The sequence below is a fragment of the Trichosurus vulpecula genome, chromosome 9, assembly GCF_011100635.1.
Source record: "Trichosurus vulpecula isolate mTriVul1 chromosome 9, mTriVul1.pri, whole genome shotgun sequence".
In the NCBI taxonomy this organism is placed as follows: Eukaryota; Metazoa; Chordata; class Mammalia; order Diprotodontia; family Phalangeridae; genus Trichosurus; species Trichosurus vulpecula.
The window spans coordinates 45,065,977-45,138,065 of NC_050581.1; the positions used below are offsets into that span (position 1 = coordinate 45,065,977).

General features: G+C 39.6%; 1 protein-coding gene across 2 annotated transcripts; it reads left to right on the forward strand.

Moving 5' to 3' along the window:
- Window positions 1–4,377: 4,377 nt before the first annotated feature.
- On the forward strand, window positions 4,378–48,234 carry LOC118831889 (protein shisa-9-like). 2 transcript variants are annotated; one of them, XR_005009159.1, is made up of 2 exons: window positions 4,378–4,527; window positions 12,760–12,795. XR_005009159.1 is itself a non-coding variant. In XM_036739359.1 (2 exons), exons 1-2 carry the CDS (start codon window positions 4,422–4,424, stop codon window positions 48,137–48,139), a joined length of 489 nt encoding a protein of 162 aa, XP_036595254.1. In that variant the 5' UTR covers window positions 4,378–4,421; the 3' UTR covers window positions 48,140–48,234. The 2 variants fall into 2 exon arrangements, 1 of the variants encoding a protein (XP_036595254.1); XM_036739359.1 differs by lacking the exon at window positions 12,760–12,795 and adding an exon at window positions 47,757–48,234.
- The last annotated feature ends 23,855 nt before the right edge of the window (window positions 48,235–72,089 follow it).

Sequence of the window (72,089 nt, forward strand, 5' to 3'; positions counted from 1 at the left end):
CTGAACAAGTTCTTGTTCAGTTGTTTTCAGCAATGTCTGACTCTCTGTGACCCCATTTGCACTTTTCTTGGCAAAGACACTGGAGTGGCTTGTCATTTCCTTCTCCAGCTCATTGTACAGATGAGGAAACTGAGGCAAACAGGGTTAAATGACTTGCCCAGAGTTGCACAGCTAGTAACTATCTGAAACCGGATTTGAACTCAGGAAGATGAATCTCTTGGACTTCAGGCCTGGCACTCTATCCATCGTACCACCTAGCTGCTCTGCCTTAACTAGGCAGGAAGTCTTTTTCTGATTGAATTAAACAATTAGAATAGAATATTGATAGGACCTGTACACCTCCTTGAATCAATCAGATCCATTATGTGTGAGACTGGGTAATGCTCTAAGCCAGTGTAATCAAACACAAATAGAAATAGATCCCTCAGGTTGCTTATTGATTTGGAAGCCCTCAAAGTAACATTATCTGGTTGTACTGCTTTTAAATTTTTTTATTTTCTTAAATATTTCCTGATTACATTTTAATTTGATTCAGGCCAGCACTTCAGGGTATTGTGGGGCACAGACAGTGGTGTTTTACCCTTCTCTCCTAAGGAATTTGTATAAAAGGAAGAAGCTATTTCAGGGAGAGCTTCTAAATGTCTGGATTCAAGAGATTGGAACAAACTGGCATGTCCAGCATTCCTTTCAGGAACAAAGCTTGCACTGAGTTCTGACAGGGAAAGGAGAAATTGAGGATTCATTGGCTTTATTGGCATTTCAGAGCAGAAACCCAAGACTGAGAGAAGCCTCAAGACCTCAGCACTTTCCTCAGCTTCCCCTCCCAATACCTGTCTTTCCATAGACACTGTAATGTAATTTTCCATATCCTTGCAAAAACATTTCCAGAAAACTTAATTTTTGTTTTATCCATAAACAGACCAAAAATTAACTAGGAATAAGTTAGAAATGTAAAGTTAGGCAAAGAATGTAACCTCTGCCTAATGATAGAAATTTTCCTAAATGGGGGCTTGAAGCAATTGTGAATGAAGTCAGAACTTTTTTCATTTAAAATAAATTCCCAAAAAAACAAAGAGGAAAGAATCAGGTAGTTCTTAGTGGCCATTATTTTGCTCCAGTCTTTAAGGAGCTCATTATTATAACAGGATGTTACATATGAAATGATGGGGGGGAAAAGCAGAAAAAAATAACACGATGGGGTTTGGAATAGGTGATCTCAGAAGTTTTTGCCATCTCTAAATCCATGCTCTTAATTTGAATGGAGGAAAGGGAAGTCTTTATTATTAGGAAAGTGAAAATTAGTTTTGTTTGGAAGCTTTCTATCATTTTTAGATTCAGGACCAATTGGTAGAGAATTTTCTCACTTTGATATGTCTGGTCTCTAATTATTAGTTTGGGTTCCGGAGACTCAATAAAACAGGAAGTTACCCCAGCTCTACCAGGGTAGTTTTTCCTTGTTACTGCCATTGCAGATGTGAAGAGGATGGGCTTTTTTTGGTTCAAGGCAAAGGTGGAATTAAGCTGTCTAGCACCAGGGCAAATTCAGTTGGGGAGAGAGGGTGTTCGAAGGTATGATTCCTCTTCTGTGCGGTCTACCGAGAGAGATCATGGGATGTGAAGATTTGGAAGGGCTTGGAGGCCAGAGTATTTGAAGGCAGGAGGGGTTATAAGGTAAAGACTGTGAATCAGGTATTGAACTTCTTGTTTGGGTGTTGGGGGAGGCAGAGTGATTCAGAGGTCCACAGATGACAGTAGCGTTGAAGTTGGTGGGGTCAAGAAGACCGAGGTTCAAAAAATTGCTTCAATTTCTTTCTATGTGGCATTGGGTAAGTCAATCATGTTATTGTACCCTCAATTTTCTTTATGTATAAAATCTAGATAATAATGCCCACAGTCGCTACTTTATAGATAACACATATAAAGTGCTTTGGAAGCTATAATGAGTTATATAGGATCATAGATTAGGAGCTAGAAGGACTTTCAGAGGCCATCGTAGCCCAGCTCCATTTTACAGATGAGAAAACCGAGGCCTAGGGAATTCAAGTGACTTGGCTAAGGTAACACAGGTAATAAGTGTTACAGGTGTGATACGAACCTGTGTCCTCTGTCTTGGGAGCAAATTCTGTTTCCACTATGTCAAATACTTTAAACTTATTCTAGTGCATTAGGACAAAATGCAAAAAAAAAAAAAAAGCCTCACTCACCCATTAGAATGTAAGGTCTTTGGAGGCAAGGACTATATTTTTTGTTTTGGACTTTGTATCCCCAACATCTAACGAGGTACCTGGCTTGTGGTAGGAATTTAATAAAGGACTGAAAATAAAAAGAAAATTAAGATTATGCCACAAACTCGTATCTTACGAGCAGCTGCATCTTTGGCCCTGAAACCTGTTGTGGTGTGGGAGGAATAAAGTAATGCAGGGCCTTTGACCTTTTTGTAAATACATCTGTCTTCAGAGTGAGAAGGAGGGAGGAGGCAGATTCACCCTCATTACTGCTCATCACCCGGTGGTAATTAGATGGTGACCCACTGCAAAAGTGAAAGCCATCAGGTCACCCCGGGCTCCTTCGGCTTGCTGATGGGGACGACAAGTTCAGTGCCAGCTACTTCCTGTTTACGCTGCTGGCATTCACTGAACATTCACCTTTCCTCTGAGGCTATCTCCACATGATTCCCCCATACATGCTAGGTTTAATCCCGCTTCTATGCCTGAGTTCATATGTGCCCCTGGCCTGAAAATACTTCACTTCTCCAGACCCTGCCCATCCTTCAAAGACCAGCAAATAATAGTGATGTTAATAATTCATAATAATTCATAATAACTAACATTTTATAGCACTTTAAGGTTTGCACAGTGCTTCAATATATCGTCTCATCTGATCCTCACAGCAGCTCCGTAAGGTAGAAGTATCATTATTAAACCAATTTCACAGATGAGGAAATTGTATCTGGGTTAAGTGATTTGCCAGGGTCACACAGCTAGTATGTGTCTGAGGCAGGATTTGAAACTAGGTCTTCCTGATTCTGAGTCCATTGGTCTATCCATTATGCCAGTTAATTGCCTCGCACATGCCAGTTTAAGTCTAAGCCATTATCCCCCTCCTTCCCCCCCAACCACTTAGGGATAGGATTTAAAATTCAGGACTTTCTGACTTCAAATCCAGTACTTAACCCACTATGTCATGCTACCCCCAAACAAAGGAAAGATAAAAAATAAGGAATAAATATACATCTATCCCTTTTTCTGCCATTTCTCTCCCCCACATAAAACCCTTTCAACACTCACTGGCCATCTTGTCTGAACTTCTACAGACCTTCAAGTCAGACACACACACAATTTATTATATAATTCTATATTATGTATTGTTTGAGAGGTGGTATAACATAGAAGAAAGAGATCTGGCCTCAAAGCCAGAATGACCCAGGTTCAAATCCTGCCTTTGATATATTAACTGTATAACCCTGGCCAAGTCCCTTAGCCTCTCCATGTTCTAGGCAGTTCTCTATGACTATAAGTTATAGAGAAAGTGCTAACTTGCATTGGTAGGGAGAATTTCCTTAATTGTGATTTCCCTTTACCGGTAAAATCACTGCCTCAGTTCTTATTCCCATGCATTTCTAAGTGTTTCATGTGCATTAATCTTGACTCCCCAGTGACAATCTAAGTTCATAAAAGGCAGAGACCATATTCCACTTCTCTAATTCCTCATATTACTAGCACATTGTAGATATAGCTGCACATAATAAGTATTTGATGAATATTTGAGGAATTGGATGCTTTTTTTGAGTAAAAACAACTCTTGCTGTTGGGTCCTCATCTTGGCACTCAAAGTCCTTCAAAACTTGGCCTCTTCCTAGCTTTCCAGTTTTCTCATGCTTTGTCCCCTCCATGCCATCTATCATTTAGCCACACTGATCTTGCCGTTACTCATCTTCCAATCTCTACATTGGCTGTCATGCCTAGAATATACTCCCCCATGACCTCTGACTCTTACGTTTCCTAGCTCCTTTTTAAGACTTGGCCCAAATCCCAATTTATATAGTAGGTATGTCCCAATCCTACCCACTGCCAGCCCCTTCTTGCTAAGATTAACTTCCATTTTTACTGTGTACATATCGTTTATATGCCTAGTTATTTGCATATTCTTCCCCCAAGAGAATGTGAGCTCTCTGAAGGCAGGGACTATGTTTTCTTTTTCTTTTTATCCCCACCGCTTAGGTCGGTGCCTGTCACATGGTAACTGCTTAAGAAATGCTTGCTGACTGACTGAATAGGTGTTCTGATTGGACAAGGAGAAAGAATTTGGCTTGGTGTAGGAATCTGTCAGTCCTGTCTTTGACCGTCTTTCTCTCTTTATTGTTTGTTACAGATGCCACTCAACTGAACAATGCAGTGCCAACCTCCCCTCTCCTCCCACAGATGTCTCACCCCCATTCCTATCCCAGCTTGGGGCAGATCTCCAATCCATATGAACAGCAGCCTCCTGGCAAGGAACTGAACAAGTATGCCTCCCTAAAAGCTGTGGGTAAGCCCTGAAAATGCCATGCTTGTTTTCTCTTTTGAATGAATGTGTTGCATGCACTGGTTCATATTCTAAATAAAAAGACAGACTTTCCAGGTGCTTTGAAAAAATCCTTTTCAAGCATTTGATAACTTTCTTTTCCATAGCATTGACTGAAACAAATGAGGAGAACCCAACCCCAGTTAAGTCGATGAAGAGATTCACTTTTTTTCATTATAGGCATGCCCAGAATAATGCCGCCCAGATGCACACCATTTTTTCAATAATGCTATTAAGGCATTAAAACCACCCCACTTTAATGATCTGGATCCAGTACTGGGTACAGTACCTGAAACAGAGTAAATGCTTACTAATTGCTTATCAAATTGAGTTGAATCGACCTATTTGCTCAGGCTGTTATGGTAAGGGGATGTTAACATCATTAGTTTTCCTGGCTTAAAGGCTCCCATTCCCTGCCTGACAGTTTCTATATCTTGATGCTTATTTCTCATCATCTTCCTTTTGTAGTTTAGTGCTCCCTGCCATTAGGCTTCAGCTTCCCCTTATGTTTATGGACTAACTGCCCCCGTAATGTTGTTTCACCCAACACCACATTTTCATGAAATCAAGTAATGTTAGGTAAGGCATGCCTCTATGTACTTCCATCTTTGTAGTTCTAGTCTCTTCTCTAGGTCCCTCTCTAGGTACTCCTAGACACTAGGCAGTAGTTCTGAAATTTTTTTTCAATACTAGTATGTTTTGGCTAAGCAAGCAAATGACTCAATCAACCAAAGAAATCTGGTAATTACATACTATTAAAAAAACATTAAATTTCAAAAGCGTCCCAGAATTGTCACATATCTATCCCAATTTTCTATGCCTATAATCCTGGATATTAAGAACTAAGGTGCAGGGCAGCTAGATGGTACAGTGAGTAGAGCACTGGCCCTGGAGTCAGGAGGACCTGAGTTCAAAACTGGATTCAGACACTTGACACATGTACTAGCTGTGTGACCCTGGGCAAGTCACTTAACCCCAATTGCCCTGCCTTCCTCCTCAAAAAAAAAGAACTGGGGTACAGAATGATGACAACATGGCTCTGTGTGATCATCCATGATCAGATTCAAGCCACATTCTCTTCTAAGCCTATCTGCCATTCTCTATTTTTATTTAATAAGGCAATAAAAGTAAACGCAGGCATTAAAAAAAAATTTCCAATAACATTTGAAACAGAAATTTTGTTTCCCAAGCCATTTCTTTTAATCAAAACGTTGTACTGAGACATAACTCATCATCTGCTGTGTTTTAAGGTTTACTAAACAATTAAAAATCACCAGGGAGCTACAGTATAAATTGCTCCCGCACCCAGAGGAAGAAGTACTTTAGGCTCAGCAAACCAAACTCTAGCCATTAGAAAAGCATCCATTCCTTACCTGTTTGACCCTGTTTTTTACAAATGGAAATTTATCCCTATTATAGAAACCTAGAATCTCAACATTACAAGAGGCCTCAGAGTTCATGAACGCTGCAATTTACCTTCTGTTGGCAACACATTACTCATTCTCCTAAGCTGAGTGAAAAGATTCCTTGGGTGTCTAGAGTTTCATGATGATATGCAATTTTAATGATTTGAGAAAAGGATGGAAAAACTGATAAGAGGAGAAGATAGAATTCTGTATCATCAACAAAGGGCAGCAATACATTTCTCTCCCTAAACTTTATATAAGTTGCTATCCAAATAATTTTTCTATGGCTGGCAGGTTTTAGTATTTTTATGTACCTCCACATTCTAATGTTTTAGGTCTTTCAAAGAACATGTTATTACTTCTAACCACAGGAGCAGCACAATTCACAAGACATTTTATTTTCTTCTTCATGCTTGCTTTAAGGGTCACCAATCAGGCTCTGAAGGGTCATTCATTGAACATGCCTGGCTTAGTTGAAAAGATCCCTGAAAACACCTCTTTGATCTTGAGGAATCCCACTCAGCTAGACACAGCAGAGAATTATGCTATTTGTTTCTCTTATAAGAAAAGGAAATTATTTTGAAGTCTTGATCATTTTCCCCTCTAGTTTCTGCTTCACTCCCTTGCAGTTTATCTTGAATGATAAATTTAGTCAGTTCCTTAGGGAAAGATCTTAAGAGTTTGAATATAAGATACTTTTCTACATCTTAATGAGTTTTTTTTCCTACCCAGTTGCCTTCATCCCATAGCTTCCTATGCTAACAATAGTAATTCTGGACATGGCCCATGACCAAGTGCAAAGGGAGAGGCAGTAAGAATTGCAACCAGTTATGCTTAACAATCAGCTCTCATAGGTTCTCATCACTCTTGTCCCATCACTTTAATTTTCTCACTGTGATGGGTGACAAGCATCAGCCCCACTACCTGAAGCAGGCATGTGGTAATTAGTGTGTTCCTTATCTGTAGTGCCTAGACACCAACCAGAGGTATCCAAGCGTAGCTGAATCTCTGAGATTTTGTCAGTTTGATTACCGACTGTTCCCAATAGCTCCTTCCCATTGCCTGCTAGAGGCTAGGGTATAAAACAGAGCTGGAAATGTAGAAGATAGTTTTGATTCCCCACCCCCCCAAAGAAAGGCAGTAAATAGTAGCAGTGTAACTGGTCAACCTTTGGCCAATTGAGAAAGGAACACGATAGTTGTTGAGAGATTCTAATGCACATAGGCTTTAGTTTAAATAGATCCCCTTTATAAAAGTCTGGATTTATAAAATCTGACAGTTTAATTAACTTAGAATGTAGAGAATCATTCTCACAATGACTTTATAAAAGGATTCACTGTAGGATCCCTCTAAATCAAGAGTTATTAACATTGTTAACACTCACGGACATTTTTAGCAATCTGATAAATCCTTAGAGATACCTTCTCAAAATAATACACACACACACACACAAACACATGATCAGCATTGCCCAACTGGAACTGGCCATTTGGGTCCCTGGGGGAGGGCAGCCACTACTACTCACAGATTATTGTTCATCCTTCTTGCAAGTCAAGACGTCACCCTCCTGATGTCTTTGGTCCTCTTGAGAACAAAGGACAAGCAACAGCAACAACAATGTATATGTGTACATATATATCTATCTCTTTATATATATACACATATATTATCAATAAAATAATAACTAATATTTATGTAGCTCTATAAAGTTTGCAAAGTGATTTATATATGTTGATTCATTGGATCTTCACAAAAATTCTGTGAGATAGGTGCTATCATTATGCCCATTTTACAGATGAAGGAATTAAGGCTTAGAGAGTTAAGTGACTTACCCAGGGTTACACAGCTAGTAAGTGTCCAAGGCAGGACTTGAATTTAAATCTTTCTGAATCCTAAGTCCAACACTCTATCCATAGCAAAGAAATGCTATATTTCAATTATAGGTTAGTGGAAATAAAGATATATTTCCCCCCTCCAAGTTTGTGGACCCTCAAAATCTGGGGTCTGTGCACCCCAGGTTAGAAACTTCTGATTTTAATAATAAAGAACACAGGGTTGTTCTAGGGCATTTAAAAGGTAGCAGTTAAACATATTTATATTTTTCTGGAAACACCTCTCTTATGTTAAAACAAGGCATTTATTAGTCAAGATGAAGACTTCAGTTAAAGAACCAAAGGTCATTGGTGGGAACCTTGGTCCTAAGCAGACTTAGTTATTAAAGTATTTGCCCCTTCACTTCTGAGAAGATACTCCTTCTCTGGATGTCAGTGTCTGAGCTCGGGCAGCACTCAACCTCTGGGGCATCCATTTCCTCGTCTGTAAAATGAGAGGGTCAAACTAACGAGAGAGAGTGGCATAATGGATAGAGAGCTGGCCTGGAAACCAGGAAGACTTGACCCTCCTCTGACATACGCTGGCCATGTAACCTTGGGAAGGTCATTTAAATTCTCTGTACTCTAGAGCAGGGCTTCTTAAACTTTATCCACTTGTGACCCCTTTTCATGTTTCCACAACATTCGTTGGCATTTCGTGGCCTGAGGGCACACAGTGCAAAGTGCGCATGCTTTGTGTTCAGAGCCAAGGCTGCTGTGAAGTTGCATGATCCAACACTGACCAGTGCTGCCAGAAACACCTCAGATTCATTATGTGTTTGATTTTGAATTAATTTTTGGTTGTTGCATGTTCAGAAACCTTGTACTATTGCCAAATTTTTCTGATCCCCATGGGGTCATGACCCACATTTTAAGAAGCTCTGCTCTATAGCAATGAAATTACAGTTCCTATCCCTAGACTGCTGCTGTTCTTTGTGATCTCATTTGGGGTTTTCTTGGCAAAGTTACTGGAGTGGCTTGCCATTTCCTTCTCTAGCTCATTTTTTATAGATGAGGAAACTGAGGCAAACAGGGGTAAATGACTTGCTCGGGGTTTCAAAGTTAAGTGTCTGAGTCCCGATTTGAACTCTCCGGAAGAACTAGCTACTAGGCTAGATGTACTAAATCTAAGGTCCTATGATTTTTCGAGATTTCGTTCGGTTCTAAATTTATGGTCCTATGAATCTTCTTTCTTTCTTGGACTTCATCAGTCTCCTCCTCTCCACTGATACAGCTGATCCTTTTCTCCAATTAGTCTCCCTGCTTCCCCACCCTGATGACAGGACACTGATTAGATCAATAGCGGTGATTCCTGCCTTATGCATACATGTTCTTTTGCTCCTGATGACATCATTCCTCACCTCTGAGTCACTAGAGGAGTTGAGATTACTCAGAGTTTGTTCCCTCTGATGCCCTGTGATCTCTATCCCAACTGGAGATCATCCCAAGTTGAAAAAAAAAGTCTGTCACAATGTAAAACATACAGCCTCAGCCCACATTCACTTTCCATGCATGAGTAGCTATGTTAACGGTGTTTTATTTTTTTGTTTGAGGCTGTGTCTTAGTCTCCTGAGCCATATTCACCTGCCTAGAGTGAGCAACAATTTAGGTAGAACCAGTGGCAAAGTATGATGGCTTCAATGATGTTACTCGTTGGATACTGGGCAAATCACTAACTTCACCAGGTCTCAGTTTCCTCCTCTGTAAAATGTGGGCGGGGGGAGGTTTGGAGCTAACTGATCTTTGAGATCCCTTCCAGATCCAGATCTATGAACCTATGATTATTTAACCCACACTGCCTCCAAATTCATATGATAATGACCATCTTATAGTGGAGTTCTGCAGTACTGACTAGGAAAATTAAAACATTTTATTTATATTGTCTCCACTTTTTTCCCTCCTGTAATCTTTTCTTGCTGCAGTCAGAGTTCCTGTCCACAGCAGAGCATCTATCAGTGGAGCCCTTTGCAGTCTGATATGAACAAATCCCTGAAAGTATCTGTTTTCCTATGAGAAAAGCACCCCTTGAGGATCACATGCATGCTAAATCGATCACCTTTTCTTTTCCTTTTCTGCTGTCCACTGATTTCAGAAGTGTCTAAAACATTTTATCTTTCCCTATTCACGTTTTCTGATTCTCTTGAGGTCTCAATATCATGACATTGAGTCCTTCCCAAAAGTTTATTAGCTGAGCACCAAAGCATACTAGGCAGTTGTTTTCTTTTGTTTTTGGTAAGTCTGCCCAAATCTTCCCAGTTTACCAGATTTGCTTTTCTCTTGGCTTAAATAGCCATATTCTTTCCTAAGCCTGTCTGCCACTGATAGCTGTCATAGAGGCCAGAGGCAGTGAGTGTTCTAGCCAGAATACTGGCCCCCAGCTCAGAAGTGAGTACTCAGATGAGACACATAGGAACTGTCTCAAAACTAGGAAGGGAAAATGCTTGCAAGGCAATATTCACCATGTAAGTAACCAAACCCTGAGCTCGACCTGATGCTTCCCCTCCCCACCCCCACTCCCAACCCACGATGTAAAAGATCCTGGTCTAACAACTTCATCTCTATTAGTTTAAGTCATAAATGGATAATGAGCCCATTCTTACTTTCTAACTAATGGCTTTTAGTAGGAGGCACATTACCCCCCAAAATATTTTCTTGGGAGGTCTGTAATGTCTACATAATTTTTAAAAAATGTTCCTATAGATTCTTTATTTAAAAAATCCTCTCTCCCTCCCCCCTGCCGCAGAAAACAAAATGAAACATGTATGCAGAGTCAAAGAAAATAAATCACCACATTGGTCATGTCCAAAAATGTGTCTCATTTTGCATGTTTAGTTCCCTTCCCCTCTATGTCAGGAAGCATATAGCCTTCTTCATCCTTGGTCCTTGACCTTGACTAAGGTGATGGAAAGTCCCTTATAAGTACCCTTCACTAGTTGTATTTTACTCTGCACTAATAAAGTGTTAGGAAGTCAGCACTCCACACATAATTGCATCCCCCTGAAACCTCTGCAGTGCTGTTCATTTTAAGCCATAGATAAAGTAGCAGAGAGCTCGTTTCACTGGGTGTACTCTGCAAGAGTATGTTCTGTTGTTTTCAGGAGCCCACTGAATGACAATCAAGGTTGTTACTTCCATAAGTTGTCACTATACACCAGATTAAAAAACCAGCCTTGCCCCAGGATGAGTGCCACAGCGGTTGGCCCTCAGACAGCAGACTGATTTGCTGCTCCTCATCCCCCGGACCTTGGCTTGGTTAATCATTTCTTTTAGCCTGGCCCCTGATGGCTCTTAGGATATCAAATCCAGGCAGTTTCATGAGTTCGTCTGAGGATCTGGGCTTCTCTTTAAAATCTTTTCCCTTCCAGATTTCTAGATCTTCCTGGGCCACTGAGGAAGCTTTGGCAAGCTTTTTTATGTCATGCTACATCCAGAGGCACAGGGGGCCTTGGCCACTGCCAGATTGCTCTTTGTGGGACAGGGTTTGCCTAATCCAATTCAACAAGCATTTAATAAGGGCTAAACAACATGTATAGAGATAAGAACATACAGATACAGCATACATATAACGGGATTTCGGGGGGGCACTAGCAAAATGGTTTCTCTGGGGGTGTCAAAAGCAGTGATTCTTAGGGAAAGGTTCAGGGCAGCTTTCCTTCAGAATGCCAACAGATATACGCTGGGGAGTCTAGAGGGTCACCTGCATTAGGGGATGGTAAATGGTGAGGGTCAGGAAGTGGTTACCTGTAGACAGGCTACCTGATAGCTTACAATCATGGGAACTTTACCTAACCTTTTTGGGGGGAGGGTAACTAGACCCTGGGAAACTGAGGCCCCATGTATCACACCTGATTTCCTTTAATTATTAAGGCCTTAGCAACAAGAGGCAAAACCTCAAATGATTTTCAGTAGAAGAATGACCCTAAGGACTTAGGGAGAAGAACAAAGTAGGGCAGTATTTGCCTTTGACACTCTCCCACCTCTTTTTTCTACCCTTCTCCCCTTTTCTCATCCCTTCTCCTTATGCTATCTAGAGACCCTTCATTTGGGTCTGCAGAAGAGCTAAGAAATTTTTCATACTCCAAAAATTATACGTCTTGCCTTCCACAATTAAAATTACCATTCCTTCATTGTCAATCTGAAATACGTGTTGTCTGATGATCTAATTTAAATTCTCTATACGATGTGAATGACTGATACCTCCCAGGAACAATTACACTTTAAAAGAGGAACTTGTAATGAATTTATAATAGGAAGGAGATGTGGGGGAGAAATTGGGATCCACCTTCTTCATGCCTATTATACATTATTTCCTCTCCCTCCCCTCCTTGAATGAATAACATGGCTCAGCAACTTGCTATCTCACTTGTGAAAAGTTGCCAACTTTATTCTTTAGTCATCAATATCAGCAAAGAAAATTGATCAATGCCTAGGTTTCATATTTTACAATATGAAAACTATGATTCAGTATGTTACCCTTTTTCTTTTGCTGTTGGAAAACTTTGAAATCAATGAAGTTCTGTGGTCTGCAAAGTCATGTGCCCCAAAGCATCTATTTCTTCCACTCCATTTAGATGATTTCTTCTGTTTTACCCTTAAATGTTTTATCTTGCACTGGTATAAATCAGCCATCTGCCCAATTCTTTTGAGAAGTAAATAGCATGCAGATCCTAATCTATGCAGATCCATGTTATCAAACATTCACATGTGTGGATTACTGGTTTGGATCTAAATTCACAGACCCAATCTTGACCTCCAGGAGTTTACAGTTTAACCCTGGGGTGCTCAGCTAAGGTGTCCTGCAGGTTTATGTCATCCCACAGGATTTGGGGTGGCACTTGGATTTGAGGACCTGGTGAGCACTGGGTGGAAGGGGGAAATACAATTGACAGTTGAGCATCTTTCGATTATTATTTTTTTAGGAAGTTGTGATGGTGACTGGGCAACACTTAAGTCACCCAAAGGTACTGTATGGCTTTTCTTGATCCTTTGTTTGGATGTCTTGGAAAAATTTTTTTGAAAAGTACAGAAAAGTTCTAGTGTTTGTGCCTGTCCAACTGCACGCATGTATACAGTACAGTAACACGTGTGAGTATGTCCAAGTTCACGTGTGTACATGTGGAACTGTACATCTGTGTATGTACCTACCAGCTGGCAAATGTGATCTGTCCAGCCTCACTGAGGCATCAGTGATGGGCTGTAATCCCTGATGATTCCTCTGCCCATGGACACTTCCCAAGGCTCATATTTAAGGAGAGCACATGTAGACAACAGAAAGGAAAACAGGTAAGAAGTCCAAAAAAAATTCTTTTTCTGACATATCTACACAAACAAAACAAAGACCGATTAGGAAAGGGGATGAAATATCCCCCTACAGGATATATAGGGCTCATTCATGTTCTAGGTAATCTTTTTTTCTTGGAAAGACCTAACCTCTGGAAATATCAATGATGGCACGGTATGTGAAGGTGTATGCTGTATAATACTGTTTTATTCTGGGATCTGCCATCCTCAGCCTCCGGAAACAAGTTACTAGTGACTTGCCACACTTCCTGTTGAGGTGTTCTAAACCTTAAAAAAATAACTTGTGGGTTACTGCCAAGACTGAATGGCTTTAGAAGACTAAGGATGGAAAAATTTACCGTGCATTACTAGCATACCATAGGAATCTTCATAAAGAGAGGTGACAACAGAAGATGATTTTTCCTCCAACTTTCCTCAGGTTGGGGAAGGCTGATGCGCAGTTGGGTAATTGGTGATCAGTGTTATGAAGTCTTGATAAAGGTTTCTGAGAGTCTCCTATTGAACCTGGGTTCCAGGAGTGATCGTTCCTAAATCCACAGGAGAGATGAGACTGGAGTAGAACCTAAGTAAAAGTATAACCAACTAGAAAGTATTCTCTTCCTAAGAAAGTGGTTGCTCCCTGATTATACACTCCTTGAAGTCAGGGGTTGTCTATCACCTCTTTCTGTATCCCTAGTGCTTAGCACAATGCCTGGAGCATAGTAGGCACTTAAAAATGTTTATTGAATTGAAGATAGTGTTGCATGGTGGTTAGAGTTCTGGACTTGGAGTCAAGAAGACTTGAGTTCAAATCCTGTCTCAGACAATTGTGTGACCTTGGAGTCATTTAACTCCCTTGACCCTCCGTGTTTTCATCTATAAAATGGAAATAATACAAGCATCTACCTCACAGGAGTGTCGTGAAGATAAAATGAAAGGATATTTGCAAAGCACCTTGCCACTTTAAAGCTCTGTATAAATGTGAACTATCATCATTATTGTTTTGAGGAAAGCCACATTTTTTTGGTCTTGAGTTAGATAAAAGCTGTCCACATGTCAAAGTACATTTTTAGAAATAAAAACAATTTGGAACATGACAGACCTACTAATTTGAGGCTCATTTTTTTTCTTGTGGAAAACAATGCCATTATAATAGTTATGACAGTATTTTGATGCAGTCAGTTATCTCCTTTTGTTATAGCCTGCTGTTCTCTAGAAGAGTTTAGGAAGCCCTTGAAGATAGAGTGGGAATGTTGGTGTGGAAGACAAAATATAGCAGAGCAAAAAGGGTAGTGGATTTGGAGACAGAAGACCAGGGTACGAGTCATACTTACTGCCTGTGTGATTTCGGTGAAGTCGTATTCCCACTCTGGGCCTCATTTTTCTCATTTGTAAAATGAAGAGATGGTGTGATGGGGCTGACAAAGAGAGGGCTTAGAGTCAGGATTACTCAGATTTGAATCCTACCTCAGACCCTTAGTGCCTCTGGACCTTAGCCAATTAACTTTTCACATCTGCCTCAGACACCTATTAGCTGTGCAACCCTGGGCAAGACATGTAATCTTGGTTGTCTCAGCTCCCTCATCTACTGAACTTACTTACCAAAGTTGTTGTGAGGATCAAATTAGATAGTACTTGCAAAGCACAATGCCTGGCACACGGTAAGTGCTATATAAGTGGTTGTTATAATGATAATGATGATAGTGATCATAATTACTACTACGACTATTACTCCAAACAACTCTTTAAGCCTATAAATTGCAAAGCCATTGCTCATCTGTAGAGGAAGTTATCACATTGGGAGTTCCTTATACTGATGAAACTATCGTTCAGTTATTTCAGTTGTGTCCTATTCTTTGGGACCCAGAATTTTCTTGACAGAGATACTAGAGCGATTTGCCGTTTCCTTCTCCAGCTTATTTTACAGATGAGGAAACCAAGGCAAATAGGATTGTTTGACTGGTTCAGGGTCACACAACTAATGAATGTCTGAGGCCATATTTGACTTTAGATCAGTGCCCTCTCCACTGAGCCATCTAGCTGTGCAATGAAATTATAGGTCTAGGGTCTAGGCTAAAAAACAAAAATGAATGGGTTGAACTAGATTAGTGGTGTCAAATTCAAATAGAAACATGGTTCGTTAAACTGTACATGAGGATCTTTATGGGGTGCATATTGCCTTAGAAAACTACACATGTTTAAATATTTCTTTTTTATTACTACATCGGTATGTTAAAATCAGGATCTTAATATGGTTTAGACCATACTCAGGAGTGTTGTTGGCTACATATGGCCCCTTGGGCTAAACGTTTAACCCCTCTGGCCTAGATGACCTTTAATTTCCCTTCTTGCCCCAAACCCTATGATCCTTTCCCTTTCAACCAAACCTGAGAAAATTTTACTGTTTGCCTTCTTGGCTCAACCACTGTCTTCCTTAAAAAAAGTATTTATTTTTAATACATGAAATAAAACAATTATTTTGATAACATAGTAGAATAAAAAAGATGATTGTACACAAAACTGCAAATATATTATGCACGTTACTATTTCTTTTAAATGTACACTAAAGTTATCATGTAATTTTCTTTTTATTTCCTTTTTTCTTCTCTCCTCCATCCACCCTAGAGGTGGCTACTATTAGACACGATTATGAATGTATGTATGTATATATATATATATATATATACACATATATATATATGTTCTTTTTATTTATCTGTTCTTTCTCAGGATGTAGGTAGCGACTTCCTTCATAGATCCTTTGTAGTTAATCTGGGTATTTATAGTAATCAAAATGATTTAGTTGCTCAAAGTTATTCTTAAAACAATATTGCTGTTACTGTTTATAACATTGTTTTGGTTCTGCTAATTTCATTCTTCATTATTCATGCAAATCTATGTTTTTCTAAAAATCAACTGGGGCTTTGCCTCAGGTGCTGATATGGGTAGGGACATGTCCCCTTGTACAGTAGCTTAGCTGTCTATGACCTTCCTAGGTAGTTTGACTTCTATCCCATCCCAGATTCTTATGAAAGTGGTAGTCTTCCTCTGGCCTGAAATTTTACCAGTATAGACTGCCTCCAATGTTCCATCTGACCTGGAGACTTTTATCAGGTAAGATACTTGGAATAGTGCAAGTTGAGCATGACATTATCTGCGATCTCCTACCATTATAAACAGCTTTATGCCTCCCATAGTTTGTGTGATTCTCTATTCTCCTTTTCTCTGGTAACTATAGAAACCCTTCCTTAGTATTTCTTCCATCTCCTGGTGCTTAATGAAACCTACAATTCTCCTAAAGACCACACATCTCTTGGCACTTGATGAAAGGCTGGCTGCACCTTCTTTCACACACAGGACCCAGAGGAAGGGTTGGCACACATCTTGCTCTCTCTTCTGTCACTTTTGGGCCCTCCTTTTACCACTTTCATTCAGCATCACCTCTCCTCCTTTAAAGTTCTCACCATCCTGTTCCAATGTTTGTTAGTTATTCAGATTATTTCCCCCCCTCCACCATAAGCTTGGTACTTGGCTTACAGTCTTCTGTAAGGTCCTTCTTTAACACCCCAGCTCCTTGCTACATTCGGAGTTTCTTAGCCTCTCCACCTCCCATTACCCCTCTCTCTTCAGTCTACTTCCATTATGCAAAAGACCTTTGATATGTTAGACCTTTAATCAACTGAATTTGCCCCAGGTTTAGAATTCCTAATTACATACATGCTGAGCATAACACACTTGAGTATTAACATTCCTTGAGAATCTACATGAAAAGGCTCAGATCCCTAAACCGCTTCATAGGATCAGGCATCATAGATTTAGAACTGCAATAGACCCCAGAATCCTTTGAGTACAATGCCCTCATTTTATGGGATACCAGGGAAACTGAGGCACAGAGTAGTTAAGTGACTTACCTAGGCTCATATAATTAGTAAGCGTCTGAGGCCAGATTTGGACTTAGCTCTTCCATGTCCTATTCACCGCACTAGTTTTTTTTTTTTTCAGATTAGGCAGAAATGGGAAAGGAGGGAGGAATTGGGGCTGAGATTGAGGATTTAAAAATCAGGGGTTAAAGGTAGCAGGGGGAACCGTACATATAGGGTCTAGGATCCATTGTTGCTTCTTCATCTGCCTATGGTCCTTCCCCCTGACTGAGGACAGAAGTGACTGGAGAACAGGTAACTAGAAGTATATGATTTCTGAGACTATGAACTCAAATGTTATCTTAAATCAGACAAAAATCACTCAAGTTTAATTGTGGTTGTCTAAGCAAGATGAATAAACTGGATGTTTATTTGACTTTATTGACTTTTTCCACCTTTACCTCTTTTTTTTGATATAACAGAGATGGAACTTGAGGAGGATATTTGACTGTAACGATCCTGAGAGAGGAGGCAGCTTTTATTCAGACAGGCAGGCAGTAACAAGCAGTCATTAAGCTCTTACTTTGTGCCAGGTGACAATTAACTCTTTTGTCTCAAGTAGTTTTTCATTTATGATTTCTTGAAATATAGCTCTGGAAAACCAGGCTTTGTTAAAGTCCATTGTGATTTAAAGGGAGTTGCTTGACTATACCTTTAAACCCAAATCACTCTGGTTTTCACTGATTGGCCCATAATAGGGCCCTTCCCAAGCCTCACTTGCTCATTGTTTCGGTTTTGATGTCTCAGAGTGAGAAAAAAGAAGTCAAGCAGAAACCATCATTCTATCTGTGGAAGAGGAAGACTACTCTAAAAAAAATTAAACCTGTCTCTGGAGCCCTCCAGGAGGGTGCATAAGGAAATGTCCTTAGCCAGAAGGATTAGTCAAGAGAACTGCCAAAAATAATACAAAGGGCCAAGATTTTGGCTTTCAACCAAAATATAGAGGGCAGGATGACTTCTGCAGTGACCTTAAGAAGTGTTTGTGTTTCTTTCAGTACCAAGTAATTTTTATGTGTGTACAAAATGAAAACTTGTACTCATCCTAAAAAAGAAAGTGAAAGGTCTGGGAGAATATATCTTTACAGGTTGGTGAAAAAAGCACTTTAAGGAAGAGCTAAGCAGAATTAAGAATAAGAACAATAGGAGAATTCCTTCACCTCTGTGAGAGGCAGCACAGGGTAGTGAAAAGGATGCTGGACCTAGAATCAAGAAACACCCAGTTTTGAATCCCACCTCTGAAACTTACTAGTTGTATTCAAGATAGGCTCACTAAGCCTCAGTTTCTTTACCTGGAAAATGGAGATAATCATAGCCATAGTCCCTACCTCACAGGGTGGTTGCAACTATGTCATTTTGTTGTCCATTTGTTTCAGTCGTATTTCTTTATGTCCCCATTTGGGTTTTCTTGGCAAAGATACTGGAGTGGTTTGCCATTTCCTTTTCCAGCTCATTTTACAGATGAGGAAACTGAGGCAAACAGGGTTAAGTAACTTGCCCAGGACCATGTGGCTAATAAGTGTCTGAGGCTGGATTTGAACTCAGGAAGATGAGTCTTCCTGACTCCAAGCTTGGCACTCTATCCACTGTGCCACCTAGCTGCCAGAAGGTCTGATAGTCATAATGTATATAAAGCCTGAAAGACTTGCAAACCTTAAAGTGCTACATAAAAGGTATCTATCTGTTAACTTTCATCAGCAGGCTGGAAAGCAAAAGAGAAGACAAATGCTTGTTAGTTGGAAAATAATAAAATTTAATTAATTATTGTTCTAAAATGTATTTCTTTATTTTCTAGTTTTCAATGTTCACTTCTATAATATTTTGAGTTCCAATTTTTTTTTCTTCCCTCCCCGCTCCCCTCCCCAAGATGCAAGGAATCTGATGTAGGCTATAGATGTACAATTGTATAATTAAATTTAATTTAAAAAATGAAAAAGTAAAATTCTGTAGAATCCAATAGAGGCTGGATAGGAAGCTCTCAAGAATGAAATTCTGAAGACGTAAAGAGAAATGGGTCCTATTGGCAGGAGGCAGGAGAGCTTCCTAAAGAGACCAATAGGACCATTTAAGGAACTCATTGGCCAGCTTAGATTTTACAAAGACATTTATAGAAAATACACGCAAAGGCAAGTAACTCAGCATGGATATGAAAGATTAGCATAGTCTTGTAAAAAAATTGTGTTAAGAGTGCTAAAACCCAGAGTGAGTTGATGATGAATGTTAAGGACAAAAAATGGATTGTGTTTGTTTAATTATGTTCAAGTCCAGAGATATTCCATAAAAGGTATACACTGCTGCCCAGAGTAGGATAGATGGGATGATGATAGCAGACGTTGGTGAGATGACCAAACTACCTAACTCTTGTCTTGCTTTGGTGTTTGTTTTTTCCCCTTTCCCTCAAGGAAAATGATCTTTGTTCTAGCAAGGATAGAACAAAAATAGGTAAATGTAAGTTGAAACTGGAGGTAAATGAGGAGAGGAGAGGAGAAGAGAAAGCCTACTTGCCCTCAGTGAATTCAACACAGTAGACCAGAACAAATCACATCCTAGGGCAATCGTAAAACTAACAGCTGTGATCATTGAGGCCTTGCTGGTAATCTTTGAAAGAACCAGATGAACAGGAAAAGTGCTGTAGGACTAGAGAAAGCCAGGTGCTGTCCTGATTTTCAAAGTAAGGAAGAGGGTAGAATCTGAAAATTATGGGCTAGTAACCTTGATTTATATTCCTAGCAAAATTTCTGATTGCATTATTAAAAGATGGTTTGTGGGCATTTAGAAAGAAATGTGGTTATCACTAAAAACCAGCATGACTTCGTCAAGAATATATCATGTCAAGCCAACATCATTTCCTTTGTCGACAGGGTAACTAGACGGGTATGTTAAGGGAATACTAGATACGTATTTTACCTAGCAAAGCATTTTACATAATGTTTCATGCAGTCTTTATGGATAAAGTGGAGAGATGTGTTTAAGATTATAGTACAGTTAGCTGGCTGAATGATAGGTCCAAAGAACAGTCATTAATAGGCCTTCTTCAATAGTTATTTTTTTGGGAGTGGGGAGGTGGAAGAGGGAAGTCTCCAGTCTAATGAAATGTCCTAGAGATATGCCCTTGACCTTTTTTTGAGCATTTTTATAATTGTTCTGGATGAAAATGTAAAAGGTATGCTTGTCAAACTTAGAAATGACACAAAGCTGGGAAGCAAAAAAAAAATAAACCATGCTAGATGACAAAATTGGGATCCAAAAAATAAATTTACATGTGAGCAGATCATGTATGTAACTTAATAAGGATAAATCTAAATATAACTTGTGGGTCAAACTGTGACTAATGACACAATAAACAAGGTTCAGTCTTGGGGGTGTCCTTAAAAATAATCTCGATAGCTCACACATCCATGTAGGACTCCACCAAGAGAAAAAAACGAATCTGACTCGTATCTTTCAAATGGTCCTCAGTAACCCTGTAAGCAGTCAGGTTAGCAAAGGTGTTAAACATAAACCTAGTTTGTTTCAGTGAGTAAAGAACCCAGAAAGGACTCATATGAGCCCCTTGCAAAACAGTTGAGCGTTTATCACAGTGATCTTACTTTTTCTCTACAGTGAAAACCCACAAATGAGTCCTTAGTAAAAAGTATATTTGCAGGTCTCAAGGCTGAAACAAGTTTCTACCTGGTGCTTCTCCCCATCTCCTGAGAAATGGACATGGATCCAGTGATCCATAGTATCCCCTTTGACTAACAGCCATTCCTGACCTCATTTCTGTATCCTCTCACTCTGTTTTTCTTCTGATACATTTCTCTTGCTGGCCATCCTAAATCCCTTTTATCCAACATAGTTATGGACTGAGAAACTCTGTTCTCCCACATCAAATATGCTTTTGGACTTCCCTCCCATCCTGAACAGGGGAAAGGGCTAACTGGGTTCATACTTTCTGCACAAAGTTCTATACTTATATAACCCATATAACATTTTGGGGCATCCTCAGCCCAACTCCTACTATCAAAGAGGAGCTGGGTTCCTGAGCAAGGCTACCTCTCTCCATCTTGGGGCTCTAAGGGTGTCCCTTAGGGACAATGAGGTATCATTCTTTAATACTATCAGCTCAAGTCCCCATCCTGATGTTTTCTGCTCAAGGTAAACCATCAGTGATTATTTGTTTTATATAATGAATTAATATCAAAGAGCTTTTATAAAGAGTTTTTTTTTTCTGCGAAGATACAGTAAGAACTGAAGTTACAAAGCATTCACTACTCTTCACTGATTCACCCTTAGTACCTGGGGGCATGCTTTGCCTAATACCCCAGGCCCTCAGGAGTCTAGGCTCAAACTTATAGAAGTTTATATATAGTATTTTCATCCTCCACCAAGAGCCTGTAGCAAGTTTACTTCCAAATTTGCCATAGTCAACAGATGAACTGCTATAGTTCCCTCCTGGCTGCCTTTACTGGGTCAAAGAGGTCTTTTGAGACTTTCTTCCTCGCCATCTGTCTGCAAAACTCATATCTCTGGTGTCTTGCTCTCCTATCTTGTTGAAGATTACAGTGTGGTAGTCATTTCTAATACTCCTTCATCCCAAGGCAGGAAAGGATAGCTACATCAGCAGCAGAAAAAACCATAGGGTTGTGGGCTCATGGAATGTATGATGGTGGTTTGGGTGGGGAGACAAATGCCTGAGGTGCCCTCTCCAATTGGAAGTTTATGGCATCATTGCCTCCTTATTCAAACACAAGCAGGAAGGAGAGGAAGGGCACCATATTTTGGCCATTAAGTACTTTCGGATGCCTACCCAGTCCTGGCTAAGCAGCCACTCAAAAAGGCTCTCTTCTTCACTCAAGCAAACCAGAAATAATATCTATGCATGCTCAGTTCCACAAAGGAAATGTATCAACAGAGAACACTGCACATGCTCATAAAGTCTGGCCTCATTGGCCAGTCCCTCATTACACTTAATTTCAAAAACCAAACGTCGTAAGTTTAGGATTGGGGAGGCATGTCTAGACAGAAGTTAAAAAAAAAAACACACCAAAAAACTGAAGGATTTTATTGACCGAAAGTATAATATTAGTATATAGCATGATCTAAAAGCCAAAATACTAATGCTCTATGAGGCCATATTAATTAGTCAGCTACTGGGGGGTGGATAAAGCATTGGAATTGGAGTCAGGAAGAAGTAAGTTCAAATCCTGCCTCAGACACTTATTGAGTTATGTGACCTGGGCTTGTCACTTACCTGTGTCTGCCTCAGTTTCTTCATTTTGTAAATGAAGATAATAAAAATACCTACTTCTCAAGGTTGTTGTGAGGATAAAATGAGATACTATTTTTAAAGTACTTTTCAAAACTTAAAGTGCTGTTTAAATGCTAGTTATTACAATTATGTTTAGGGCAGCTAGGTGGCTCAGCAGACAGAGCACTGGGCTGGGAGTCAGGCAGATTTCTTTTCCTGAGTACAAATCTGGCTTCAGACACTTACTAGCTATGTAAGGCTGGGCACGTCACTTACCTCTGTTTGCCTCAGTTTCCTCATTTGTAAAATGAGCTGGAGAAGGAAATGGCAAACAACTCCAATATTTTTGCCACGAAAATCCCAGATGGGGTCACGAAGAATCTGACACGACTGAAACAACTGAACAGCAATGATAAATATTATGTTTATTCATTTGCTAGGATAATATGGTATCCAGGACTGCATATATCAGAACCAAGATAAAATATACTCTACCTTGGTCAGTCTGTCTGGACTACTGTGCTTAGTTCTAAGTGCCACATTTTAGGAAAGATACATCTAAGCTGTCAGGCATCCAGGTTTCAGTGGATAGAGCATTGGGCTTGAAATAAGGAAGACTCATATTCCTGAGTTCAAATCTAGCCTCAGATGCTTACCAGCTGCGTGGCCCTGGGCAAGTCACTTAACCCGGTTTGCTTCAGTTTCCCCATCTGTACAATGAGCTGGAGAAGAAAATGGCAAAGCCACTCCAATATCTTTGCCAAAGAAACCCAAATGGGGTCACGGAGAGTCATCCATGACTAAATAACAACAGCATGTAAGCTGATCTCCAGAAAAAAGTTAACTGTGGTGCTGAAGGACCTCAAGGGCATGCCATAAGAGGATTGGTTTGAGAGAATAGGAAGGCTTAACTAGAAGAAGAGAAAACTTAAAGGGGAAATTATAGCTTGTGAAGGATTATCATGTGGATCAGGAATTAACCTTGTTTTTCTTGACTTCAAAGGACAAAACTGGAAGTAATGACTGGAAATTGCAGAGAAGTAGAATCAGGTTTTATACACACACACACACACACACACACACACTTTTTATAATTTGAGCTGTTCAAAAGAGAAATGAGTTTCTTCCAGAGATAGTGGGTCCCTCTTCCTACCCCACTAAAGAGAGGTCTTCAAATGGAGGTTAAGTGGCCACCTATTGAGGATGTTTTACAGAGGTTGATTCTTGTTCAAGTACCTATTGGAATACATGATCGACATCTCATAATAACCCCCCATAAAGGGCTTTGGAGATCCTTGTATGGGAAGCACTTTGGAGAGACAAATATATAATACTTGGTTATCTGTCTATTTATCTATCTATCTATCTATCTATCTATCTATCTATCTACATCTCCTCCTTAATCAAACACAAGCAGGAAGGAGACAAAAGGCACCATATTTTGGTACACACACATACATATTATACTAAGAACTGGACTCAATGGCCAGTCACTCATTATACTTAATTAAAAAACAACTTCCTAAGTTTAGGATTGGGAAGTCACATAGCTAGTTAAAGTTCTTATTAAAAAAAATAACCTGAAGGATTTCGTGGATCCAGAAAGTACAATGTAAGTATACAGTGTGCTATAATAGCCAAAAAAAGCTAATGCTATACTAGGCTGAATAGACCTATGGAGCTGTGGATAAGGCATTAGAACTGTAGTCAGGAAGATTTAAACTGTCTTCCCCCCTCTCCTCTCTCTGTCTTCTCTCCTCTCTCCCTCCTCCTTCTCTCTCTTCTCCCTCCCTCTCCCTATCTCTCTCTCTCCCTCTCTCTCTCTCTCTCTCTCTCTCTCTCTCTCTCTCTCCCTCCCTCTCTCTCTCTCTCTCTCTCTCTCTCTCTCTCTCTCTCTCTCCCCCCCCCCCTCTCTCTCTCCCTCTCTCTCTCACACACATACACACACACATACACACACACACACACTGGGTAATATGCATCTCACACACACACACACACACACACACACACACACACACACACTCCAAGACTTAGCTGACTATGATCAGTTCACTCCTGGTACCCTTATTTCCCACCATTTACCTGATATTTGTTTATAATTCATGATGAAAGAAACTGCCTCAAGCCTACCAACCTACCATGATCAAGAAATGCCTGCAGTTCTGGGATTCTGTTCATTTTATGAAATGAAACTCCGAGCTTTCTTATTTCAGTTGCTTCAGTGTATGGAAGATACTATGCTAAAGCTTATTTAGGGGGATTGAACTGGTGAGAAACCGGCTCAGTTTGGTTTCTTTTTTTGTTGGTCTTATTTTTGCGAGGAAAAGGAGAAAGGTCGTTAGCTCCTAGGGTTAAGAGGCCCAGGTTCTAGTTAGGGCTCTTCTATTAGTTAGTGGTATGACATCTGTTGATTTTAGTTTCCTTAGTTATAAAATGAAAGGTTAGGGCGCATGATCTCTCAGGTCCATCACAGCTCCAAAATTCTAATTTGGAACAATAAAGAGCAGGTGTATTTTTAGAATTGCATCTTTGAATGATGTTCTGGCTAAGATTGTGATGTTTATTACTTACGGAAATATTTGCCTCGGGATCATGGATTGCTTAAAAAGATTACCTCTCTTAGGAGAAGCTAAAGAAACTGGGATTCTTTAGAGAAGAGAATGCTGAAGGAAAAATATGAAAACAGTGAAGTCCCAATGTATGAACAATAAATCCCGTTAAGTGGTCTTCTGTATTCAGATTCTCACTATTTCAAAATATAGCTATATAAATCATGGCAACTGGTTACAGCCCAATGTAAACATACAGCATGAATTTGTTATCACTTCATATGATTCATTGTTCACACTAATCAGGACATAACTATTATGGTGTCAGGGGTCATTGATGATAGTTTCCTATATCATGGTAGAAAAAATACAGAATGTATTTACCAAAGTCCTAGTTCAATGCCTCATAAGGGGATAGAGGTGACCATGGTGTCTTGAAGACTATACCAATGGAACCCAAGCTCTGACAATTTCTACCAAGCTTTTGAATATGGGCTTATCAATGGGCTGTTTCTGATTAGTGACTGCTTCTGCTCCCCTGGTTTTAATTATGATTTCTGTATACATAACTCACAGATCTATAGAGCTAGCCCTAGTCTAAATCCTGAGCACCATTCCTGTGTCACTAACAAGCCTGCTAGGCATTTTGAACTGTATATCCCCTAGACATCTCATACTCAACATGTCCAGAACAGAATTCATTATCTTTCTCCCACTAATAGACCTCTCTTACAGACTTCTGAATTTTTGACAAAGGTATGATCATCCTTCCAGTCATCCTTCTCGGTGCCACCCTTGACTCTTCACTTCTATCCCACATATCCTCAGGAGCCAAATCTTGTTCCTACCTCTGCAACAAACCTCATACATACATACATACATATATATATATATATATATATATGCACACATAAATACTCACATACATATATATATAGATATATTGTATATGCATATACATAACACATATATACATAAGCACATATACATACATTTGCATATATACATTATATATATACACACAATGTATATGCATATATCCCCTTATCTCCACTCAAAAAGCTACCATCCTATTTCAGGCTTTCATAATCTCTCACCTTGACAATTGTGAGAGTCTTCTTGCTTCAAGTCTCTTCTCTCTGACCATGTTACCTGCCCCATTTAATAAAATCCAGTCATTCTCTATTACCTGTAAGATGAAATATAATGTTTGGCATTTGAGACTCGTCATAAATTGTCCCTTTTCTATCTTTTCAGTCTTACATATTATTGCCTTCCATGCACTCTATGGTCTGGCCATGCTTACCATTCCTCACACATGGTACTCTCTCCATGTCTTTGCACTGGGAAGTGCATGTCTGGAAAGTTCTCCCTTTTTGTTTGTTTCTTAAAATCCATGGCTTCTTTCAAGATGAAGTTCAAGTGCCCTCTTCTGCACAAGACCTTTCCTGGTCTCCCCAACTGCTAGTGCCTTTTCCTTTGAAGGCTATCTTTTATTTACTATGTATACCTAAATGTAGAGATTTTATATAATTACATATGTTCATGTCATCTCCCTCATTAGAATGTAAGCTTCTTGAGGGCAGGGAATTTTTGCCTTTTCCTTTTATCCCCAGTGCTTAGCATAGTACCCAGTAAGCATTTAATACAGACTTATTGGTTGAAATTCAGTTTCAAATATAGTACTCTTTTCTGTTGTTTTTTATTTATTAAAATATTCATATTTATTGATGTTTGGTTAATTTAAAAAAAAGAAAGTTAAAAAACAAGGTTAGTTCTAGAATTGAGATGGAAAGGGGTATGCCAAACTATGGTCCTCAGATTTGTTTTGTTATGTTTTCTCCATGCCCTACTGGCACAGAACTATCTCTTTTGTTGGCATGGCATGGTATCTAAAATTTCATTATTAAGAATGACCATGAGAGCTGATACGTAGCACTTTAAAATTCACACAATACTTTATATATGTTGTCTCATCTAATTACCACAAAAACCAAATAAGGAAAGTCTCATAGATATTTTCTCTATTTTGCAAATTAGGAAACTGAAACATGAATGTGTTAAAAATACTGGGCCATGATCATATAACTAGTAAACATCAGAAGCAGGATTCAAACACAGTCATCACCTACCTCTGAATCTCAAATTCTCTCCTCTATACCACCATGTCTCGATCACAGATTTATTTTTTAGATCAGTGTTTCTTAATCTAGGGTCCATGAACTTTAAAAAATGTGCTGATGACTGTATTTCAATATAATTGGTTTCCTTCATAATCCTTTGTACTTTATTTTATGCATTCCATGGGGTTCCCAGGCTTCATTAGACTTGCCAAAAGGATTCATGTCACAAAAAGTGATAAAGAACCTCTGTTCTAGAAAGGTCATCAGAGTGTGATGGAAAGAATGTAGAACCTAGTCAGGAGAGACCTGGGTTTGAATTTTGCCCCTGACACCTACTAGCCACATGACCATGGTGAAATCACTTAACCTTTTCAAGCCTGAGTTTCCTCATCTGTAAAACAGTGACAATATATTGAATAAAGGAGGCTGTGAAGATGAAATGAGATGATGCTTATGATTATATCTTGCAAATAAAAAGCGCTATAAAATGTTAGCTATTATTATGAGATTAAGGCATTATTCCCTTGTTAATATGCAATTATATCTCCTAGGGGTAATGTATGAAGTCATTATCAGTCAGGAATAACCTAGTGTGAATTCATTTACTAAATCCTTTCATGTGCCAGCTGGCAGGGAACGCATTTCCTTAGGGAGGAGATCAGGGAAAGACATCAAGAACCCACAGCTAGGGAAGGACTAACCAGGATTAGAGGTCCTGAGCAATATAGGGTACCTAGAAGGGAGGTTGTCATGTTATCAGAGAAAGGGCTATAAGATAAGTGAGGAGATTGCTGGTCACATGACTTATCTATTTCATTTTTATGGAGCCCAGCCCTGACTATAACCAGCATAGTGTAGTGGAAGGTGCCCTGGACTTGCATCAAGATCTGGGTTCAAGTCCTGGCTATGCCATTATCTATGTGACTTAGGAAATTCATTTCCTCTCTCTGAGCCTTCAATTCATTTAGTCTCTTTGAGTTTCCTCAACTGTAAAGATAAAACTTCAATGATGTATCCTTCTCTCAAAGGTATGAGAGAGTGAAACAGATATAGAGAAAGAGACCTAGAGATACAGGAGAGAGAGAGAGAGAGAGAGAGAGAGAGAGAGAGAGAGAGAGAGAGAGAGAGAGAGAGAGAAAGGAGAGGAGGAGGAGGAGGGAAGAGAGAGAGAGAGAGGGAAAGAGAATGATAGAGAGCAAAAGAGACAGAAGAGAGAGAATGACAGACAGGGAAGAGGGAATGAGAGATGGGGGGACAAGATGAAAGGAGGGAGAGTAAGAGAGGAGAGAACAGACAGAATGAGACAGAAGAGAGAGAGCTAGATAAAGTGACAGGACAAAGAATGAGAGAGGACAGGAGAAGATAGAGACAGTGGAGAGAGAATGAGAGAGAGATGAGAGAAGAGAAGGCAAGGAAAGGGAAGGGAAGGGAAGGGAAGGGAAGGGAAGGGAAGGGAAGGGAAGGGAAGAGAGATGAAGAATGAGAAAGAGACAGAGGAGAGAGAATGACAGAGAAAGAGAGGAGAGAAAATGAGAGAAGAAAGGAGAGGGAGAGAGACAGGAGAGAGAATGAGAGAGAGGACAGGAGGGGAGAGACAGAGAGAGAGAGGGAGGGAGAGGGAGGGAGAGAGAGAGAGAGAGAACAAAACTTTGTAAAATGCTAAAAACCCAAGTTTTTATTACATTGCTCAGAAAACCAAGCTGGCCTAGTGAGGCTCCTTGGAATTTGGACATTCTCATAAATGTGGCAGAGTTGAGTTGTTGATTTAAAGTCAGCAGAAGCTCAAGTTAAATATGACTTTGTGCTGTATGTTGTTGGTGGAGGTGGGGGCAGTGGAGAGAGTTGGAAAACTACAGGATGTTTTAAAGATGAGAATTGGTTCAGAAAAGCAAAATGTCAGAGCCTCAAGTCAGAAGTTTTCATCCCAGGAGAGTTTCACAGGATGCAAAATGAAAGAGAAAACCCTTAATTTGTGCCTGAATTCAGCTGAAGCTGAGCCCTGCATGTGATGAGGCCACTTGGAATCCCAGGGAAAAGCTTCCACATGAAAGCTACCTTGAAGTATTACTTCATGGAAATCTGACTTTTTAATATTCTCTTTTTCCTTATTGGTTTGGCAGTGGGCGGTCTTCCTTCTGGCCCTGGAAGTGTACAGAGGGGGGAGGAGGGAGAGGCGGAAGGGGGAGGAAAGGGAGACATTTTTAATAAAAGTCCAATCCCATAAGCAATGGAGCTCAATACTCTTTGAAAAACACAAAGCAAACAATTGAACCTATTAAGCTATGCAACTTTTGATGAGCCGTCTTGGGAGTGTACAGGTGGTAAAAATGAGCTGCCGCAGAGATCCCTTGCTAACTCGCTCACTCGCTTCTGGAGAACTGCTGAAATGAAGTCACAAGTAAAATTTCATTAGTTTAAATGAAGAGCCCAGAAAAGCTCGAGCCCAGTGGATTGAGGTCATTCCAAACTGGGTCAGGGAACTTGGAAATCCCATCATGTTTTCTTTCGGTGCTAAACTTGCAGTTACCCACAAGGCAACTCTCAAAGCTAGTACTGCTCAGGGAATCTCCCTTCTAGAAAGGTGGATTTTAAGATAATGCTGTCTAGGGAATTCAGAATGCCTCTTCCTTTATATAAATATAGGAGGTTGGGCTTCAGGAACTGTGGTTTTGAACTCCTCTTTCAGGGCATATGCAATACATAATACTTTCCAACGCCATGTGTTTGAACTACAAGTTGACATTGCTATTCCTGGTGATCACAGGAACATGGAGAGAGAAATGGCTTTCCCCACTTTGCTGCACTTTGGAAGAATGTGCAAAGGAAAAAAAAAAATAAAGACTTTGAAGATTAAGCCTTTAGTCACGGAGACTTTCAAAGAGTGGGGCAAGCTTCCTATTAGGGGTGTGGCTGAACTTCACCCAGTCACTAGGAGTGCCCCATGTCTCATTAATTTTATTTGGGGACTTGATCAGGAATTAATAATGGCCCATACCCAAACTATCTAACAGGTCTACTGGAGAATTCTCAATTTGATCAGAAACTTCCCTGGTCTATCCTCTTTACATTTCTAATGCATAGCGCAGCTTCTGGTACATAGTAGGCACTTAATAAATATTTATTGAATGCCTGACTGATTATTTATGTCATTCTCTTCTACACAAATAAGGAGAAACATTGGATTTAGAGTCAGAGGACTTAGGTTTGAATCTTGGCCCAGTCATTTAGTAGCTATAGGACCTTAGGCAAAGTCACTTAAATTCCCCGGGCCTCATTTCTCTCATCTGAAAAATGAGGGCATTGAAGTAGATAATCTTTAGAGTAGATTCCTTCTAGCTCCAAAACCATGAATCTATATCCTCTCTGGGTCTCAATTTCCAAATCTGTTAAATGAAGGTATAGAACTAGATTGTCTTTAAGGGCCCATGAGGAACTCTTGAGGCAAGGGACTTTCTTTTGCTTCTTTATGTCCAGTGCTTGGCACATAGTAGGTGCTTAATAAATGTTTACAAATTGACTGACTAAAGTCCCTCACAGCTCTCATCCTGATCCTTTGCTTTCATCTACTTCTGACACTCAGTGGTTATTAATGAAAGCTTTGTGAATGCTTGCCACTCAATAGGCTGAAGGCCTTCCTTGTTTGCTCCTGCCACCATATGGGTGCTAAGGAAGCACTCTGGCTGTTCATCCTTCACCCTTGCCACGTGACCTGGCCATGTTATCCTCCAATCATATAATTCCTCAGTGATAGCATTTCCTCTTGTTCTTCTTTAGGGTCCTTCATTGGTTCCATGTTGTTGCCTGCTCACCATCATCATGAGCCTCTCCATTACTCTCTATGTGTGATATCCACTTTAATTTTTTTTTGGGGGGGGAACTATTGTATTCCTTCCCTTGCTGCTATATAGTTTCACCAGGAAGATGCTGGTATTAAAAAGATTTTAATTTTTGTGCTTTTGTTGGAAGCTTAGGGTCATTAAAGAAACTTTTCCAGTTCCTAAAGTCAATCTAACCTACTCCCTTCCTCCTCTTCAACTCTCACTCCAACTCTTGTCCATCTGTACTATCTTTACAGCATAAACATACTGATGGACAAGCCCAATAAATGTTGGTTGAGTGCAATTGGATTGGTTTGGGTCGAATTGAATGTGCAAGGCACTATAGCCAGACAAGCCTGGATCCTCCTTCAAAATCAGAATTGACTGAGGAAAGAGACAAAGGACTGGGTTTTTCAAAAGACTCCCAAAAAAACTCAACTGTCACTATAATGTCAACAGCAGGACCTCTATGGTTTGGCGGACCTCCAGGAATAAAGGCAGAGTTCTAGGCAGCCTTGAAACTTCGGTGGAAACCTGAAGCCACAGTCATTTTCTATTACATTTGAATCTTTTGGGGACAAGTGTCAGGAACTCTCTTTAGAACCAAACTCTCTGGAACAGGATAAAAGGGAGACAAGAAGAATTCAGCCTCCTGGCTCACTTTTCCCAGTTTTTCTCCTGAAAAAGCTAAGAAAGCCTTTAGCACATGTGGGAATCCCTGCATGGCTGGCTGAGAGTTTTGCCTGATTAAGCGCAAGTTCAATTTCCCATTTTTATTTCACTGGCCGGGATCCAACCAAAAAGGGGGCTCATTCATCACAAAGGCAGGTCTTCTGGTTTCCTCCACAGGCTTCCTATTGCATTTGGAAGACTTGCAGTTCTTTTGACTTCCTAGTTTCTGTCTGCTGAGGATGCAAAACCCCAGGAACACTACCTGCCTTAAATCACGTTTCTAAAAAAGGACACACACAGTAAGAGAGAGAGAGAGAGAGAGAGAGAGAGAGAGAGAGAGAGAGAGAGAGAGAGAGAGAGAGAGAGAGAGGGAGAGAGAGAGAGAGAGAGAGAGAGGGAGAGAGAGAGAGACACAGAGACACAGAGAGAAACAGACACAGAGACAGAGACAGAGAGGCTGGGACATTTTTTGCCTTAGAACCTACTGGTCTAGTTCTTAATCGCCTATCCATAAAGTTGCAATGAAAAAAAAACCCACTCCCCAGAAAGGCTGCCTTTCCCTGGAGTGCCCTTATCACCTCTATGTGCAACTGAGATCAGAGGCCTTTTAGGAGGTATAAAAGAATTTTATTCACCTCAAGCCCTATGGCAGGAGAATGTTTTTTACTGTGTTACTTGTAAGCATTCACAGGCAAATGTTAACATGCTTTTCAGCAGCCTAAAGGCAACTCTCTTAAAATATCTACAAGTGCATCCAGAGCATCTAGAACTCTGACAGATTAGGATTTTGACGCTGTACCCCTTCCTCCCCCAAATAGGCACTCATACCTTTATCTTTTCAATTTCACTTGAGAAAAGAGGAAGAGGGAGTGTGAGGTTTACAATATATTTTGAGTTTCTTTGTTTATTAAGCTAGGGGAAAGGATTACTTCTGTCCCTCACCTCTTATTGTTTCCTCAGGATAACACCACACTTATTTGGGTAATTCAAGGCATAGAGCCCCCAGATTTGAACCTACATGGACTGTATTTGACCTTAGGTTTTGGCCCTGAAAGGCCAACATTTCTGCAACTGGCTATTAGTTTCACCCAGAGTTTACTCTGGGAAAATCACTGCATCTAGATTATATGTAGATTGTATCTCAGTCTCCATATATGTATCAGGTACAGTACAGCCTTTATTTTATCCCACATAAAATGGCAAGGATCAGGAATCCATTAAAATACTGAAAATGCTTAAAAAGACTCTCAATAGCCAATAAACAACTAACATAATTCTTTCCCTTCTCTATTGCGTCCCACATTTCACTATGGGTTCAAAGTTCTTTCAACCCAGGGAAACCCCTTAGTTTATATTTCCCTCAGAAGGGAACCAAGCTTGAGATTGCAGTAAGGCAACACCATGACACTCCAGTGAATCCTTCTACCCCAGAGAATCTTTTTACTCATGGACCATCCTGTAATTTGGATTTTCTGTCATAAGGAAAACATTCTTCAGAGCTTCTAGGTAAGCAACTCACTCCAACATCCACCCCCAACTCCATTGGATCTGCTCTGTAATAGCAGGAGGGTAGGGAGGAGTAAAGAGGTAGACCCTTTGCTCCTGAATGTGTGACGTTAGTCCCTTACTGTTTTTCCAATTTTGGGGCCATATAAACCAGTAATGTCAAATTGAAATAGATATAGGGGCCACTAATCCATACATAAGTATCTCTGTGGGCCACATATTGACTTAGTTTGAAAATGTGATATTATCTATATTTTATTGCATTTTTATTTATTTCCCAATTACACTTTAATCTGGTTCAAGCTGTGCTTGGGAGTGTTATGGGCTGCATGAAGCCTATGCCTGGACATGTGTTTAACATTTCTGATATACACTATCGTCTTCTCTCTCCAAGAGAAATACTGCTTGTGAAATTTGGGGTTGTTACAGAGGCAAAATCCATGGATGAAAAGAAGAGAAATTTCCCTTCTTTGACTAGATGACTAAATTCCAGAAAAATACTGCCTAGAAAAATCCCTTCCCTAATTAGGAACCAGGAACTGAAAAATATTGTCTTTGAATTCCCTTTTCAGATGACATGGATAGCAAATGTGACTACTATGTGCTTTTCCAGGTTACTCTACCAGCAGCACCAGATGCTGCCAGCTTTTCAGTTGGGAAAGTTCACTCTTAGGTCTCAGGTCTCTGACTTGTGAACAGAAAGGATAAAAAGAAAGCAAAAAGTGGTCAGGAACTTTCTTGATGGGTCATGGAGCTAAGTATAACCAGTTTCTCTGTGCTTTTACCCCATTGTATCTATTATTTCTGGGCTAGTGAGAGTTCCTTTATTTGCTTGTTGTTAATATTTGTTGATGAGATCCTAGAAGTTAAGAGCAACTTGGTATAATGCAAAAAGTGCTCTGTTTGCAATCAGAGGACCGGTTCTGCCACTTACTACCAGTGTGACCTTGTTTCTCCTATTAGATTGTAAACTCCTTGAGAGCAAGGACTGATTTTTGCCTTTCTTCATATTCTCATCACTTAGCGCAGTGCCTGGCACATATTAGATACTTAATAAATATTTATTGACTAATTCAGTGACCTATGCACTTAAGGTCTCAGTTTTCTCATCTGTAGAATGAGGAGGTGTTAAGGTCCCTGACATCTCTGGTTCTGGGATCCTACAAATAAGTTAAGGTCAAAACATCAGGAAAATGGATTGGGTGTGCAAAACTGGAATAGTCAAAGAAAGGGAGAAAGTTTGAAACCATGAGGCTTACTTTTAATGGTGGTCCCTTCTTGCTCCTGAAATGGACTGACTCACTTTTTTATATTAAAGATATTTTTAAGGATATGAACAGGCAATTTTCAGACAAAGAAATCAATGTGCCAGTTTCATAATAGTCATGAAAAAATGCTCTAAATCACTACTGATTAGAGAAATGCAAACTAAAACAACTCTGAGGTACCACCTCACACCTATCAGATTGCCTAATATAACAACAAAGGAAAATGTTAGATGTTGGAGGGGATGTCGGAAAACTGGGAGTCTAATAATGCACTGTTGGCAGAGTTGTGAACTGATCCAATCATTCTGGAGAGCAATTTGGAACTATGCCCAAAGGGCTATAAAACTGTGCATACCTTTCAATCCAACAATACCACTGCTAGGCCTATATCCCAAAGACATCCAAAAAAAAGGAAAAAGACCCATTTGTACAAAATATTTATAGCAACTTTTTTTGTGGTGACTAAGAATTGGAAATCAAAGGGATACCCATCAATTAGAAAATAGCTAAACAGGCTGTGGTATATGATTGTAACGGAATATTATGCTATAAGAAATGACAAACAGGATGATTTCAGAAAAACCTGGAAAGACTTACATGAACTGATGTACAGTGAAGTGAACAGAACCAGGAGAATATTGTATACAGTAAGAGCAATATTGTTTAATGAAGAACTGTGAATGATTTAGCTATGCTCAGCAATACAATGATACAAGACAATCCCAAAGGACTAATGATGAAGCATACTCTCCACCTCCAGAGAAAGAACTGATATTATTTGAATACAGACTAAAGCATGCTATTTTTTCCTTCCTTCCTTCCTTCCTTCCTTCCTTCCTTCCTTCCTTCCTTCCTTCCTTCCATCTATCCTTCCTTCCTTCCTTCCTTCCTTCCTTCCTTCCTTCCTTCCATCTTTCCTTCTTTCCTTCCTTCATTCCTTCCTTCCTTCCTTCCTCCCTTCTTTCCTTTCTTTCTTTCCTTCTTCCTTCCTTCCTTCCTTCCTTCCTTCCTTCCTTCTTTCCCTCCTTCCCTACTTCCCTCCCTCCCTCCTTCTTTCCCTCCTTCCTTCCTTCCCTCCTTCCTTCCTCCCTTCTTTCCTTCATTTCTTTCTTTCATTTTTTCTTTTATTTAATTATTTTTGTACAAAATGACAAATGTAGAAATGTTTTATATAATTGCACATGAATAACCTATATTCAATTGCTTGTTGTTTCAGAGAAGGAAGAAGGAAGGAAGGGGGGATAGAATTTGGAACTCAAAACTTTAAATAAAAAATATTTTTAAAAGATATTTTTCCAATTAATGAGCAATTTGTTCTTTTTCTCCTACCCCTGTCTTCCTCCCCCCCACCAAAAAAGAAAAAAAAAAAGCAAAGAAAAAAATCTTTGTAACAAACGTGTATGTCAGGTAAAACGAATTCCCATACTGGCCATGTCCAAAAATGGATTATCTTACTTTGAATTAGAACCTAGGCATCCCCTATCCACCTACTCTTTCTTTTCAACAGTCAGTGAAGGCAGCAAGTTCCAAGGAGAACAGACTTTGTCTGTTGTCAAGCAAATGAAGCTTTAATTTAAAGAGCAGTGCACTGCTTGCCTCTGGCTAGTCATAAAAGAGGGGAGAACAAGTTAGTGCTTAATTATCTAGCCCTGCCAAGTTGCCTGTTGTCCTCCTTATTCATCTCCTTCCTATCTCCTTTGAGCCCAGGTTGCAAGGGTATCTGGTTCCCTAGTGCCGTTTCAACACAATGGGTGTGTTAGAACAGCAAGTTGGGGTTGTAGGAGCTGTCTGGTCTGTATCCCTCAGGAATGAAGTGCTTGAGAACCAAAGCTGTACTCTTCCCTTGAAGAGCCCTAATTAGTCCTATGGCCAAGCCAGATCAGGGATCTTTTTGGAATTGTAGCAGCATTTTATTCACCTTGAACCCTATAATAGGAGGCTATTTTCCATTATGTTATTTATAAACAGTCACAGCCAAATGTTAACACAAGTTCCAGGAGTCTGTCGGCATTGAAAAGAAACAAATGCCTAAATATAGATCTCCCTTCAATGCCTTGCAAATAATCTCCCCATCCTACCTTTCTCTCCAAAAACCAAGTCAGGGCAGCCACTGAACAATCTCACCATAGTCTTTTGCTTTAAATAGCACTTTTCAGGAACACTTTTGGAAGGAAGGGTGACATTTTGGGAGATTCAGATTCCAATCCATTTGCCAAAGAATCAGGGAAAAGGTGAGAAGGAATGTGTGAATAAATAAAGAACTGGGCTTGGCTCCTCCTCATTTCTCTACCCCACTCTTGACTGCCATTCCTTCAACCAACCCTCCTTTGACATTGCAATATTTCAATAGAGCTGTCCCTCTGGTTTAGTGGTCTCTTCTGTGCAGAGACAGTGGTCAGTGGTGGTCAGGGGGCTGGACTTGGAGTCGGGAAATTCTTGGTTTGACTCTTGCCCCTAGTACATCTATTAGCTGTATGTCCGTGGGCAAGTTTCTTCTTTCATAAAGTGGGCATAATAATACCAGTGTCAATAACACCAATGCCTACTTCACCAGGTTGTTGTGAAGCTAAAATGAGATAATATATGTAGAAGGCTTTAAGAGCTTTGCAAAGTTATGCTTTGAAGGAAGCGCAGGATTCCATATGAATGTCAAGTATTATAATAAAATCAGATGTAGCTAGAGGGAGCAGGGGTCTGAGCATGGACAGCCCTAATCCTTTTCTGTGAGGGAACTCTGCTCTTCCCAGTGAAAACTGAGCCCTTGGCAAAGCCACTTAGGAGCCAGTCTGTGAAATCTTCTTGTAGAAACCAGAGCTACCTCCTTATTATAAGCTGTATCTCAGATAGTCCTAGAACAGAAATGCCATAGGAGTCCCTTAGTGGTTTGACAAATTGATGCACTTTACAAAAGAAAGAAGGAAAGTAAGATTGGCTTTATGATTCCCCCCACCACCGCTGCCCCCACCCAGTGATAGTTTGATTAAGCTAGAGGGAATGTCTGGCCCTGACATCTTGACATTTCTCCAGGAAGAGACCATATTTACTTGTGTAAGCTTTTCTGCAAAAAGGGCTTTCTGCACATGGCGCCATGCCAAAGCTAATGTGACCTCAGGATACATATGTAGAAGTGTGGTGTCTATAACGAGGAAACTGAGTAATAATATTAATTGCCTACTAATTGCAAGGCACTGTGTTAAGCTCCAAGGATAAAGTAACATTAATCACTGCCAGCCCTCAAGGTGCTTATATTCTACTGGGGCAGGCAGGATTTATGGAGGAGGTGGGGAAGGAAGGAGGAATATAATATGTACAAATAAATATGAATAAATAATATGAAATTATAAAGTAATCTAAAACTAGAGAGACTATTAAATGGTGGGGAGCAGGGGAAATGGAAGCAGGAGATTGCACCTGGGCTAGGCTTTGAGGAAGCTAGAGATTCTATTCAGCATGAGGAAAGAGTGCATTCCAAACAGAGGGGACCAGCTGTGTAAAGGTATAGAGGACATAGATGGAGAAAAGCTAGATTGACTGGAATGGAGAGTGCATGAAAAGGAATATCACTGAATACTTTCTAGTGTTTACTGGAAAGGTAGATAGATAGTGACTAGATTATGGAGGATTTTAAGTGCCAGGCTAAGGATTTCCAATGTGATGTTAAATAATATTGGTGACAGTGGGTATTCTCATTTTCCACCTGATCCTACTGAATTAGAAAAAAAAACAGTAATGAAATTCATTTGAAAGAATAAAAAGTCAAGTATATCAAAGAATTCATGAAAAAATGTAAAGGAAGGAAGTTTAACAGTGCGAGATCTTAAACTGTATTATGAGGCGGTAATCATCAAAACTATCTGGTATTGGTTAAGAAATATAAAGGCAGATCAATGGAACAGAGTAGACATACAATTTACAGCAGCAAATAAATATAGGAACCTTGTATTTGACAAGTGTAAAGACTTAAGTTTTGGGGATAAGAATTCATTATTTGGTAAAAATTGTTGGGAAGACTGGAAAGCAATCTGAAAGAAATTGAGCATAGATCAATATCTTACACCATTTGCCAAGATAAGAACAAAATGGATACATGACCTAGATATAAAGAGATATTACAAGAAGATTTGAGGAACATGGAATATAATACCTATTGGACTTATGGATAAGCAAACAATTTATGAATACACGAGAGAGAGAGAGAGCAGTATGAGGTGTAAAATGAATAATTTTGATTCCATTAAATTAAAAATGTTTTCTAGAAATAAAACAAATATAGCCAAGATCAGAAGCAAAGCAGAAAACTGGGGGAAAAATTTATAGGCAGATTTTCATATAAAGGTCTCATCTCTCAGATATATGAAGAACTCTGTCAAAGCTGTAAGAATATGAGTTGTATAGCACCGGCCCTGGAGTCAGGAGGACCTGAGTTCAAATGCGGCTTCAGATACTTGACACATGTACTAGCTGTGTGACCTTGGGCAAAGCACTTAACCCCAATTGCCCTGCCTATCCCCTGCAAAAAAAAGGATACAAGTCATTGCCCAATTGATAAATGGTTGAAGGATATGAACAGGCAGCTTTCCTATGGAGAAATCAAACCAATATATAGTCATATGAAAAATTGCTCTAAATTATTTTTGATTAGAGAAATACAAATTAAAACAATCTTGAGATATTTTATACCTATCAGATTGGCTAAAATGATAGGAGAATGAGACAAATATTGGAAGGGATGTGGGAAAATTGGCATTCTAATTCACTGTTGGTGGATCTGTGAGCTCTTCTAGCCATTTTGAAGAGTAACCCGGAATTATGCCCAAAGAGTTACCTTTTGATCCAGCAATACCACCACTAGGTCTGTTTCTCAAGATGACCATGGAAAAGGGAAAAGAAGCTATATGTTCTAAAACCTTTATAGCAACTCTCTTTGTGGAGACAAGGAATTGGAAATGGAGGGGATACCCATCAAATTGGGAATGGCCGAACAAGTTGTGGTACTATAAGAAATGATGAGTTCAGTGATCTTAGAAAAAAATGGCTAGACTTGCAAAAATAATTAAGAATGATGTAAGCAGAACCAAGAGAACCTTGTAGTATACAGTAATACCAATATGGTCTTGAGAACAACTTTGGGTGACTAAGTAATTTTGAGTGTTTGACTATTATAAGTACCTAAATTAGCTACAAAAGACATATGAAGGAAGAAGCTGTCTGCATCCAGAGAAAAATGATAAATAGAAGTATGTGTAGAGTGGTTTTACATACACACACATACAAATACACATATATACATACAAACATACATGCATACACATACACACTCATATACATATTTGTGCCTCATAGTACCCACCTTGGGAGAGGACACAGAATAAAAAAGTTTAAAAATGAGCATATGGAGGGAAGGAGTGTGGAAAAAGCACACAGGCCTCTTCTATTTGCCCCTTTAAACTATGTACTGGATTGTAGAGGGCAAAGTTAGCATAGGCAAGTGAAGAATACACTATTTCGTTTAGAATGACCAAATAAATGAATGAATAAACTCTAAATTTTTTTTAATAAAGCGCTTGACGAGAGCCTTGTACCCATCGTGGCCCACCTGTTTGTGTGAACTCAAACAAATCTCACCCTGATTATTTGGTCATTATCAGTAAAATGGGGCTGGGTTGGGTGGTGAACCAGGTGATCAAGGCCTCTTCTAGCTGTGATACTTTATCTTTAAATTTGTGATAGAATAGAAAAGGGATTTGAAACTATTTCATATGAGCATCAATTGAAGGAACTCTAGGGTCACTTGACTGGAGAAAAGAATAATTTAGGGGAGACATGCTAGAATTGTAAATATAGAATTGTAAAAGATTCTTTGCAAGCTTTGAAGGACTGCCAAATGGAAGAAAGAGTAGACTCGCTTGGCCCTAGAGAATAAAACTAGGACCACTGAGTGTAAGTTACAGGAAAGGTCCATAGAACGAAAAATAATTAGAATTGTCCAAAAAGACATAAAGAAAATTCTGTCACTGAAGGCCTTTGAGTTGTACAACGGATAGAGGATTGGATTTGGAGTCAGAGGACTTGGGTTCCAAATTTTGGCTCTGCCACTTACTAGCTATGTTACTTTGAACAAGTCAACCTCTCTCTGCCTCAGTTTCCTCAGCTGTAAAATGAGAGTGTTGCACAAGAGGATTCTCCTAGCTCCAAATCTATTACCCTATAATCTAGAGAGGGTGGTAATAGGGATATTTTAGAGGGAATTCATGCTCTTAAGTATGGTTTAGAATACATGATTTCTGATGTCCATTGTATATATAGTGTGGGATGGATGGAGCAGCAGAAGAGTATGTACATAGGCTGCAGTTATTTTTTTGCTTCTATAACTTCTTACCAACCAACATGCCCTGGCCCCATGTCTTGGGTCAAACCATCGATAAAGGTGAGAATGTTCTGAAAGCTTATTCTATAGAAAAAGCCAAAGAGTCAGGGGCAGAGGCGAATTGGGATATAAGTAGCGGAAAGGTTTGGTCCAGGAAAAAGCAGAAAAATGATAAGCATGAAAGGAGTCTCTTTTTGCATCTGCACCTGTCTTTGACCTAATTTTGCCATGAGGACGAATAAATACTGAGAAGTGGTCTAGCCACCATCATGTCCCTTTTTACCCAGGTGAGAGTAGGTTAAAGTTAGCATTCAATATAAATGCAACAGATTATCATATTATTCTTTTGTATGCTTGTGGGGGTGGGGGAAGTATGTTATGTATGGAAATATGGAAAGGGTAGAAATGAAATATAGAGGTCTTCTTTTTAGAATTGATAGTACCCAGCTCTTTCTCTCCCACCTTTGGCCCCTCTGACTTGCTGCCTTCTAAGAATAAGGCTGAGAAAACACCATTTTCTATTTCCAAGAGGGCAGCTCTGCCCCTTCACAGACAGTGCTGGAAACATTAAGTCCAACAAAAATGAGCTTTAAAATAGTAATATATTTTAGTTGTGCCTGAGAAGAGCACAGGCACCAGTCTCACATGGTGATTATAAATGGAGACAAATAAGACATAATGAGAGTTGAGAGGGATGGGCATATTTGGGAAAGGGCTAGGGAAGTTAATGAATGGGATTCCATCCCCTAAGACAGATAAATGAGGCAATAAGTAGCAGATAGAAAGCCAGTCAAGGAGGCCTGGCTTCAGGTCCTAGCTCTGATACATCCTGAGTGCAGAACGCCGGGCAAGACATTTAATCTATCAGGGCTCTATATGTAACATTTCATGTTTATCAGTTGCAGAAGTGATGTCAATCCACATTGGTAGAGAATGTTTCCTCACCCAAAAATTCTACATACCAATGAAATCACAGTTCTAGAGATTCCTGGGAGGAATCCAAGCATCCTTCCCATATGATGGTTGAAAATTCAGGCAAATGAGACATGGTGAGTGAACACTGAGACATGGGAGTATTTGGGTTGGGGGAGTTAACTCATGGAATAGAATTCTATCACCTAAGACAGATAAATGTGACTCTCAAAGACAGTGAACCATAAGTGTCATTACTTAATGATAGGTTTATCTTGAGGAAAACCACATGAACTTGGCCTTGTGCCTCCAAGGCGCATCTTATTTTGAAAACTGGTTATTACCTTGGCATTCTCCATTTTAATGAAAGTGTCACTAAATTCCTTTCTGCACCTGTATGTTACAGCAAGTACTGTGTTGCTAATTAAAGGAGAGACAGATGGTGGCAGGTACAGTTTAATTTTACAACACTGACTCCTTCAAGGCAATTAGACTCATCCAAGAGAAACCTTTTTTTTTCCTTTCCCCACTTGTTTAAACCAAGAAAGATCTGACCTAGGAAGCCTACTGCTCTTAAAAGGGCATGAGCACCTATTACTTGTCTAATCTTGTCAATTGTCTGCCCAAGAGGCACCCTGAGCTGATTAGGTTAATGAATTCATTAATGGTTCTTAATAGGCCCTTCAATGAATTTCTCATTTCCCTCACTGGGAACTTCTTAATAGACTTAGACAGAATAACACCACAAGGAGCCAGAATAGCCTTTGGACTGGATTCCCTGAAACTAGGCCGACAGCCAAGGTTTAAAGTCTCCTTTCTTCTCCAGGGAGGATACTTTGAATAGCTTCAGCTCAACAAATAAAGTAAAATCTCTGCTCATGGGGTGCCTGAGGAATGGGGACGAAGAGGAACAATTCTGGTGAATTTCCTTTTCTGGTGAATTCAGGGTTAATTAAAAACTCTTTTTTGTTTCAACTCTTGTTGGAAGTCTTTATAGAACCACTAAGTTTACTATTTTTGCCATAAAATAATAACTGACATTTATATTAGTTCTTTAAGTTATTGCAATATGTGTATAATGTATATGTACACATATACATATACGTGTCTATATATGTATATGTATATATATACCCACATGCATATATTTTCATTTGATTTTCATCATTATGAATAAGATATATCACAATCCTAGATGGTAGATGCAGAAGATTAAGTTATTAGATTGAATATGAAAATAAAAAAAATTAGAACATACCGTAAAAGTTGGATCAGGGAATAAAACCTAGGTTATTTACTTCTCTTTAATATCAGATGGGAATTAAAGGTAGGGAGAGGAACAGGATGGCAGTAGGGGATCATGGTTAATTAAGATTTTACTGCATATTGGAGGGGAAGAAAGATTGTATTAAACCCCTCTTGGAGTGTGGCACTTTGCTGACCATTGTCCTGAGTCAGAACACTGTGGTAGTCACCATGGACTTTACAATCTATAGGGGAGAGAAAGGGGACAGGGAGGGAGGAAGAGGGAAAACAAGAAAGTAAGGGAGAGATCAGACAATTGAAGAGTGTGTGTGTGTGTGTGTGTGTGTATACATACATACATATATATGTTGTACATCTTGAAATTCACTGTAAAGCTGTAATGATCGACTTCAATGACATAAAATTATAGATTTATTTAGAGCTGGAAGGCAACTACTTTGGAAGACATCTGTTCTGACCCTCTCTTACTTCAGATGAGGAAACTGAGGGCCCTAGTGGTTACCTAGCTTGCCTAAAGTTACAACAGTGGCAGAGCAGAGATTTGAACTGGGTCTTCTAATTCTAAACCTTCTACCCCTTTTGGATATACCATGCTGCCTCCTAAAATAATCACTGATGTTACTAAAGAATCATAATAAGACAAAAGGAGCTTTTTATGAAAGAATTGTCACCTTAACAAATGCCTGTTGATTGACTATTATACATACATACACACACCCCTGCTTTATGGCTGATGTCCTGATCCTGTTCTCCGTTACTACTGCCCAAACATTCACTCTTTCTGTGTGTAACAGTGGCCGTAGTATAAAGGAACGAACACTTAACAGATTCAGAAGATCTCAGTTCTGATCCCAGCTTTGCCACTAAATAGGAAGTTACTTTTCCACTCTGGGACAGAGTAGAAAATATTATGCTCCCTCTAGGATAATGTCTGAGACCCTTTCTAGATCTAAAAGGTCTATGAATTGACAGTCACCAGATGAAAGCACCCTACACTCAACCCCAAATCAAGCCCTAGAGGTAAATTCTGCCTTAACTCAGCCCCCCGCCCTTTTGGAAGACCAATTGCAGGGAGGACTTTTTGCACTTATCTGTGCGGTTTGTGGGAGGTGACACACATCGTGTGTGTGTGTGTGTGTGTGTGTGTGTGTGTGTGTGTTCTTCATATAGTCAAAGTGCATTTGGCAAAGGCAGTGGTAGGTTAGGAGGGATCCAGGGAGACCACTCTGGAGGCCAAGAAATGGACTGGAATGGGGGTAAGGTAGGGTGTGCATATGTGCTCTGATGATTTCACTCACTGCGGGCTTCTATTCCCATCTGTCTTCATGGAGTAGCAGCTGGATGCCTCAGAAGCTGTTTCCCCTTTAGGATTTCCTGAATATGCAACATCTTTTCCAGCTGCTGAGAATTAGGAGCTGCTCGTACCTGGTGTAATAAGCAATTTGTTTAATTTGGTAGAAAAGGGAATGGTTCAGGCATTGCCTTCCCCCCTTTTTCTCCCCCTGAGAAAATGTCTGACTGATAAATGGTTCTGAAGGGACAGAGAGAGAGAGAGAGAGAGAGAGAGAGAGAGAGAGAGAGAGAGAGAGAGAGAGACAGAGAGAGACAGAGAGAGACAGAGAGAGACAGAGAGACAGAGATAGAGAGGGACAGAGAGACAGAGACAGAGAGACAGACAGAGAGACAGAGACACACACATAGAGAGATAGAGAGACAGAGACAGAGAGAGAGACAGAGAAGAGAGGGAGAAAGAGACAGACACAGAAATTTATTTCAGGTCATGGCAAGGAGCAGTCTGGTGCTATGGCTAAGGAGAGGAGGCAGCTCAGGATTGGCTGAGAGGAGGAAAGCTAGTTTATGTGTTGCCCTTCTCAGGAAGAAGTGCATCAGGTATAAGGGAAAGACAATCACCATGGATAAAACCCTGGAGCACAACTGGAGAAGCATGTTGGATCCACTCATATTTCTGCTTCAAATCTTTCCATAGTTTGTACCTGTGAAAATCAAATCGATGGGATACTGTGGAATCACTGCTGCAGTCACACAATGATAGGGGCTCAAGCATTAGAGCATACTTTGTAGAAGGGTGTGTTGGTAAGCAACATGGGTTCTTAGCACTCAGTTCAACCAAGTGCCCTTGAAGAGTTTGGCTTTTGTTTCCTTTGATTAATTCAGTGTATTTCATTGAGTCTTACTAGGTGCTAAGCCCCAGGCCCAAACCCCTATTAGGTGCTAAACCTATATGGGTGTGAAGCTCCCAGGGTATGAAGGGGAGGTGCTAACTCAAGAGCTAATCATAGCAGCCTAAGTTCTTGTCATTCAGATGACGTTTGATGATGTCTAAAACGTCATAAGAAGAGAAGACAGAGTTATTTGCACAGGGCTCTCACTCTTGGTGGCAAGGAGACTCTGGGCAGCTGTAGCTAAGAGCCCTCCAGCTAGTAAACCCAGATGTTGGGACTTTGTTAAATTCCAGTAACTATGAATTGGGATTTGAATCAGACAAGGTCTGTCTGTCGATGTTTGTAGTTTGTTTGTATTTTGCTCTGAAGTTCAGGGTGCTGGCTTTTTCCCCTGAACTAAGTGAATGATATTTGTATGCTGAATTAAAGTAAGCTTGTCAACCCCTTAATGTTGCTTTCCCTAGTAAAGCAGATCAAAAGAACCTGGGCTTTTGCAGCATGCTGGTAGCATTCTTGTTGTTGGGCTTGTGTTGGTCTTTCACCCCCACAACAGCTGCTAGCCAGATTGTTGAAACAAATGGGCAGAGTATAGCGGAGAAGGTATTGAAATTCAAATCAGGAGAGATCTGGGATCAAAGCCTCCTACTGACACCATGAGGTAACTAAAACTCTCTGACTTTATGTTCCAATCTGTAAAATGGGCATAATAATACCTGCAGCACTTCCCTCATATGGTTATTGTGAAGATCCACTGTGATTACATAAAAATATATGTTTATTTGGATATGTACATATATGATATAGATATAAATGATATATATGTTGGTGTATATTGATATTGATACATATCAATATATATTGGTCTATTGATTGTATATCTGATATACAGGGATATATATGATAGATGTAGATATATAAACATATATAGGATATATACACATGCTTATATATGTATATACATATGTACACATAGACACATCATATATAGTGACACATATACATGTGTTTCTAGGGTAGCTGTTGAGAAACCAAGTTGGTGGGGAGGGGTCCAAACGTCAGAGTTTCTCGGACCTCTTGCTCTCCCTCTTGGAGTGGACCTCCCTGTCACTGAAGTTTACTGTGCCCTATTCCTGGAATGCATAGATCCCACACCCATAACTCTTAGTTTCTTTGGAGTCCTTCAAGACAAAGACAGTTAAATCCCACCTTCTATGATGGGGCTTTCCCAGTCTCCCTATCTGCTAATGCCTTTTCCTTCTACCTTTACCTATTCTGTGCGTGTGTGCGTGTGTGTGTGTGTGTGTGTGTGTATGTGGGTATGTGTGTGTGTGTGTGTGTGTGTGTGTGTGTGTATATATATATATATATTTAGAGAGAGAGAGAGAGAGAGACAGAGACAGAGAGAGACAGAGAGAGAATATCATAGAGATATATCTATCACTATTTATCTATCTGGACCATAATATCTATCTAAAAGTATGTATGTATATGTGTAATATATATATATATATATATATATATACATATATATGTAATATGTATATATATACTTATATCCTAGTTACATGTTTTCTCCATCATTAGAATATACATTTCTTTTGGGGATGGACTGGTTTATGCCTTTGTATGTACTTCTAAGCACAATGCCTGGCTTGTTGACTTTGACTGACTATAAGTAAAACTACATGTTCTCTCACCTATTAGAATGTAAGCTCCCTGTGGACAGGGGTTGTCTGATACTTTGCTATACATCTCCAAACACAATGCTTGGTTTGTTGACTGAATGACTGTAAACCAACCCCACCTACTTCTCTGTCACCTAGGTAAAAACAAATCCTTGTTCTAGGGCCTTACTGCATTCTAGAGTTGTTGCTCTATGGCCTTTTGTTGATGACAATCCTCAAATGGTGTTTTATCACCTTTTTGTATGTCATTATGTGAGAAATCAATAGATCTGGGTTCTAGTACTGACTTTGTCAGAAAACACTTATGTTACTATGGTTCAGTCACTTCTTCCTGAGTTTCAGTTTCTTCATCTACAAAATAGAGATGCTCATGACAATGTCTCCATGGCTCTTTATCAAGCCTCATCATAGTTATAAGATGCTAGACTGTTTTTCATTCAAGTGTAAGATATAATTCTTTAACCAAGCAGTAATTTGGGTGAAGCTGTTGGACACCAAAGGGTCTTCAGTTCCATCCAGCTCCCTCTGGTCTTGCTAAATGAAACTTCAGGAGTTTAGTCTGCTTTCCCTGCTGCTAGCCTCCAGGGGCATTATGGGAGTTGAAAGTCATTTACTCACCCTAACCCAAACATCAGATGGGCCTTTAGGAGTTGCCCTGGTGCAGGGAAAGCAAAGACATTTAAAGGGATCTATCTGATCTGATGGACTCTTGCTGTGTTGGCTGGGTGTATGCACTTTGTTCATGCCTGCTTAATGTTTGAGTTGAGGTGAATAAGTTACTTTCAACTCCCATTATGCCTCAGGTGTCAGGTACTAGGACAAAACTATGGAGATTCATTTAGCAAGACTAGAGAGTTCATTCTGCATTCTTGCAGCAGCACCCAAATCAATACTTTCCCTGAATAACAATTTTAGACCTGTCCTATTAGGGCTCTGGCTATGTTTGAGAAAGAACCATGACCTCGTTCCCAAGCCCTGGTTGGTTTTCTAATGTGTGTCTTGTCTTGAATTTCTTAATTTCTGTGTTGCAGGTTGGTTTCTCTGCCAGTTTCATTAACTGCTTCTTTTCTTTTTTCTCTTTTTTCTCTCTTCCCTTCCACCCCTCCCTTTCCCGGCCCATCCTTCTGGCTTATGCAGCTGACAAGGTCAATGATGACTTCTACTCCAAACGACGACACCTGGCTGAGTTGGCAGCCAAGGGAAGCCTACCACTTCATCCAGTGCGGGTGGAGGAGGATCCACCAAGGGCTTTTAGTCCTGAGCATGGCCCTGCCAAGCAGAATGGACAAAAGTCCCGGGTCAACAAACTCCACACACACCCCTTGGCCTACAATTCTACCACCAACTTCAAGAGCTGGGACCCCAATGAACCATCCCTCCGGCGTCAGGCCTATGGCAACAAGGGCAAGCATGGTACAGCAGAACCAACCTCCAGTGAGCCACTGGCAACGAGGAGCCAGCACTTTGTGCCCTCACAGCCATACTTCATCACCAACAGCAAAACGGAGGTGACTGTCTGAAATTTGCATTGCAGGGAGTGTCCTGGAGAGCACACTCAACTGAGAGAGGCAAAAAAGCAAAATCTAAAGAACCGCTCCCCTCCCACCTTCCTCCACGCACCCTCACACACAACATTTACAATCAAAACTGACAACCCACTGACTGATGACTTGGAAACTTGCTTCTCCTGGGTTACAACTGGCATGCAGTCAATGAGCAGCTGAGGAAAACCAAGACAGGGGCATTTAGCAATACATCGAAAGAGAAATTGAGAAATTCCATGTGGATTTCACAACCTAGGCAGTGGCAAACTCACAAGCCCGACCCGTGTGACATTTTTTTCTTCTTTTTTTAACTTGAAATTGGAATTTTTGATGAGAAGTAGCACAATCCAGACTTTCCATCCATGTAAACCATTTGCTACAAGCTATCTGATCCTGCTTGTGAGAGTAAAAGAGGAAAAAAAAACAGAGAGAGAGAGAGAGAGAGAGAGAGAGCGAGCACTGGATCACTCTCATGTAGGGCAGAGGAGAAAATAGATAACAATGCATTGTTTCAGCCAGGAATTTTACATCAAGGATCTAAGTTGTTGGCCAATCCTAATAACTGATGATCAGGACACACGTACCTGTGACAAGCCCAGGGCAAAGGAACTCAGCCCCAGCCCTCACGCTTACTATACTTTCATATCATCACTGTTGGAAGCAAAAAACAAACAGACCCTGAACCCACCAATTGCTAATGAAAAGGAAAAGAAAAAGAAAAAAGAGACTATTTCCTGTGATATCCATAAAAACTGTTGCAACTCAAGTAAAAGGGTGAACTGATGGGCAGGGGGGACAGTGGTTTAGAGAGTACTCAACATTTTTTTTTAAATCTCTATATAAAACTGCAAAGAAAAAACATCTACCTTTTCCTTCCACAATCTCCAAAATAAGAAAGACTTTGACACTTAAAAACAAATAAATAGCAAACCAATCAACAAAAGGACAGGTTTATAGGAGGGGGCAAAGGGGAGTAGCTGCCACTCCACCCTGGGTTTATGCCCCCCACTTTGAAAAGGCTGTCTTCTCCCAAGAACAGAATCGAGTCTCACTTAACTGTCTGTTTCTGACTTCCCTTCACCATAAGCGTGCTGCTGAACTCCAACTGCTTTGGACTGAAAATGACTTAAGCGTGGGTGGTGCCTTCAATGTGTCACTGGTGTTCAATGACAGTCTTGTTTTCCAAGTGCAACCTGTGTTCCTTTAGGCTTATTTCCTTCTGTTTTACTCAAGTAGTAGAAGTTGTTTTCATACCTCCTTTTGTTAACAAGTCCTGTTCCATCCCTTCCCCCTCCTCCCTCACCATTCCCTTCCCCCCATCCACCAAGTGGCTGCAATGCTAGGGGTATGTAGGTAAGAAGACAGCCTCTCCATGCTTCCCACCCAACAACCCTCAAGCCCTATGTGCTGTTGTTACTCATTCTCTTCCCAGAGTTCTTCTGGACCACACTTTCCTCAGTGGGAATTCCCAAATTTGTTCATCAGAATTGGCTTTCAAGCCTAACATCTCCTTAGACCAATGATATGTTAGAAGACACATGGATCTCTTGTATTGTTTTGCTTGGCCCTGTTGAGAGAGAGAGAAAGAGAGAGAGAGAGAGAGAGAGAGAGAGAGAGAGAGAGTGAGAGAGAAGAAAAAATTGAGAAGAGGTGGTTTCCAATACAAATGACTTAATTTTTAAAAATTGTTTTTTCAATTAAAAAGCATTTATTTCCTCTTCTTCCCAATCATCCCCATTAAAAAGGAAAAACAAAATAAAAACTTTTGTAGGAAATGTGCATAGTCAAGCAAAATAAATTCCACATTGACCATGTAAAAAAATGGATGTCTTATTCTGCACCCTGAGTCCATTACCTCTGTGTCAGGAGATCTGTAGCATGCTTTATTATAGGTCTTCAATCTTGATTGGTCACTGCATTCATCAGAGGTTTAAAGTCTTTCAAATTTGCTAAATGACCAACTTTAAATCTGCCACTCTATCCCAGGTTTCCCACCCCCTTTTTAGCTGGTAATGAAGCAGCCACCAAGGGATTCAGTGCTGCTTGGGTATCTTGCCTGGTTTCCACCAAATGTTCAGACCCAAAAAGAACAGCACCGTAGTGTCTTGACATCCCCTGGATACAAAGGGAAGCCTGCTGAACAGCTTCCTGGTACCAGCTCATGTTTTCAGTTTCTCTTCAGATTTTCCTACTCCCAGTGCCAAAATTTCTCCTCTTTCCCTCATTCTTTTCTTTCATTTCTCCCTCATAGTGTAGTGGAAAGAACATTGTATGGGGTGTCAGGAGACCAAGGTTCTAGTCCTGAGCCTGTCCCATGTTACTTGTGTGGCCTTGGGCAAATCTCTTCATCTACCCAGGCCTGTTTCCTCATTGGCAAAAATGAGGGAATCAGACTAAATGATCTCTAAGGTCAGTTCTAATATTCTATGATCATAGTTATCTTATTTGCCCTTAGTCTCTCCCTCAAATTCTTCCCTCTCTTCTCTATTCAACTTATTCCCTCTATCATCCAACACAACCTTTTCTTTCCCCAAGTAGCTCCTTCTGACCCAAAACCCTCCCTTTCTTTCAATTCAACCCTGTCTCTTTCTACACCAGCTTCTGTCTTCTAACTCACCTTTTTCTCTCCAAAAATTTCTCTTCCCTGAATTCCCTTTCCTGATTTTTAGCCTAAAGGGCTATCTGTTCATGGTTGCCTCAAACAGCCAACATTGTCCTACTCCCTGCCTGTCACTTTCCTTCTGAGGAGTTGTAATAATGTAAGTGGAGACCTGAGCCCTCTGAGTCTGCAATCTCACTCACGTCAAGAGATCTGAACCTTAGGAGCCTGAAAACAACTTTCAATGAAGTGTGGGCAATGCTGGCACCAAACGAGTTACTGGAGATATAGGATGGAGAGTCAACAGACTGGCCTCTTTGCCTAAGGCCAGCTCTGACCATGCCTTCCCTTCCTGAAGCTAGGCTAATAACTGGAGCTTCTCCAAGGAAGGGCTCTTGGCTGAGATGTCTCCAGATGGAGGCCCCAGGCCTTGCTCTGAAAACCTGCTGCTATATAGCAGGAGGCAAGCTGGATGTTTGGGGTCTAAGGCAGATAGATAGAATGACTAAGATCCTATTGGGGGGTAGGAGGGTGGGGCAATGCTAGCTAGGAGAGAGAATTAAAGGTTGATGTGACAGGCCAGTTTCCCCTTCCTATTCCACTTGCCTTTCATTTAGTCCTGACTGCCATCCCAAACAGGCTGTCTGGCTCCTTGTTCTGCTGGGACTGAAGGTCTATTAAAATCATTAACTTTGGGCTACACCTGGCAACTGCACCCAAGTCTCTCCCCCACCCAGGTTTTTGTGTACTTGAGCATATTTTATGTGCAAATATTTTAGTAACTGTATGTTCTGTAAGTAACCCCGTGTTAATACTTGTTAACAACTGCAGAGTTTATGATACCAATAACACTTCCTACAATAAAGACAAAACGTTTGTTTGTTTTCTAAGAATGTTTCTTTGTAAACATATGTATTCACTATATTAATAAGAATTTCTTACCTGGCAATAAAACTGGATTATATGTGATGATTCTGTCCCATCTGTGTCTTCCCCTTCCTTATATTCTTCATTTAACTTCAGAAAAAAAACAACAACACAAACAGGAGAGAGAGAAACAGCATTTGTCGGCAGCAATCAAATCTCTGTTAGCTGGAATACTTTGTGAATGAGAGGGTTGTGGTTACTTGAATTTTCTACTCAACTGAAAATTAAGCAAAAGTCTTTAAACATATTTTTAGTGTTTTATTTTTACCTCACCTTCATTTCCCATTTTATCTCCGCCCCAACCCCCAGCCCCAGAGCACCATCCCTTATTGCAAAAGAATAAAAAAGAGAAAAGAAAAAAGTTTTAAGCAAAACTAGCCAGCACATCAACTCTATCTGACATTAGATGTAGTGTTCCGCTACATCTGCAATTAAGAGAGGGAGGTGACTTCTCTTACTTTTCTTTGGGGTCAGGCTTGGACCTTATAATACAACATTATTCAGTTTTGGATATTTTGTTTGTTTCCCATTTATTTTGCAGTCATTGTATATATTTTTTCTTGGTTTATTGAATAAGCTCATAGAAATTTCCCCATAGTTCTCTTTATTCTTAATAGTCGCAATTTCTTATGGCATAGTAATAGCCTATTATATCCATGTACCCACAATTTATTTAATCATTCTATAATCAGCGGGCATCTACTTTGTTTCTAGTTCTTTGCTAGTACAAAGAGGAGAAGGAGATCTTTTTTTGTTTGAACTTTTATTTTTATAGAAATGATTTTATTGATGTCTTTGGTTTTTTGTGTTTTTAGGCCAATTATTTCCAGATAACTCTCCACCAATACACATGCATGTGTGTGCACATGTGCACAGAAACACACGCATATTATCATTGAATCCCCAAAACAAAGGAAAACAGCTAATAAGTAAAAGCAACCAACACAATAACCATACATGACACTGTATGTAACCCAACATCCCTGTAGTCCCTCATATCTTTGATGAGTAATTTAACGATTATAATAATAGTAATATTTATTTATATAGCATTTTGAGGTTTATAAAGCGCATTACATACATAAAATTTTTCTTGTTGATTCTCACAACCCAATAAGGTAAGTGCTGTTATTATCCCTATTAAATAATGAGGAAACTGAGACTGACAGAGATTAAGACGTTTGCTCAGGGTCACACAGTTATCTGAGATAGAATTAGAATTCAGGTCTTCCTGACTCCTAGCTCAGCACTACATGAACTGCACCACCTACCTGCCTGAACCTTCATTCTTAAAGTCTTCTTAGAGATCTGAGTTCATTCTAGTGCCTTAGGAAATATATACAAAGTCCAGAGAAAATAAGTGAATCTTTTGAAGATCAATGATTACTACACAGGATGGTAGGTAAGTTGTATAAAATTATACTGAATGTGACCTGAATTTCCGAATTGAAAGTTGGTCATTTTTCTTGGACTCAAGGCCTAATATCAGCTAGTTTCAGTGATGTTTGCCAATATATATTTACCAATATATCCTAAAAAATCTGATCCACAGAAAAATGTTTGCATCTAACTGAGAAATAGTGGTCATAGGCTTCTAGGATCCCCACATATAAATGGAAGCCAGGGATGGAAGGAAGCCTGAGGCCTTGTAGAAATCAAATTTCTACTCCCTAGGAAAACTCTAATAAGATGTACAAATCTAAGCAAGAAAGGGAAAGTGAAGACTTTTCATGGTGAGCTATTATCCTGTCTCTGGTGCTTGGACACTTCAGCCATTTACATGAACTTTCTGACCACACAAAAGAATCATGCTCTTCTGGAGTCAAATTACAGATATAAGGATATCAGTGCTTAAGCAGCATTTAGGGTATATGATTATATGAATATGGTGTTATTCAAAGATAAGGGTCTCAGGGTGCCTCTTGGACCATAGAATCATAGACTTAGAACTGGAAGGGACAGTTCTCAAGAGGCCATCCAGTCCAACCCCTTCATTCTTCATAAACAAACTGAGTTCCAAGGAGATATGACTTGCCCAGGGCCACACAGGTATTGAGAGGGAGAGCTAGAGTTCAAACACAGTTCTTCCAACTCCAAATCCTGTCCTTTTTTCATTGAATCATGCTGTCAAACCATTTCATTGAACCATGGAGCTCAGAGATGTTAGGGCTAGCAGAGGTACTTCGACAAAAGTGTTGGGGGCTATTAAAGGAACTGAATGTTTGGATCACAGAACAGAGGATGAAGCCTAAGGAAAGTAGATTCCTATGACAAAGCAAGGACTGAGACAAGTCAATGGTTCAAAAACAGTAGACTCTTGAGTAACCCAAGCCAGCTATTTTACTATCTTCGTGGCTTGGAAAACCATGCTATCTGCATGTGTTCATCCAGAGAAACTTTGCGTCCTTTCCCTACCCCCACCCCCAACACTTCCTTTCTCTCATTGCTTGAATAATAAGGCAGGGTAGTGTAATGGATAGAACCATAGAACTAGGAGTCAGGAAGCATGGTTTCTAATCTTTGTTCTGATACTCACTACCTGGCTATATGATGTTAGATAAATTCCTTCTGAGGGTCTCATTTTGCTCATCTCTAAAATGCAGAGTTCGAACAAGATGATTTTTAGCCACTCTAAAATTCTCTGATTCTAGGTCAGCAGGTTGTCACCATTGACTCCTAACATATAGAATGAGTTATTGTTGATAACTGGCTATTATTTGCCAGATATTTGGTCAGAGAAGCCAGATGTTAGGAGGGAGCTATGGAGATAGAAACTGGAACTGTTATTTCGTTGATATAGGGCACTCCTGGATAAGAAAATTCCAATTCTGCCAATACAGGCTGGCACCTTCCTCATGACTTATAATCTTAAAGAGTTACCTGGTTGTACTGACAGGTTAAAAACTTGTCTAATGTCACACAGCCAGTATGTATCAGAGGTGGGGCTACAAATCAGATTTTCCTGATTCTGAAGCAAGCCCTCTCTATCCACTATGGCACACTGCCTCTGTGACCAGTCTTGAGTCAGTCTACATAGGAATATCCATTTCTATAATATGAATTATAAAGTAAAATAAATGCTGCTTTTATTTTGGGGACTCTAGTGTATATCCAAGAAGTGGTGGTACTACAGATGTCATAACATTATGTGCAACAACACAATCTGAAAAATGGCAGCCATTCACTTCACTCACTGGACTCACAGTTAACTCCACTGTAGTGCTACATGGTGGACTTCTTTCAGTCAATATAGACCATTACTGAAGTTCAGATACCACTTGGAATTTCTCATATTCAATTTAAATAGCTTGAAGCCTTCAAAGGTGGCATATGGATCATACGCTACTCTAAGCGATATAACATTTTGTATAGAGAAGTGCTCTTCTAGGGGATACAACTTATCAATACAGGATTATTTGAGTAGGGAGAGAGAACCAGTACTACTATTACTACAATTACTGCTACTACTGATATTATTTCTGCTACTGCTACTATGTCATCGGGGTCAGTCTATCAAGATAGGCTAGGAGTGTATCAGCAGTAATGAGCTGGCACCTGGGCTAGGTCCTGAAGGAAACTGAGGATTCTATGAGGCAAAGATGAGAAGGCAATGATGCATCCTAGAAAAGGTGGGGGTCAAAGCCATGGAGGTAGGGGATGGATTGCCCCAGTTCCATATACAGCAAGTAGACTGAGTAGTTAGTGGGTTTCCCCTTACTTGAGGTCCTTAAGCAAAGGCTAGATGATCATTTGTCAGTCATGTTATAAAGAAGATTCTTTACTGGGTATGGGTTGAACAAGGTAGCCTCCTAATTGTACTTCTGGCTCTGGGATTCTGTGGTAGTGTGTGTGTGTGTGTGTGTGTGTGTGTGTGTGCGCGCGCGCGCGCATGTGTAAAAGGATGGAAGTAGCAATGGTGGTGATGGAATGGCGGTAGAATGGAAAGACACAGTAAGAGTATTACTCTTATCGATATGTTGTTTCATGATCCATTTTTAATTTTTTTCAAAGCTTGGATTTGTCAGCCCTAAATGTAGTTGGCAGAATCCACAGCTTTCCTTCACTTCCAACATCTGGCATTTTTGCCCTTTGCCCGCGTCTAACAATCTGGTTCTAATGAATCAACATTTTTTGTATGTCCATTAAATATGGACTCCCTCCAATCCTGTGGTGAGGTCAATCTAATTCCTTTGTCCAAGGGCACAGATGGTTAGACACTGCCAAGTCTGCATATGACTTTCTTAACCTTAAATCTGTTCACTTAACCCTGGCAGGAGAAATACACTTAATCACTGGGATGTTCCCAGAGAAGCAGGCATGGGACCACTCACAAAGGCAGCAATTGAACCAGGATTAGATTGAATGCTAGCTCACCTGGCCCTGGTGTCTAGATTTCAGGATCGTGACCTTAGCTAATGGTTTCATATCAAGTACCTTTACCTCAAAAATGTCTTTCTGAAATGTGTAGCATAGGAGGTATTCCACACTCACCAGGGATTCACAGCCCACTAAAGTTACGCTGCTGACTTCCCAAAGGCCACCAGACACCAGAGCCAAGACTGAGGTCCAGCTGGAAAGAAGCTAGGCCACCTATATCCGTATATCCTTGTATGACTCAGTTTATCCAGATATTGTATGTCCTTAGATGATTCAGGCCCAGTTCGCTTTGCCTGAAACTCTGGTTACCTGAGGAACATTTTTCTATATGCTTTCCTCAGTTGGTCAAGTGAGTTCTATATTTCTAGGCATGGTCTTCAGTGGGCATAATGGATAGGGCTGGGCCTGGGGTCAGGGAGATTTGAGTTCAATCCTGCTTCTGATGTTTACTAGCTCTGTGACTCTAGACAAATCACTGAACCTCTCTCAGCCTCAGTTTTCTCATTTTTAGAATAAGGATAATAAGAATGCTGCAGGCTACTACTGATATCACTACTACTTCTTCTACTATTACTGCTACTACTACTGTTTTATTATTGCTCCTAAGACAACTACTGTTAATACCACCACCACCACCACCACCACCACCACCACTACTACTAACGCTATTACTACTACTACTATAGGTGCTAGGACACAAGGGTTTGGAATTTGATTTCTTTATTTATGTACACACACGTAGCCATGTATATGTATGTGTATATGTGTGTGTTTATATGTATATATACTCTATAAATATATTTATATTATATATATATATATATATATATATACACCATATATACTCAAGTATTACGTTGTTGATCAAACTTATTCGATTGTCCAAAGAAATTCAACGGAAGGGAATATTTTTATTAACCAACTGGAGCTGAGATGAATAGTCTAATGTCTCGGAAGTCCCTGGTAGAAAGCAGGGATGAGCAAATGACTCTTGTCCGTCTCGCTCCGGATCTGTATTATTTCTAAGAGTATCTCCATTATCAATAGCAGTTTTATGTACACACCCATTTGGAATATGTGCTACGGCAAGGATCTGGTGTATTCCTATGTGAAGGAGTGCATTCTGATAATAGGTTCTAGGAATTCAGACTTGTAGAAGTCAGAGGAAGGGGCCCTCAATGTACAGAACAGCTATTATATGTACTTAGAATAGGAATGAAAAGAAAAGCAGTTATTAAGTGGTTATATGTGCTAAGCAATGTTTTTTAAGTGTCAGGGATACATAAACACAAATTAAGACAGTTCCTGACCTTAAGGAGTATATGTTCCAATAAAAGAAGGCAACTTATTTAGGGGAGTGATGGACAGGGGTGTGGTGTTTTGGTCTGGGAGGTCACAAAGTTGGTCAGTAGAGACATAGGGTAATTGATTCTTCGTAGGAATAGTCATAACTATTTAAGTACTCTTACCAGAGTCAAAGGCTGAAAGTAGGAACCAAGTAAAGGGCAAGATAAGGCATGGGATCCTCCTCTCAGCTGCTAAAGTGATTTTCCTAAAGCACAAGTTTGACCAAGTCACTGCCCTATTCAATAAACTCTAATGACTCCCTGTCACCTCCAGGATTAAATATAAAGTCTTCTATTTGGTATTTTAAGCCCTTCATAGTCTCTTCCCTTTTCTAGGCTTCTTGCCCCTCCTTTCACCCTATATACTCTTCGATACATTGACACCTGCCTCTTTGCTGTCTGTTCCTTGAACTAGACACTATCTTTGGGCAGTTTCACTGGCCATCTCTCATCAATGCTGTCTTTCCTCATATCTACCTCCTGGCCTCCCTGGCTTCCTTTAATTCACAGATAAAATCCCATCCTCCACAGGAAGTTTTTCCCAATCCCTCTTAATCCCTTCCCTTTTTTGATTATTTCCTTTTTATTCTGCATATAATTTGTACATAGCTGTTTGCATGCCCTTTCCCCCATTAGATTGGGAGCTTCTTGAGGTCAGGCATGATCCGCTTGCCTTTCTTTGAATCTTCTGTGCCTGGCACATAGTAGGCTCTTAATAAATGTTTATTCATTGACTGATTGGTATAAAGATTGGCATGGTAAGTCTCCTACTCCCTCATAGTGAGGTAAATAATTTGGGAGATGTCATTACCATCCTGAGGGTAGTGCTTTTAAATCTAGATTGTCAGAATCTGCATGATATACTCTTTGTATTACATGTGGTGAATGTTTTATTTTGAGCTTGCTTATTCCTGCTGAACCAATAGTCCTGTCTCCCCTTTGGCAATTTAGCTAATACCAGAGAAAGTAAACCCAAGATAAGTGTAATAGGGAAGGCAAATCTGTCATCAGAAAGAAAATAGCAACACTTAGTTCACTTCTACATCAAATATAATTTTAAACACATTTTCTAGTATTTTGTGTTACCCAAGCTAGAAAACTTTTCTGTTAGTGTGGATAATTGGAAGCTGACTATATTTAGTCAACTCTTGTTTAAGGGCAATACATCCTTCCCTCCTCCCAACCCCCAAAGTCTGGAAGTTTTGTTTAGCGTCTGAAAGAGCACTTCTCATGACAGGGAGTGAATAGCTTAGGCCAAGGGATAATCTGCTTCAATTAGCTGACCCATCAATATTATAACCCTTCTGGTGTAAAAAGCTATTGCTTTTTAATGGATTCCTGCTATGGAGAAATTCAATTTACTGTGTTCTTTATTTACTTCCATTTGTTTATTGATGAGTTATCAATGATGCAGGTCTGGTTAAATTACTTCTCAGTCTTTTTTGAATTTTCTTAGGTGGAGGGAAGGGGAAACGTATTTCACAAATTTTCATAAAAGCATCACTCTCTTTTTTCTCTGACTTTCCATTTTTTGGAGGGGGGGATGAATTCCAGGTATTAATCTAGATACATGGCATGTGAGAGTTACACAGTTTGTCTAAAATCTTTTTGAGAGGTTAAAGTGTTAGTGGATTAAAAATGCAATAGGAATCAACAGTATAATAAGACAGGCAAAAATGAATGTGATCTGAGACTACATTAATGGAGACATACATAGCTTCTCCAAATAGGGTAGTATTCATTTATTGTACTCTGCCCTAGTCAGACCACATGTGGAATACTATGATAAGTTCTGGTTACACAATTTAGGAAGGACATTGGTAAGCTGAGGAGGGAAATGAGGATCATGACCAGCCCTGAGTTCCTACCATGTGAGGATCAATTAATTCTAGTCCCTTCCTTCTGCTGATTATCTTCAATTTATCCTGTATGTATCTTGTTTATATATAGCTATTTGTATGTTATCCCACCTCCCACCCCCAGCCATTAGACTCTGAGCTCCTTGAGATCAGGGACTGTCTTTGTCTTTCTTTATCTCCCCATCACTTAGCACAGTGACTGGGACATAGTAGATGCTCAATAAATGTTTATTGACTGACTGAATGAAGTAGGAATGCTCAGCCTAGAGAATACTCAGGGGACCGTGACTGCTACCTTCACATTTTTAAAGCTTGTCTTGAGAAAGGGGAATTAGTCTTGTTCTATTTTTCCCTGGAAGGCAGAATGGGGAGAAATGGGGAGAAATTGAAAAGCAGCAAATTTAGGCTTGATGTCAGGAAAAGTTTAGTAGGAAAAGGTATCCAAAAGTGAAATGAGTTGCCTTGCAATGTGGTTGTCCTTCATTCTCGAAGAGGACCATGACATCAGGAGGATGATGACATGACTTACACTGAATTGGATTCGAGTGAAGGATGATTGAATGGTTCCCTTCTGACTATCTTAACAAAAAGGCTAGATGACCCCTTGCTATGTATTTTGGAGAATAGTTTCTTCTTTAGGTTTGGGTTGGACCAGATAGCTGTTTAGGTCCCTTCCAACTCTGAAGCACTAAGATTCTGTGGCTGCCCACCCCCCTCTGCAAGTTTGCTTTCTAGCTGTGGAGTAGGCAAAGATGGAGAAAAATCTCTGTGAAAGAATAGCATATAAATTCTAAGACTTGGAGCCTCACTCTTTCCCTTGTCAGATTCTAATTTCTAGACTGGGAGATGCAGCTAAGTTTAAATAAAGCATTTCACATCAAGAAATGTCATGGTTGTTGGAAATAATTTTGTCTTATTCCCTTCGATTTTCCTTCTGGGCTAATCCAAAGGTTTCAATCAGATTCAGGATTTTATAATGCTTTTCATATATGTGCGTATGTATATACATGTATGTATATATGTATAATACTGTTCTTTGTTTTTGTGAAAAACAAGAACACTTTTATTTTCATTCCCCCTGGAAAGCATAAAATGTGCAGAATCTAAACAGATGATTTATGAAGTGAAGATGCTTGTTTTTTTGGTCCTTTCTATTTTTTTCACATTCCTCTGCAGACTTCTAAAAAGCAATTGAACAATGGTCCTGCTATTCTGAGAGTCAGGTCCCATGTATGAGTTGCAGGTTCAGTGGACAGTTTCGGATTCAGGGTTCCAAACCCCCAACAGTAAAGCCAGGCAGGCATCTCTATCTATTGTGTGGTCCTCTGCTTTACTAACAAGAACATACCACTGTGCTTTCAGGGCCCATTTATTATTTCATAGGTCAGAATAACTCAAAGTCATCCCCCTTCTGCACCCTCCCCACTTGAAGCCAGACTAGAGAATAGGTGAATGCATCATGGTAGCCAGAAAAATGTCTGTAGAAGTTTCATTGTGGAGGTTTAATCCCCATTGGTTGAAATCTAGTTGGATAGCAGTTGATTGGTGTAGCTTTGATACTGTCTCCATTTCCTGACTTCCTCCTTGTCACTAGGACAGGGTTTCTTAAGCTTTGTTTGTGCCATAGACCCCATTAGGCAGAAACAATTTCATTTATGTCTTTGGATCTCCATTACCCAGCTCAGTACCTGGCACAAAGTAAATGCTTAACAGATGCTTGTTGACTGAATAACTGATTGATCAATTTTACCTATGTGACAAAGGAGAATCAATTCACTTAGTGGAGTGAAGAGTGCTAGATTTGCCATTACAGGATCTGCTACTCACTACTTTGGGGGTTAACTTCTCTGCACCTCAGTTTCCTTATCTGTAAAAGGAGAGGACTGCATGCTCTTTGAGGTCTCCTCCAACTTGCATGTGCTATGATTATTTAATTCTACAGACCAGCCTTCCTTTCCATTAGCTATTGCTATTTGGGCAACAGAGAAAACCATAGCTTGTACCTTACTGCTATATTTTTTTGTAATAAAACAGTAGTCAAAATCTGTATTTCACCCTAAGAAACTGGGAAAGGTAAGCTTTTAATCATCCAAGGGGATTTTTGACTGTGGACATATTCTGAACATTGAATTCCATGGAAAATGGCTATTTGGGAAGATGCCATAACCCGACACTTCTAAGTGCTAATTCTGACAAATAGTAGCTAGCTTAGAGGAATCCATTTCTTCTAGCAAAGTGACTTACATATTTGTCCCCAGGGGTGGAGGCCTGGCTTTTCTTCTTTGTGCTTTGAATCATCATTCCCATCATCTGCCTAGCGATATTGTTCACCTCTGTGCTAAAAGGTAGATATTATTTCACATTAATGGGAGCAGACATTTCATTAGGCGAGCTGGTTTTCAGGAACCGATATGGAGAGTCCTCTGCCAATCCAGAAAACGAGAACAAGGCAGTGTCTCAAGAGGTGATGAGGTCAGATCATGGGGTTTAAAGGTTGTACCATCCGTAGAATTCTGGGTGACATTAGCTGAGAGAAAAGGCAACAAATGAAGTTGGATAGGTACCCTAGGTCTTCCCTGGGATCCCCTTTTAATGGGACTCCTCAATGGGAAGTGTATTCATTTCTTTCTACCAATTTTCTTTGAGTCCTGAAATTCTTACCATGGATCACTTTGAATTTTCTCCTCAATCTGGCTTATAAAAATGATTATTATATGTAACATAAATAAATAAATATTATATATAAAGATCATATAAATGCATAAATTATAAATTATTATAAATTAATATGATTTATAAATTGATATAAATTATAAAATATATTATATATAAATGATACCCAGTGTTCCTTGAACTGCAATGAAAGTGATGGAGACAAAGAAAGCAGTGATGATAAATAAGGATAAAACAGCTATCTGAATGGAAAGAAATATAAAAAAAAGCATAACATTGAAATCCAGGAAGTCAAAAGCACAGCCAGGAGAGGAATGAAGGTTGAATGGAGGACCCAAGGTAACAGCCTAAATAATTTACTGGTACCATCATGAGGAATAAAGACCTATAATATAAGAGTTCTTAATCGGTGTTTCTTGAACTTGTTTTTTAAAAATATTTTGATAACGGTTAATGTAGTTGTTGTCCTTTGTAATCCTATGTATTTTATTTTATGCATTTAAAAGCATTATTCTTTTAAAAAGGCTCTATGGGGGGAGTGGGGAGCAGAGCCAAGATGGCAGCTGGAAAGCAGGGACTTGCCTAGGGCTCTCCCCCAGGACCCTCCAAACACCTATAAAAATGGCTCCGAACAAATTCTAGAACTGCAGAACCCATGGAATAGCAGAGGGAAGAGGGCTCCAGGCCAGGACAGCCTGGATGGTCGCTGGGTAGGGTCTATAGCATGGAGCTGGGAGTGCAGCAGAGCAGAGCCCAGCATGGGCTGCACCCGGACCAACCAGACCAGGAGCCAGGTGGAACAGACCCTAGCATCCTGAATCAATTCACTATGGCAGTTACCAGACTTCTCAACCCACAAACATTAAAGACAACAGAGAAGGTTAGTGGGAAAAATTTCAAGGGACAGAGTGAAAGGAGTTCATGGTTCACCCACCACCCCGGGGGCAGCAGGGGTGGTGCAGCTACAGAACTACAGCTGCAATTGCTTGTGGTCCCGGGCCCAGTTGGTGGGGGGAATTAAATGGCAGATCAGAGCAGGAATGCAGAGCCTGCTTAGATATGAGTCAAGGTCTGGGTTGGCAGTTCTTGGGGGAGGAGTAGCACTGGTGTGGCAGAGCTCACTGTGTAGAAAAAGCTCTGAAAACAACAGCACAGCCCCTCAAGCTTGGAACAAAGTACTCCCCACTCTACAAGCAGCCATACCCTGATGAAAAACTCAAGGGTCAGGTAGTTGGCTGGGAACATGACCAGGCAGCGAAAATGGATTCAGATTCAGACTCAGACTTTGGAATTTTTCTTTAGTGACAAAGAAGACCAAAACATACAGCCAGAAGAAGTCAACAAAGTCAAAGAGCCTACATCAAAAGTCTCCAAGAAAAACATGAACTGGTCTCAGGCCATGGAAGAGTTCAAAAAGGATTTGGAAATTAGAGAAGTAGAGGAAAAATTGGGAAGAGAAATGAAAGTGATGCAAGAAAACCATGAGAAACAAGTCAATGACTGGCTAAAGGAGACCCAAAAAATACTGAAGAAAATAACACCTTAAAAAATAGACTAACTCAAATGGCAAAAGAGCTCCAAAAAGCCAATGAGGAGAAGAATGCCTTGAAAGGCAGAATTACCCAAATGGAAAAAGAGGTCCAAAAGACCACTGAAGAAAATACTACTTTAAAAATTAGATTGGAGCAAGTAGAAGCTAGTGACTTTATGAGAAATCAAGATATTATAAAACAGAACCAAAGGAATGAAAAAATGGATGACAATGTGAAATATCTCATTGGAAAAACCACTGACCTGGAGAATAGATCCAGGAGAGAGAATTTAAAAATTATTGGACTACCTGAAAGCCATGATCAAAAAAAGAGCCTAGATACCATATTTCAAGAAATTATCAAGGAAAATCTCCCTGATATCCTAGAGGGTAAAACAGAAATTGAAAGAATCCACTGATCACCTCTTGAAAAAAATCCCAAAAAGAAAACTCCTAGAATATTGTCGCCAAATTCCAGAGCTCCCAAATCAAGGAGAAAATACTTCAAGCAGCCAGAAAGAAACAATTTGAATATTGTGGAAACACAATCAAAATAATACAAGATCTAGCAGCTTCTACATTAAGGGATTTAAGGTCTGGGAATATGATATTCCGGAGGTCAATGGAGCTAGGATTAAAACCAAAAATCACCTACCTAGGAAAACTGAGTATCATGCTCCAAGGCAAAATATGGATTTTCAATAAAATAGAGGAGGTTCATGGTTTCTCAGTGAAAAGACCAAAGCTTAATGGAAAATTTGACTTTCAAACACAAGAATCAAGAGAAGCATGAAAAGGTTAACAAGAAAGAGAAATCACAAGGGACTTACCAAAGTTGAACTGTTTTGTTTACATTTGTACATGGAAAGATGATGTGTATAATTCATGAGATCTCGGTATTAGGGTAGCTGAAGGGAGTATATATATATATGTGTGTGTGTGTGTGTGTGTGTGTATATATATATATATATATATATATATATATATACAGAGAAAGAGAGAGAGAGAGAGAGAGAGAGAGAGAGAGAGAGAGAGAGAGAGAGGGCACAGGGTGAGTTGAATATGAAGGGATGTTATCTAAAAAAATAAAATCAAATTAAGGGATGAGAGAGGAATATATTGAGAGAGGGAGAAAGGGAGAGATAGAATGGGGTAGATTATCTCACATAAAAGTGGCAAGAAAAAGTAGTTCTGTAGGAAGGGAAGAGGATGAGGGGGAATGAGTGAATCTTGCTCTCATCAGATTTGACCTGAGGAGGGAATAACATACACACTCAATTGGGTATCTTACCCCACAGGAAAGAAGGAGGAAGGAGGTAAAAAGGGGGCAGACGACAGAAGGGAGGGTAGATGGGGGAGGAGGTAACCAAAAGCAAACACTTTTGAAAAGGGACAGGGTTAAGGGAGAAAACTGAATAAAGCGGGATAGGATAGGAAGGAGCAAAATATAGTTGTTAGTCTTTCACAACATGGTTATTGTGGAAAGGTTTTACATAATGATACGCATGTGGCCTATGTTGAATTGCTTGTCTTCTTAGGGAGGGTGGGTGCGGAGGCAAGAGGGGAGAGAATTTGGAACTCAAAGTTTTAAAAACAGATGTTCAAAAAAAAGTTTTTGCATGCACCTAGCCAATAAGATATACAGACAATGGGGCATAGAAATTTATCTTGCCTTACAAGAAAGTAAGGGAAAATGGAAAGGGGAAGGAGTGGAGTGCCAGAAGGGAGGGCTGACTAGGGAATGGGGCAATCAGAATATATGCCATCTTGGAGTAGAGGGAGGGTAGAAATGGGGAGAAAATTTGTAATGCAAACTCTTGTGAAAATAAATGCTGAGAACTAAAAATATTAAATAAATAAATAACAAAAAAAGGCTCTGTGGTATAAGGAAAAGATCAAGAACCCCTGAGCCAGAGAAAGGCCTCCAAGGGAATGGAGTGATCTTGGGCATCCTATGTCCTTTGTGGTCAGTGGGCATAATGAAGACATCAGTACAGGGGCTTGCCATTTGCAGTGTGTTATCTTCCTCTATGTGTGCCAGAGAGACATTGCTCAGGCCGGATACCTGGGCTATTTTGGCAGTATGGGAGGTTGGCCCTGTTCCCACAGTCTTGCCATTGCAACGGGGGCTATAGTCCAACATGGCATTGTGACAGCAGCAGTTGTCCCCTTAGTTCTTTACATTCTGTTCATTGAAAGCTCCCCAGCCTCTCTTGATATCCCTCTACTATCCCGCTTGCTTCAGAACAAACTGGAATGAATTCAAAATTATGCCCTGTGAAGTTCCTGCCTTGGACAGCTATTCTCTCAAGGCCACTTGTGAAGGTTGCCAGAGACAATAAAGGATGGGAGAGGGAAGGGGGTGGGGGCAGGGAAGAATTGAACTTGTCCCAGACCGCAGGTCTGACAGAAAGTGGCTTAAAAATAATGAGAAGTCATCCAAAGCTTGCCTAAGAATTGGAGATGACATTCCTATTTATATTTATTTATGTACCTGCCTTATCCCCTAATCAGATTATAATTTCTTTCAAAGGAGAGATAGGGTTAGATTCAATTACATTCAATCTCAACTCAAAAAAATATTTATTAAGAACCCATACATGAACATCATAGGTATAGACAGCAGGTCTATGTGCCATCTCTGACACATATCGGCTGTGATTCTGGATCAACCATGCTTGGTGATTATTATAGTATTTAGTATTTATAAAGGAGGGTTCTATTGGTGGGAGGTAGAGAATGGAGTCATTGGGAAGTGATGGTCATTTTTAAAGGGAAATGTGATAGATGCTCATTGGATAGAGCTCTCGGCCTCGAGTCAGGAAGACCTGAGCTCAAAACCTTCCTCAGACACTTAATAGCTGTGTGACCCTCTGTTTGCCTCAATTTCCTTATCTGTAAAATGAGGGAAATAATTTCATCTGTCTCCCAGGGGCATTGTGAAGATCAAACAAGATAATATCTGTCAAGTACTAAACATAGTACCTAACACATAGAAAACACTATATAAATACTATTACTATTACTACTACTACTACTACTACTACTACAATTATGACTATTAATAACTACTAGGACTTAAATATTAAAACAAACCTCAGTTCTCTAGACAACTCTCTAAGGCTTGCAGAGAAGGTGCTAATCTGCATTGTAAAAGTAATTCCCTCATTAGAGAGGACTTTATACCAGTGAAATCACAGGTCCAGTTCCTACCCCTATACCTGTAATGTTCAAGAAAGTCACTAGAGATATAAAGATGAAAAATAACAAAATCTCTGCTCATGGAATTTACAGTCTAGTGGGGGTGGTGGCAGGAAGGAAGGGTTAAGCAAATGCACGAGTAGCTAAGAGTTATAACATATTGAGTACTTTTTTCTCCCCCAGGACCTAGGACAGTTCCATGAACATGGTAGATAGTAGGGGTGCCTAGATACATCTTCAATAAAGCAGAATTGGTATATTAAAAATAATTCCTACATGTAATCTTCGACCCAATGATACTCCTACAAGACATATATTCTGAAGAAGTCAAAGACAGAAGGAACAATCTCATAAATGTAAAACTTATCGAGAGCCTCATTTTTAAGCACTTTTTGTAGTAACAAAGAACTAGAAGGAAAGTGGTTGCCTACCCACCAATTGGAGAATGACTAAACAAAATTCTTCAAATTAAGGTAACGAAATATTATTATGCCATAAGAAATGAAGTGAAGAATTCAATGAATTGATAAGGAATGAAGTAAGCAGACTGATTTATTTGATGACCATAATAATATAAAGCAAAACAACATTGAAAGACTTCAGAATTCTGGTCTATGCAATGTCTAATTGTAGCCTCAGAAGACTGATAGGGAAGCAAGCTTTTCATCTCTTTTCAGGGAGGTGGTAGACTGTAGGGTCAGAAGGAGGCATTCATTTCAGATCTAGCCAATGTGCTGTATCATTTGCTTGACAGTATTTATTTGTCACAGAGAAAGATTCTCTTGGTTTCAGGTGGGAGAGGTGAAATCATTGGGAAGTGGTGGTCATTTTAAAAAACAAATATGCATTAACAAAATAAATAATATGGCTTCTATTTACAAGTGTCTATGGTAAAGTATAAGCTTCTTGCTTTCATACCAAATATATATTTTCCTAACCATTATTCAAATTCTCATTCTTTCCAAGGCTGTTATTGGAGGGGTACATCCAAGATCCTGGCTATGTTTATTTTTTTAATCTTTTTTAAAAATTATAGACTTAAATACTAAAACTTAGATACATAACAAGAAAAGAAAAATAAATGTATTATAAACTTAAATGTTAAAAATAAAATGAGAAAAGAAAAAAACATGATTTAAGAGAGGATTGAATATATAGCAATATATTTCCATTTCAAGAAAGCCTATATATTAAATACTACATATTGTATTGAGAGCTGTCCATCTTTTCTTTGCTTCTTTGTAGATTTTCTTTTGTTTTCTGCTGTACACTTTTTACTTTGTTCTTTTTTCTCCTTTCCACCCGCCTCCTTTCCCAGGCTATGATTAAACATGGATATATTTATATATAGATATTTACAAACATGTATACATATATACATATACATACATATATAAATGTATACTTTCCTTAAAAATTCTACTCCTGTTCTTTGTTTTTTATGTTTGTGTGTATATCTTATGTCTCGTCCCTCCTGACCCCTATATTTTACTTCTACCCTCTGCCTTGCCCTTCTATTACTTAACCTACTGCCCCAACAATCCTTCTTTTATCCTCCCATTCCCCTTAATATAAACACCTGTTTATACCCCCTTTAACCTATTCCCTCACCCTTCCCTCTAAAGAATCTTCCTTTATTCTCTACCCCCTCCCTATCCCCTTGGCCTCTTATTGCTTTCTAAATTTAGAAGACGTTCATACTCTTCTAGATATATATGCATTGTTCCCTCTTGAACCCATTCATGATGAAAGTAGGTTTCTAGAACTAACAGCCCTTCTCCCTCATCTAATTCCTCTGAATCAATTCTTCCTCTTGTACCTCACTTGTATAATTACTCTTTTTAGCTGTTCCTGAACAGTTTTGCTTTTAGAAGTCATATCAAACTCAGGTCTAACCCGATCTTTCTTATGAACTATCCAGTTACTAATGACAATCTTAGACACACGTTTTATGCTTTATATATATAAAAGGTAAACAGTCTGTCCTTATTGAGTCTCTTGTAATTGGTCTTTGGTATGTACCTTATGTTTCTCTTGGCTCTTGTATGTCAAATCTTCTATTTAGTTCAGGTTTTTTTTAACAAAGTCCTGAAAGTCTGACAGTTCATTAAATGTCCTTTTTTCATTCAAAATCATGCTTACCTTTTCTGGGTATGATATTTTCGGTCAGATGCCCAATTCTTTTGCTCTTTGATATATAGTGTTCCAAGACCTGCAGTCTTTTAGTGTCACCACTGCAAGGTCTTGTGTGATTCTAATTGTGGCACCACCATATTTAAATTGTTTTTTCCTTGTTGCTTGTAATATTTTATCCTTGAGCTTGGGGTTTCAGAATTTGGCTATAATATTCCTGTGGATTTTCCCTCCTAGGATTTCTTTCAAGTGGTGATCAGTGGATTTTTTCTATTTCTACTTTTCCCTCTTGTTCTAATGCTTCAGGACCATATTTTTAAATTATTTCTTGTATTATTGTATCAAGATTCTTTTTTTTTTGATCATAGCTTTCAGGCAGTCTGATTATTTTTATGTTTTCTCTTCTTGATCTGTTCTCCAAATCAGTTGTTTTTCTTATGAGGTGTTTCACGTTCTCTTCTATTTTTCATTTTTTTATGTTTTGTTTTATTATTTCTTGATCTCTTATAACTTTACTGACTTCTCCTTGCCCAATTCTGATTTTCAAGGAGCCATTTTCCTCCTTAAGATTCTGGATCCCCTTTTCTAATTGGTTGACTTTCTTTTCATATTCTTGTTTTTCTTGGATTGTTTTTTTTTTATTTTTTCAGTTTTTCCTCAGTCTCTTTCATTTGATTTTTAAAGTCTTTTTAAAGTTCTTCCATGAACTCTTTTTGGACAGGTGACCATTTTACATTACTCTTTGGGGGTAGAATAGGGTTTCTTTGCTTCAGTATCCTCCTTTGAATGTGAACCCCAGTCTTTCTATTCCCATAGTAACTCTCTGTGGTTGGATTATTTCTCCTTTGCCTGTGCATTTTTTTTGGTAATAGCTTAATTGTTATAATCACCTCTAGTCCTGGGGTATGGAGGATGGTGCCTCTGCTCTCAGATCCTCCTTGAGTTCTTCCCTCTGACCTTGAACCCAAACCAAGACCTCTAGCCTCCTGTAAGTGCCCACAGCCAGTGGTGTCCCCACCCCACTGCTTCTGCACTGACTGGTCACCCAGTGTACTGACTCCTTCTTGCCACCTTTTGAGTCTCTGTAGCACAGCTGGGGCTGGTGTTTCTTGTCAGCAGAGGTTCCCTTGATCTTCCTTAGCTCTGACTCCCAAATCCCTTCACTATCCCAGGGGTAAAAGTTCCTGTGGCTGGGGCCAAGGCAGCCTCCCAACCCAGTTAACCCCAGGGCTCTTGGCTTGTTGTTTAAACAGTCCCTAGTCTGGAGTTGTTTACTCTTCTCAGGAACCAAACCTCAGCCTGGGATTTTTCTTCAGGTCTTCTCCTATTGTCCCAAGAGGACCTCTTTTCTGCCTCTTGTCTTATTTATTTTTACTGCTATATGTTTGTCCTGAAGCACTGTTTTATCTCTTTTGTGGAGGAAAATCTTGAGAGCTTAGAATTTTCTGACCTATTCCACCATCTTCTCAGAATCCTCTCCTGCTATGTTTATCTAAAGGTTCTTTTGGTTATCTCCAATATAATCATAGTAAATATGGGACAAGCAAGGGGAAATACGAGAAAATCTTTGGAGTTAAGACCCAGCGTTATATCTTAGAAAGCATTCAGAAGTGGGAGTTAAGAAACCTGTATTCTATCACAAAACTTTCCCACTAACTACCAGAATGATCTTGGGAAAGTCACTTCTGTTTGTCTCAATACATAGCAGGAAGGGGTTGGACTAGACGATTGTCTCTAAGGTCCCTTCGAGTTCTAAAATTCTGTGTCTTGATAATTCACTTAGATTACCACCATCAAGAGACTTAGTGCATTTGAATAATCTTTTTGCTGATCTGACCCCTAAGAAACAGATCTAGTCTCAAAGCTACATGGAATCCTAAATGGAAGACATTGTATTTTTCTTCCGCATCTACAAACTAACGTATGAGATATTGGTGTCTAGAAGTATTTCAGGTGTGAGAACCAATGACATATAGGCTGTTGGTAGCACCAATGAGAAGCAGAGTTATCAACCTTTCACTTCATTGATTCTCTGTTGTTTGACTTAAAGGACCCTTATGCAATGATGCACATTATTTTGCCCTCTTCCCCAGAGCACCTGACTATCATATAGAGTCTTTGGGCAAATATTGAAGGAAGATCTGCCATCTTCTTCATTAATCTCTCCAAGGGAAACCTGAAAGCCATCCTTCCACTTAATTTCAACTTCTTTCTGTGTTCTGGTTTCATTTGTGTTTTAGCAAGAATATCAGTTAATGAGAATCATTTCCACTAGCATGACACCAACTTGTTGGTTAATAAAAATTTCACATTTAAAGGACTGAGTTAAATGAATGTTCATTGGTGGTCTAAAAATCTTTGTGATTTTTAGTACCATTTCCTCCCCTTTCCACTCCTCTAAGACCACCACTATGGAAATTAAAAGTGCATGAAAAGAAGGAGGGCATTTTCTCAACACTATAAAATTCTTTTTTTTGGGAGTGGGGAAAGCAGGGCAATAGGGGTTAAGTGACTTGCCCAAGGTTACACAGCTAGTAAGTGTGTCAAGTGTCTGAGGCTGGATTTGAATTCAGGTCCTCCTGATTCCAGAGTCGGTCCTCTACTCACTGCACCACCTAGCTGTCCCCAATACTATCAAATTCTTATAAAAAGTCTACACATGTAGTGAAAGCATTCTTTTAAAAATTGTCTTTATTTGTATCTCATATTTTTATGCTATCAAGATTCTCCCTTCTCCGTCTCTCTTCATAGCACTCTCATTCAAAACAAAGAATTTTAAAATAAAAAAGGAGGAAGAGGAGAAAAAATTAGTGAAACCAATCAATACATTGGAAATAATTTTTAAAAATATATGATGTGATAATTAGGGTTCCATACCCAGGGATCCCTTTCCTCTGCAAAGGAGTTGGGGGTGGTCTATCCTTGGAGGCCAAACTTATTCTTTATCCTTTCGCAGCATTCATCTTTGATTGTGTTGTGATTGATATTCCTTCCACTTACATTGATTTAATTATTGTATATATTGTTTCCTTGACTCTACATACCTCCCTTTGCTTCAGTTCATATATATCTGTACTCATTTCTCTGTATTCATCACATACATTCATCTTATAGCACAGTAATATTCCATTCCATTCGTGTACCACAGTTGGTTTAACTATTCCCCAGTAGATGGGTATGTACTTTGTTTCCATTTTTTTGCTATAAAAAGGTGCTTCTATAATAAATTTGGTATGTATAGAACCTTTCTTTTGTTAAGGACCTTCAAGTCACTGGTCTC

Excerpts from the sequence above, each read along its gene's own strand:
- LOC118831889 (XM_036739359.1), top strand. The coding sequence starts at position 4,422 with ATGTCTCACCCCCATTCCTATCCCAGCTTGGGGCAGATCTCCAATCCA. Across the intron at positions 4,528-47,756 it reads TGCCTCCCTAAAAGCTGTGG|CTGACAAGGTCAATGATGAC; the intron begins GTAAGCCCTGAA and ends TGGCTTATGCAG.